Raw genomic sequence first — 72,089 nt, 5'->3', positions numbered from 1 at the left:
TAAACTCCGAACCTGCATTTCCAACTTAGAAATTGAAGTTTTGGAACTGAAAAATAAACTTGGAAAATTTCGAGATTCCTCGTTTCTTTTAAATGAGATTATTGAAGTCAATAATTCTCATAAGAAAAATGGGAAAGCTGTTTTAGGGTATGTTGAGATTCCTTCTCCTTTCAAAGGAGATTACAGTAGCATTCCGGTTGTCGATCAATATATAACTCCAGAAATGCCTACTGTTGAATCTGAAAAAGTTGAACCAATTAAAACAACTCAAGAACCGATTCATATTAAGAGTAAATCAGTGTTTACTGAAAATGAGTTGGATCGTTCCATTGAGGAATTGACAGAACCAGATGTGATTGTCAAAAATGATAACATACCTTCTGACAATCATATCTTGTGTGAACCCGAGGAGTTTGAACAAGCAGTTTACGGTTCAAAACCCTCGGGTGATTCAGTGAAAACTCCTAAGGTATCTTCTAAAGTACCTAAATCAGACAAGCCTTTGGTGTCTGATGAGGAGTTGATGAGGGTCATCAATCCTCAACCTGAATTTGTCACTGGGAAATATTTAAGATAAAAGGGTTATCTAAAGTATTTTCGGATAAGGAAGTTCCTTTGAATCTTCTGAATCCTGAAATGATTGAAAATGTCTTTCGAGACGACACTTCAAAAGTTACTGAACTTGAACGACAATTTAACAAGTCAAAATTAAAGAATCATCATGTGAATTCTAATGTCAAAAGGTTTAACCCTATAAAATTTGTGAAATCATCTAGAATGGAGGATTCATCGAATTCCACCAATTTCGAATTTTATCAAAATAAAAAGGGATTAAAACGTGAAGTTGCAAAGAAAGTAACTTTTGAAAAACCAAATGTTAATATTTCTCAACCTTTGCCTAAAAGCAAGACTAGTACTTCACCACAAAAATACTTAGACACTCGTTTGTGTTTTAAATGTGGTGAGCCTGGTCATGTCTCGAAGAAGTGCAAAGCAAAGGTTGATCAAGTCGTCATCAACTCGAAAGACTAAAATGAGTCAAAATTTGAAAGAAACTCAAGTAGATTAGTGTTTTATAATGTATTCAAATGTCAATCCGAAGAAAGTGGTTCGGGTTGAAACATCTAATGTATTAAACATCGTTGACCGTGCTCAACCGATTTGCAAAAACATTGATTCGGGAGAGCCCAAGCACTGAGGCTACCTTAAGAAGAAAACCAAGAAACTCATCACCTATTCTCAAGTACCGAATGAAAGTGTTAATTTAAATTTATCTCCAAAAGTATCAAAGGGAGAGCCCAAGACTAAGGCTTGGGCTGCCTTTTTGAACTAATCATGTTACCTTTTTGTGCAGAGTTCATCCAGGTCTGTGTCAAGCCACAAGTGGATATTGGACAGTGGATGTTCTCGGCATATTACCGGCAACCTGGATCTTCTTAACAACATCAAAGATATTCAGGGTGGTTATGTAGCGTTTGCCTGTAATAATGGTGGGATGATTACTAAAGAAGGAGAAGTATCAAATGGGACAGTTACGTTTGAAAAAGTAAATTATTGTGAAAAGGGGTCATAATCTGTTGAGTGTCTCGCAGATTTGTGATAAGAAATATACCATGATTTTCACAGACAAGGAATGTGTTATCCTTCAACCGGGATTCAAAATTCCTGAAGACATGGTTGTCATACGATCACCTCAATCAAATGATATTTATTTCAAACGATTTGTTGGATGGTGTGACCCTTAAGCACTTCTGATTAAATGATCATTGTGTTGCTTGCAAGAAGAGGAAACAGAAAAAGAAGTCACACCTATGCAAGTCGATTAATTCGATTGTCACGCCACTAGAACGACTTCATATGGATTTATTTGGTCCAGTGAATCGTGCTAGTATTGCGGGTGATTTATACTACTTGGTTGTTACTGATGACTTCTCAAGATACTCATGGGTCTTATTAATGGGTTCGAAAGATCAGACGCCTATTTTAATTCAAAACCTTATCACGAAGATCGAATCACTTTACAAACTGAAAGTGAGACGAATTCATAGTGATAATGGAACTGAATTTAAAATCAACGTATTGGATTTCTTTTGTATTCAAAAGGGAATACATCGGGAATTCAGTGCGCCGTATGTTCCTCAACATAACGGCGTGTCTGAGCGAAAGAATCGAACATTGATAGAGGCTGCGAGAACAATGCTTGCTGATTCTAAGCTTCCGGTTCAATTCTGGAACGAAGCTTTGAATACGGCATGTTATACGTTGAATCGTGTGTTAATTGTAAATAAGTTGAAGAAAACAAGCTACGGACTTCTAAATCGTCGCAAGCCGAACTTAAAGTATTTGGAACCTTTCGGGTGTCCATGTACGGTACTGAAGAGAGATGCCAAGAATTTTGACGAAAAGGCATTCGAGGGTTACTTTTTAGGTTATAGTTCTCCTAAGAAGCGTATCTTTAATCTCTCTTCAGGATGTGTAGAAGAATGGTACCACGTAGACTGTCAAAGTTACACTACACCTTGTTGGTGCATAAATGTCAGTAGTTCATAGTCTAGTGTCTGTAATTGAGTCTGTAATGATTAATTATGTTTTATATGTTTAAGCGAAGTTACTGACAAGTTCGCTGTTTAGGCGAACTTGTTAGTCAAGCGAAGTTACGGACAACTTCGCCTGAACATGCCAGGCGAAGTTGTCGTGTATATATATTCCTAGGTTACGGTTTGTTTAAGGTTAATCGAGTTGTTCATCGAGTTGTTCAAGTTATCGTATACAGACGTGTGTGAGTCGAGAGACGTGTATTCAGTGATTATATCACGTGTTCGGTTATAATATAACGTGTTTGTTTATTCGTATCGTGTGTTTGGTTGATTCGTGTTCTACGCTCGTAACGACCTACGCAGGGATTCCGCACCTGTGTAGATTGAGATATCCCGTGCAGATCCATCCAGGGAACCTACAATTGGTATCAGAGCTTTTGCTCGATTGTGTGGTTCGGGATATTCACGCGGGTGTAGAAATCGTCCCGTTTCGACTATTCGCGGGACGTATTTTCTGTGTTTTTGTGTCATTCTTACCTCCTACCATCGTATACAACCCTTTACACCGTCAAAAACCTCGAAAAATCCAAATTCCAGATCTGCAGAAACTTGGTGTTCATCAGGCGAAGTTGCCGTCACTGTTCGTAGGGTTTCGGCGAAGATATAAGGTTAAGCGAAGTTATCCACAACTTCGCCTACCTTCTCAAGTTCGCCTAACTCAAGCGAAGTTATCTTCAACTCCGCCTACCTCCTACGTTCGCTTACCTCAAGCGAAGTTCTTCAGCGAAGTTAAGACTTAAGCGAAGTTATCCGTAACTTCGCCTACAGTACTTTTCAAAAAAAAAAAAATTTTGATTTTTCGGGTTTCTTAGTTTTCGAGAAAGATGTCGTCAATTAACATCTCTGAGTTAGTAAAGATGGAAGTAGAAGCAGGCTCAGCTACAAAAGCACCAAGGTTGCTGAAGGGAACCGATTTCGTTGCATGGAAGGATCGGTTCGAACAATATGTCAAGTACCAGGATGCGAAAATGTGGGTATGCATCCAGGATGGTTATATTCCACCAACTATGGAGTACGAAGGTCGTGATCAGATCAAGAAGTACAGCAAAATGGAAGATGAAGAAAAGAAGATGTATGAGGCCCAGAGCAAGGCTCATGCTGCTATCACTATGGCTCTTCCACAAGAGATCCTTCATACTTTTAGAAAGTACAAGACAGCAAGAGAGCTTTGGGAAGCTCTTGAGAACCGGTTTGAAGGGAATGTGGGAATCCGTGCTTCGAAGATCAAATTGCTCAAAACCCAGTTCTCAGTCTTCAAGTATTTAAAGAATGAATCTCTAGATGATATCATCACCCGATATTATCATCTGATGACTGAATGAGCAACTATTCAATTTCTTACCGAGAAGAAGAGATAGTTGAGAAGCTTCTTGATGCTCTCCCACCAAAATGGGAGATGTACACGGTACTGATGAGGGAAGACAAAGACTTTCCCCAATATGATCTGGAAACAGCAGTTAACAAGCTCCGAACCTTTGAGCTTATCATGGTTAGAAAGGAGACACATACGGATCAGGTTCAAGATCCAGGTATGTATGGTGCTAAAGTCAACTCTAGTTCAGGTTCGAAGACTGATTCAGCTGCCTACTACTCGAAGGGATAGTCGGGCGCCAACTCATCACATGAGGGGCATGTGTCAGTCAACACGAATGGTGATGTTTGCTTTGTAGCAGGTGGATCTAGTGGTTCTAAACCGCAAGCAAGCAAGAGTAGTTGCTCTCCAAGTATTCCTAGCAACAACTACTCTAAGATGCCTATGAGTGTCAAATCTGCTGAAGAGCAGTTTGCTCTCTATGCTTCTTTTATTGCTTCCTATGAGAACTACATTCAGGGGAAGATTGTTGATCCAGCTATGTTGGATGAAGACTATGACCAGATTGATGCTGATGATCTGGAAGAAATGGATCTGCAATGGCAGATGGCTATGATCGTGAGAAGAGTGAAACGGTTTATGAGAAAGATCGGAAGAAAGTTTGTCGGTGGAAGGCCAGGGTTTGACAAGACGAAGGTAAGATGTTACAACTGTCAGCAAAACGACCACTTTGCTAAGGAGTGCAGAAATGAGCTTGTAGAACGTGGTCAAGGCAAGTCTACACAGCATAATAGGGGTAGTAAAGATTATAGTGCCATGATTTCCAGAGAAGATGGTGAATACAACTGGAACCTGCATTCTGAAGAAACTTTCGAACAGGCCAATTTGGCGAATGTTAAAACTGCAGGGAGTGAGAAGGCTACAGGAGAAGATCAAGCTTTAATGGCAGATGTTAAAGACCAGCTCTCCGAGGTATGTTCTAAACCTACTTGTTCTAAATGTGAAAACTTGTCTGAGCAATTAGCAACTATAACTGATCAGTATGTTAGTTTGGATGCTGAGTTTAAAACTCTAAAAGAAGATCATCACTTTACAAAAGCAAGAGAAAATAGCTATAAAGTTAAAATAAAAGCTTGTGAAAAAGATATTAAAAGTCTAAAAGCAAAACTTGCTGAAAAAATTCAAGTGATTGATCTAAGCTATGAAGTTTTGGAAGAAAAAACCAAACTAATAGCTGAAAGAGAAAAACAGATTGCTGATCACCAGGTAAAAGTGGTGGAACTGAATAGAAAACTTGAGCAGTTCAGAAATTCCTCTGCTATTCTTGATCACCTTGTTAGTGATCAAGGTTCCTCAGTTAAGAGGGGAGGAATTGGTTATCATGAGGTTCCACCACCTTATAATCACAATTACACTTTTAATCCTAGTAATCAGAAATCTGTTGACTTTGAGGTTGTTCAGACAGTTCCAATTAAGGTAACTAGTAAAGAACCAGATGTTAGTAGAGGCGAAACAAGTCCGCCTGTTTCAAATGTTAAAATTTCTGATCCGAGTCCAGTCTCATCAAGTTCGGATAAGTCATCCGAGCCTGGTAAGGCAAAAGAGGAGGCGGTATTGCCAAATGGTGGAGAGAAAGATAAAACAACTAAAAAGAGTTCTCCGCTAAACCCGTATGTCCCACCTTATGTGAGACAAACGGGCGGTAATAAAGCCTCGACATCTAAAACACCTGTTGATAAAAGGGTTGAACATAGGTGTTGTTTTAGGTGTAATCAATTAGGGCACCTAGTTGCAGATTGCCCTCTGAAGCAGAGATTCAGAGGTGTGAGGCCTACTAAAACTGAGAATAAGCCTAATGATAATCATAATACTGGTAAAAATGAAAACCATTCAAAATTCAGAAATGTGACTAATTCAGGTTTTCATAGAAACAAATCTCAGTTTTACACTGCTAATAACCAAACCACAAGCTATAATTCTTTTAATTCACAAAGGTTTGGAAGGCCTCACAATCAATCTACAAGGAGGTATCCTAATAGGACTTACAGGAATTATCCAGATACTAACTTTGGAAAGCCAAAGCTCGGGATGTATAGATCCAAGACCAATTGGTCTTGGGTCCCTAGATTCTAATCTTTTGCTTTAATCGTGCAGGAACAGTTGAACAGGGCTGCCAATAATCTTTGGGTTGTGGATAGCGGCTGTTCCCGGCACATGACGGGTAACAAAAACTTGTTACACGATTTGAAACCTGTTCAAGGAGGGAGAGTAAGCTTTGCTGGACAAAAGTGGAGGCAAGATTACAGGAATGGGAACGGTGTCTAATGGAAAGATGACTCTAGAGAAAGTAAACTTTGTCGAAGAATTGAAGCACAATCTGCTGAGTGTGTCGCAGATCTGTGATAAGGAGTACACCGTACATTTTACAAAGAATGAGGTGATTGTGTTGCATCCTGGTTTTCAGATACCAGAGGAGTGGATTGTGATGAAGGCTCCACGTGAGAGGAATACGTATATTATGGATATGAGGTCGACTGAAATGGCCACGGAAGAATCATGCCTTATGACAAAAGCGAGCGAATCGGAGTCCGAATTGTGGCATAGGAGAATGGGGCACATTCATCTTCGGAAGATGAACCACATTGTCAAGAATGGACTTGTGATAGGCGTTCCCTTGAAAAGTTTCAACTTTGAAGACAAATGTCTAGCGTGCAAGAAGGGAAAGCAGCACAAGAAATCCCATCACACCAAGAAGGTCAATTCTATTGTCAGTACTCTAGAATTGCTTCACATGGATCTCTTCGGTCCCGTGAATGCAAAAAGTCTAGGAGGTACTTCTTATTGCTTGGTGATCACTGATGATTACTCACGATATTCGTGGGTATATTTCCTGAAATCAAAAGATGAAACGGCTCAGATGGTGAAGAATTTGATTACCAAAGTTGAGAACGTTATGGATAAAAGGGTTAAGTTCATCAGGAGTGACAATGGAACGGAGTTCAAGAATTTTGAGATGGAGATCTTCTGCCTTCAAAAAGGGATTGAGCACCAGTACAGCGCTCCGTATACTCCGCAACAGAATGGAGTGGCTGAGAGGAAGAATAGAACGTTAATTGAAGGAGCCAGAACTATGCTGGCTGATTCGAAGCTTCCTGTGGTGTTCTGGGCTGAAGCTGTTGCTACAGCCTGTTATATCCTGAATAGAGTCTTGACTGTTAAAAGACTTAATAAAACGTGTTATGAGCTTATGCATGGGAGGAAGCCCAATTTGAGTGGTCTAGAACCATTCGGGTCCCCTTGTTCGATTTTAAAGACAAATTCTAAATTTGGTGAAGTAGCCGATGAAGGAATCTTAGTCGGTTATGTTGTTGGGACTCCCAATAGACGTGTCTTTAATACATCGACCAGCAAGGTTGAGGTGGTGTGTAACACCGATATCACAAGTTACAAACCGCCAAAACCAAGCAACGGACCTGCTGAGTTTTTCGACTATGATAGACTTTTTAAGTCTTTTAACATACCGTATTTGGATAGTGTAGAAGAAGAAGAAAGAGTTGCTACGAAGATGATCCTTGATGAGGAAGAAAATCTAGTGCAAAGACAGCTGTTTGATAAATGTCAACCTTCCTCATCAAATGCTATCGATACCCCTGCTGCCTCTCCTGAAGAAGAATTTTTCAATCCGTTTCACTCTCAGCAAGAAACAACCATTGACGAGCTCTCTTCTAACTTGGAAGACAATTTGCATGTCGGTTCTGTTCCGACCACGAGAATTCATAAAGATCACCCTTTGGAGAATGTGATTGGTGATGTGTCCTCCGGTGTACAAACAAGACGTAGCTTGAATGAGCACACCTGTGTTTACACAAGCATTAAGGAGACAGGCATAATCAACGAATGCTTGTACACCTGCTTTATCAGCCAGATTGAACCAAAGAATTATCAAATGGCTCTAAAGGACAGCTCGTGGGTCGAAGCCATGCAAGAAGAGCTGGCTCAATTCAAGAAAATGGAAGTTTGGACTTTGGTTGAAAAACCAAAGAATGTGCATGCGATAGGCACAAAATGGGTTTTTAAGTGCAAGAGAGATGAGAAAGGGATTATTATAAGAAACAAGGCGAGGCTAGTCGTTAAAGGTTTTAATCAACAAGAGGGAATTGATTATAATGAAGTGTTCGCTCCTGTGGCAAGATTGGAAGCCTTTAGATTGTTTTTGGCATTTGCTGCTTATAAGAAGATGAAGGTATTTCAGTTAGATGTGAAGAGTGCGTTTCTGAATGGGAAAGTCGATGAGGTAGTGTATGTTGAGCAACCTCCGGGTTTTCCTGACCCAGACTTTCCAGACCACGTGTACAAGTTAAGCAAGGCGTTGTATGGACTACATCAGGCACCTCGTGCCTGGTACTCAACTTTATCAGATTACTTGCTTGAAAATGGGTTTGAAAGAGGGAAGATAGATAGCACGTTGTTCTTCAAGAGAGACGGAAGCGACTTCCTGCTGGTGCAAGTCTACGTGGATGACATTATCTTTGCTGCATCAAAAGTCTCCATGTGTCAGGAGTTTGAGGCCGTCATGAAGAAAAGGTTTGAAATGAGTGCTATGGGTGAACTAACTTTCTTTTTAGGATTGCAGGTTGATCAGAAGAAGGATGGGATGTTCATTCATCAGACCAAGTATGTCCATGATGTGCTCAAACGTTTCAAGATGGAGGACAGCACTCCATTCGATACTCCAATCTGCGTCAACCATAAATTGGGTGCTGAGACAGACAATGACGCAGATGTGGACCCAACTCAGTATCGGGCTATTATAGGTTCTTTAATGTACTTAACTGCTTCTAGGCCTGATATTATGTTTGCAGTTTGTCTTTGTGCTCGTTTTCAGGCAAACCCAAAGGAATCTCACATGAAGGGTGTGAAGAGGATCTTGCGGTATCTCAAAGGCAAACCAAAGCTGGGGTTGTGGTACGCAAAAGGAAGAGACTTGGAGTTGGTCGCTTACACAGATTCTGATTATGGATGGTGCAATCAGAGTCGGAAGTCAACTACTGGAGGATGTCAGTTTCTAGGAGGCAGATTAGTGTCCTGGCAATGCAAGAAGCAGACATCAGTCGCCATTTCAACATGTGAGGCAGAATACATGGCAGCATCCACCTGCTGCTCCCAGGTTCTGTGGATTCAACAACAGTTACGCGACTATGGTCTGAATTTCTCACTTACTCCAATTTGTATTGATAATACTGCTGCGATCTCAGTAACTAACAATCCCGTTAAGCACAGTAAAAGTAAACATATTGACATACGTCATCATTTTATACGGGATTGTGCTGAGAAGAAACTGATTAAGCTCGAAAAGGTGGATACACTTGATAATTTCGCTGATTTATATACTAAAGCGTTTGACAAATCAAGATTTCAAAACCTTGTTGAGCTGAACGGGATGATCAATCCCGAGTAACCATGCTTTTTATCTTCGTTTTAAAAAAAAAAAAAAAAACGTCACTATCGCTTAAAACTATGTCGGTTACCTCAGTTTGATGGACATATCTTTGGATATGTTTGGTCCTCATTTCTACCTGTAGAATATGAGGATTGCCATTAACCAGACGACTGAAAGTAACCGGGGCGGTTTATGATGTGTTTTCATTCTTTCGCTGAAAATTAGTCAATCATACTTAGTTAGAAGGACACAAACTAGTATGTGGTCGGTCCAGTTGATCCATTGGATCTTCAGGATTGCCGTTTACCTGAAGACTTTGACTTGATCGGGGCGATTGAAGTTAAATTTTTTTTAAGGGAAATGAAATTATTTTTCAAGTCTACTACTTCGTAAGAAGTTCATTTGCTATGTTTAACAGAAAATTGATCCAACCTTGGAAAATGATACATATACTGATTCTGTGTGCTTAACTAGTGAAGTTATTAGGCTTAAAAGGCTTTAGAACAGTCATTGTATGTCATGGTAGCTTTTTATGGTGCGTAAAAGTAGATGTGATACAAACTAAATCTACTCGATTTTACGTGGAAACTCCTTAATAGTTTTGCATGTCTTCATATATATCTTTCCGAATGATAGGCAGAAAAGCGATTACCCAGTCATACACGAGCCCGTAAGTGTTCTGATTCCCGTAAAGATAGTGTGTGAAGAAACTGCAGTGATCCAGATTCGGGACTTGCAGTTGTTTACTACTCTGAAGTCTATGTAAATGTTTATTCAAAAAAAAAAAAAAAAAAAAACCTTATGAGTTATTGAAATATTCTAGAGCTAACAATGTCAAGACTTCTCAATCATGGAGTAAGAAAGAGAACGGGAAGCAGATGAAGAGTACTTACAAACTTAATCAGACACTATGGGTCGAGGTCAATTCGGGGTGACTTGGGGAAAGCCAAATACGCTTTGAGAATAGATAGGAGACATCATAATCTCTGAGTTGTTGCCCATTTAAGTATTGAGCTTAATTGAACTTAACTCGTATCACAGAAACGATGAAAACCATCTTAAGTTATTTACCTGCCTACAACCTGTTTCTTTATGTCATAATACAGCTACACACGGATCTATGTGACAGTCACGTAATTAGTATGATTCCTATTCGGATCTTTTCTAAAACGTAGTAGTCCCTGTCTAGACTGAAATTTGATCCCTTGTACTTTAATTTTTAAAAGTTTTTCGTACTTAGGTAGTTTTATGATTTTATACTTGGTTACTTAGTCTTGATCGTTTCATTTAACACCTTAAAGGATGTTTTAAAACTTAATTGCAAATTGTTCAAATTATAGGGGTTTGTTTTGAAAATTTTCATATGTAGGCGAACTTATTCTTAACTTCGCCTGCAATAGGCGAAGTTATCCATAACTTCGCCTGTAAAATTTTGACCCTATATAAAGAAGTTTTAAAGGTCAGACTGTTCATTATTTTTCAATCCAGCGAACTTATCCTCTCCGAGAAATAGGCGAACTTATCGAGCATCTCATCGATCATCTGTGTTTATCTTGTCTTCGATTCTAATCAAATTCAAGGTGTGTAGGGTTCGATTATCATACTATCATTGTCTATTGAGGTTAATCATTGGTCGTTTCGACTCGATAAACGACCTCGATCTTTCGAACCGTAAACACCCGATTTCAAACTTGTTTTTACGTGATAGTAAACCACTTGAACGTATAAACCTACATAAAATCATGTTTTCCGGATTCCTTAATCACGAAATCACCAACTGCACGTCGTTTCGTAAACCTAACAGTCGCCGTTTCAGATTCAGGCGAACTTAAGGATTAGGCAAAGTTATCCGCAACTTCGCCTGAGGTTTAACTTCGCCTGAGGCGATGTTGTGGTGAGGCGAAGTTATCATTAACTTCGCCTGGACCTTTTTTATTAGTTATTAGACGAACTTAAAGATGAAGCGAAGTTGTTCCCAACTTCGCTCATGGTAACAAGCGAACTTGTGTTATGCCTTAACATTTATCTAACTTGGTTCGTTTGTTGCAGATATGGCTGCTGTTGCTGGTGCTGGAGGTGCTGGTGGCGATGATGGGGGAGATAATCAAAGGCAGTTCTTCTCGGGTCATAATATGTATATTACGTTAGACCCAGATGCGAGTGGTGTGGAGGATTACCGCGAAATCATCACTTTCCTCCTTCGCTCGCGGATATTCCACGCGATCACAACTACTCTGCCGATATCCTTACCCAATATTGAGGATTTTTGGCAGACGGTGGAATACGATTGCCGCGTTGAGCCCCCGGTTATGCGAGCAACCGTCAACAATCAAGAAGTTCAGTTCTCTTCTGAACAAATCCGGGCGGCTTTACGTTTCGGTAATGAGACCAGGGATGACCCGACGGACTTTGTGGCTCCTTTCCGAGATGGAGCGTTTTTACGAATGGGCTATTCTGGTCCGTTGGGCGATACACAAAGAAGGAAGGGTTTCCTACTCGATCAGTGGCGCTTTCTCATGCACGTCATGATTGTTTGTATGTCTGGGAGAAAGGCGGGCACTGACGGGATGGGAGGGACCATGTAGTCGGCGATGACTGCTCTGACTTATAACAAACGTTATAGCTTCAGTCAGATGGTCTTCTATGAGATCGATAGACAAAGACGGGCAGTGGCGCGTGAGAGGTTCATCATGTATCCAAGATTCATCTAGATGATCTTGAACCATGTGGCTCCAAATCTACCTCAGCGCCGCCCTATCAGATACGTGGAGAGTGTGAACAAGCGTATCTTTGCTCAATGTAGAACTTCGAGTGCCAGAAGCAAGCCTGAACTGCGTCCTAGGCATACTCCACTCTTTGGGTACTTAATCAACCCGGAGTATGTGCCAGCTCGTGGGGATGAGTTTAGGGACCCGGCACCACAACAGGCAGGAGCACCTCAAGCTATACCTGCTGCTCCTGTTGTGTCACCGGAGGAGGAAGTGGACCTTGATGCAGAATTTGGTGGCCAAGGATTCTTTGACATGGATCATATGCATCCAGCAGAAGAGATTCAGGTCTCGGCTGCAAGAGTTTCAACTGTGGAAGTGACTAGGGCAGCTACAACGGTGGCTGACTCAGATTTTGATGATGTAATGGATGAGGCAAGAAGGATGTTGGTGACACAAGAAAGAACGGTTGGGAAAAGGAAGAGAACTGCTGATGATGATATTGAGGCAGACTATGAAGAAGAAGTTCAGCAGTTGATTCGCAGATCTAGAAGTGAACGGGCAGGTATGGGTTCAGGAGCTGGAGAGACTTCAAGGATAGTACGTTTTGCTCCACCCGCCTTGTCCGGTATGACTCTTATTCCTTCTTCACTTCCATTTACAAGTTCAAGCGCCACCGATGTACCCGTGGTGGCTACAACATCATCTGTTGGCATCCCATCTATCACACTCCAGTTGATGACTCCAGATATTGTATCGTTGCCGCCTCCAACGCTTACTCCGTCGGAGGTTGTTGCACAGGTTATTGAGTCGACAGTGGTTCACACTGCAGGGTTGTCGGTCACGATACCACCTGCGGTTACGTCCACAACTACTTCTGATGTCCCGGTTACATATGAAATCCCTCCTCAGTATACTCAAGACATATCTCACATGAGGTTCGATTTCGATGCAACCCTATCAGACTCGGAAAGAATAGCGGCACTTGAACGGGTCGTGGCTGAGCAATCAAGGATAAATCTTATCCAGACCCAGGCTATTCAGCGCCTAGTAGCAGAAAATCAACTACAGTCGTCCCTCCTGGTTGAACATGGAAAAATTATAGATGCTATGAAGGAGTTCTTGGCATCTCAGGGGGAGACGAGCTGTAAAGGCGACGAGCTCAGGACAAAGAAGAAGAATGACAGAGACGATGATCCCAATGCATCGAAAGGTGCAGGTGGTGAGTTGCCAAGAACTACTCAAGCTCTTGGGACTTCCACAACTCAGGGGGAGTCTGCAGGTGCAGCTGGCAGTTCTGCTGGTGATGAGGTGGTGATGATAGATGACGAGGAGATGGGAGATGATGTGATCGATGCCTTGAAGGAGTTGGATGATGATATGTTAGATGATGATGACTTTACATGTGATGATGATATATTGCCAGTCGAAGAGATTGAAAAGATTGGTGCACAGATAGTGATAGAAAATGATGTTGAAGAGGGTGAGATAGTTGATGAGAATGTTGAACATGAGATCCCTGAAGTTGAAAAGTCGAATGTATGTGAAGATACAGTAGTTGATGATACAGAATGGGAGGATCAGCCTAGATGGAAGGAAGGCTATGCTCATTGGTTTATCAAAACGAAGAAGCCAGTGGTACCTACAATGTTCAAGAAAAGTTATAATATTAAAGGGTACGCTGAGTCAAAGAAAGGCATTATCTGTTGGTTATATGATGAACAGCTAAAAGTGTTCGTGGTGAAAAGATATGATGGGATCCAACTTTAAGAGGACGTTGAGGTCTCTCAATACATTGCCTGAATGTGAGGTGAAGGATTTGGCTAGATTGGGGTTGATTAATAGAAGCGACGACAACATGGCGAGAGTTATTGGGAAAATCGTGTGGAAAGAAAGTATTAAAGAAAAGAAGTTTGAGTTATTAAAGCCACAGAAAGGAAAGCTAGTGGAAGATAAGGAAAGAGGGATGAGAGCAGATGGCAAGCCATGGATGGTGATGAAGTACAAATCGATCCGATGCATTAAGGAGGTTCCAATGAAGACTATGCCTCAAGATGTGTTGAAGAATCTTAAATGGTGGTATGTGGATTGCCAGACTGCTGAAGCCGTGATGGAAGACGAAGACGAACAAGAAGTGCTAAGAGTGTATGATCCGATGCATCTTGTTAATTTATCGAAAGCTGATCTGCAGGTGTTAAATGAAAAGAAGATATTTTATATTCCTGCTTGGAAAGACGAAGCGAGGAAATATCAGCGAGTAGTCACAGTATGCATGAGAGAAGGAGTACATGCATGAAGACCAAGAGATTGAAGATTACAAGACACGTGCTTAAAGATCAAGACATGAAGCTACTGCCAAGGGGGAGTCTGTTGGTGCATAAATGTCAGTAGTTCATAGTCTAGTGTCTGTAATTGAGCTGTAATGATTAATTATGTTTTATATGTTTAAGCGAAGTTACTGACAAGTTCGCTGTTTAGGCGAACTTGTTAGTCAAGCGAAGTTATGGACAACTTCGCCTGAACATGCCAGGCGAAGTTGTCGTGTATATATATTCCTAGGTTACGGTTTGTTTAAGGTTAATCGAGTAGTTCATCGAGTTGTTCAAGTTATCGTATACAGACGTGTGTGAGTCGAGAGACGTGTATTCAGTGATTATATCACGTGTTCGGTTATAATATAACGTGTTTGTTTATTCGTATCGTGTGTTTGGTTGATTCGTGTTTTACACTCGTAACGACCTACGCAGGGATTCCGCACCTGTGTAGATTGAGATATCCCGTGCAGATCCATCCAGGGAACCTACACACCTCCTGCCAGTACTGGTCCTGATTGGATGTTCGACTACGATGGGTTATTTAATTCGTTTACACCAACGGTTGAGGTGATACCTAAAGACTTTATTCGATCTTATTTGGAAGAACGATGTCTTCCTATTCCAAGCTCTTCGTCCGTTGATGTAAATGACTCTTCTAACGTATCAGAGACATCTCATGATGTTTCTGACTCTTCCGATGATGCCAACTTTGTTGATTCGTCTTCAATTCCATTGGATGACGCTCAAGAAACGAACGAGCCGATTCTAGTCGAAGATGTTTCATCATCTTTTTCTTTAGACACAGCAGATGAAAATGTCACCAATCTTGGTGATAATGTATCTGTGCCTGCGAATCCTTCATTAAGGATTCACACGAACCATCCACAGGAACAGATAATTGGGGATGTGAACGATGGGGTTCGCACGAGAAACCAGTTAGCTAATGTATGCGATGACGTGGTTGAATGTAACTTATCTCCTACAGAGGATCCGATTGTATGTGCCTATGCGGATTTGCACTCATCGGGGATTCTGAATATTGCACGATACACCTGCTTTTTATCTCAGATTGAACCGAAAAGTGTCACAATGGCACTCAAGGAACCATCTTGGGTTGAAGCAATGCAGGAGGAGCTGCAACAGTTTGTACGACTGGGCGTATGGGATCTAATTGACAAACCCGAACGTGTTAAGAAGGCGATACTGACTAAATGGGTTTTCAAGTGCAAAAAGGACGAACGTGGGGTAATCGTGAGAAACAAGGCACGATTGGTCGTATTGGGTTACAATCAACAAGAAGGCATTGACTACACCGAAGTATATGCTTCTGTGGCACAACTGGAGGCTATACGTATCTTTCTTGCCTATGCATCCTACAAGAACTTTAAGGATTATCAAATGGATGTTAAATCGGCATTCTTAAATTGAGAAGTTCACGAGGAAGTGTATGTGAAGCAGCCTCCCGGCTTTGAGGATCCAGACTTTCCAGAGTGTGTTTATCGACTTAACAAGGCTCTTTATGGTTTACACCAGGCCCCGAGAGCCTGGTACAGCACGTTGGATGACCATTTGATTGAAAGTGGATTCAAGAGGGGAACTGTGGACTGTACTTTGTTTTACAAGAACGTTGGTGATGATCTGCTCCTCATCCAAATCTATGTGGACGACATTATTTTTGCTTCGACAAACGACAGCCTGTGCAAAGATTTCTAGAAGACAATGCAAACCAAATTCGATATGAATTCGATGGGAGAGATGAGTTTTTTCTTAGGATTGCAAGTTCACCAGTCTGATTCCGGGATCTTTATCCACCAGACCAAATATGTGAATGATGTCTTGTGCCGATTCAAGATGTCTGATGGCAAAATTCCTTCGACGCCTCTTCCCGTGGGTCACAATTTATCACCGGATGAATTAGAGGATACCATTGATCTAACCCTATATCGAGCGATGATCGGATCTCTTAAGTATTTGACTGCATCTCGTCCTGATATAATGTTTGCTGTTTGTTTGTGTGCCAGGTACCAATCGAGTCCCCGAGTGACTCATCTGGCGGCAGTTAAGCGCATCTTACATTATTTGAGGGGAAATCCCGACATCGGGTTGTGGTATCCCGAGGACGATAAGTTTGATCTCACCGCTTTTATTGATTCAGACTACGGAGGATGCAAGATCAACTTCAAGTGTAACATTCGTTAATTTTCAAACCCGAAAACTCGACCCATTTTAAATTTTCGGTTTTGATATATATATATATATATATATATATATATATATATAATATTTTTAGATAATCTCAAGTTCCGTTCGATGTATTATTGTTTATCATTAATAAAGTATTCCCGACGTTTGATGTTCAATGTTCGTTCGTTTTCTGTTTATGTTGGATCCCTAGATTTTAAGTTTTATCTAGTTTAACCAACTACCAAATAATACGAATATTATAGCAAATATTCAAGTTTTATAACTTCATTTCAATATTAATATCTTTCAAAATTAAAGGATTAAAATGTAAATTTATATTACATAAGTTTATATTATAACTTGAATAATCTATGAATCTTGGAGGGCCATTGTGTAAATAAATTTTAAAATATAATATTTTAACAAATAAACCCAGCCCCCACCCTAGACCCCCGTTTTCACGGCAATAATTTCCGGCCAGCCGCCGGCGGACCAAACTAACTCCGGCGAAGCCCAAAATGTCCATTAAACATGCGATTTAATCCAATTAACTCTTGTAACGGTCGTATACTGAAATGACAAACGATAATCAACGATCATAACGCATTATAACGGACGAATTCGTGAGTTTAATTCCGGGTAAACCGCCGGATATTTTCAAAATGAAATAACAACCCATTTATCCCTAATCGTTACAATTAAGGCTATAAATTGAACGAAAACCTCTATATAAACTCGCTCATATTATCTCTGTAACTCATTATACTCTCAATAATTCATATTAATTCGTCAAAGTTTGGGTTTTTCCGGCAAGCCATGCAAACATCAATCCGTCATATTTTCAGGTACTTCTTACATGTATTTGATTATTTTTGAGCCAATAAACGAAACCCCTAACCTAATTTTAGCAAACATAAAACGGATTGGCAAGATTAAAAGCTAGGGTTTGATGAAGAGGATGAACATAAAGTTATATTATATAATTCTATTTCTATACTTCAACCAAAATACATGACAGCTCAGTTGGTTTGTTCAAGTGATTGTAGTCCATTGGACCCAGGTTCGGGCCCGGGTCATGCACTTAATTTGTATTTTTTAGCCACTTTTACATATATTTTAAATCAATTAAATTAATTAAAAATCATAATACATCAAATAAAATTATTTTCAAACTAAATAAATTTTTATAAATTAAAATATAAATCATATATTACCTTTTCCCATCTAAAACCAAACTTTCATTTTCGTTAGTCCGTTAGTATTAATTCATTCGTTGCACCATAAAAATCAATTTATATTCCTGTTACTTTAATTTATTTAGTTTTCATCTGTTAAACATTAATTAGAAAATTTTAAGTCGTTGAACTTGAATTCGTTAAACTTCAATCCGTTAGCCTATAATTCATAAACTTTAAACCGGTAGTTCATAATTATTAAGCTTCAATCCATTAACCTTAAACTCGTTAAATATAATTCACTTATATTTCGTTAACTTTAATTCAATAACATAGTTCAAGATAAATTTTCCCATTTAAATTCGTGTCTTGTATTTATCGTAACTATCATATTACTATTAAGTTATAATATTAAATGATAAACATCGTTAGAATTTCGTTAAACATAAATATAATATTATAATATGAATCCCATAAAATATGTTAAAATAATGTAAAAGCCCGATTAACAAAACATATTTAACTTCTTCAATCCCGTTAGTTAGATTTCGTTTTTTTGTTTTTATTATAGTTCTTGAAGTTTGGTTTCTTTGGTTTCGTTATTGTGCTTTCGGCTTTTTATTTCAATTTGATCTTCAATTTCGAGGTGAGTTTCTCACACCCCTTTAATGCTTTTACTTTTGGGGGTAGCATATATATCCTATTAAACGCAAATCGATTTTATACTTAGTTATTAAACTGGAATTCATATCGTGGACTTGTGTGTTATATGTGCTTACTTGATTATGTGCTCAACAAGTGGTTGCCTCAATAAGTATGATCATACGCCCCCCTTTGCACTCAGGACCATTTTGTTATGAGTGGAAAAGGGACCCCCAATCCGAGTGCGTTGGTTGTGGCTAACTGGAAAGGACATTGCATGCGAAGTAGTTTAATTATCACAAGTTTCATGGAATTGCAAGGTTTTTATGTATTTATTCAAACTTGTGGGAACTCACCAACTATTAAGTTAGTTGACCGTATTATATATATATATGTTACTGGTACAAACATTAGAGGATGATACTTGAAGAAGACACTAGAATTAGGTTATTGAAACAAATGGACAAAATGTTTAGTTGTATATATATTTTCTTGTATTTCTTGTTTATGAACTTTTGTATATGATGCTTAAACCAATTAATGATAATATTGTCACTTAATAGTGTCATATGTGTTTTGAATAATTTGTATGTCACACTCGGGCATTTCCGCTTTAGCCGGGGTGTTACATCAAGTCTACAACAGCGGGTTGTCAATTCTTAGGAAACCAGCTTGTTTCCTAGCAGTGTAAGGAGCAGACAACGGTCTCAACTTCAACAGCCGAAGCGGAGTACGTGGCGGCCTCGAGTTGCTGTTCACAGGTTCTCTGGATCCAGTAGCATTTGCGGGATTACGGTTTGAAGTTTCTTACTACTCCTATTTACATTGACAATTCGGCCGATATTTCTTCACCAAAAATCCGGTTCAACATTCGAAAACAAAACACATTGAAATCCGTTATCACTTTATATGTGATTTCTTTGAAAAGAAATTAATTAATATTGAAAAAATACATACGGATTTTCAAAAGGCTGACCTTTATACCAAGTCATTTGATAAAACACGTTTTCAATACTTGATGGGTATAAACGGCTTAAAAAGATTAACAGATATTCAACAGCTTGGTTAAATCACTTTATTTTCATTATTTTTCTTACTTTTTGTTTTATTTATCATTTTTAGGGGGGGGGGATATAAAAATCGAAAAAGATTGTGATTTTCAGTTTGTATAAAAAAATTTAAAAACTCCAAAAACATTCAAATATCAAAAAATTCAAAAACATTGAAAAATGCTCCTCTAAATGAGTTTTTGAGCAAAAAGGGGAAAATGATAGTACATTGACGGGATTGATCTAGTACATGTATAAATTAGATTAAAAATTACCGTAAGGCCAGCAATATGATATGCAAAGATAGGCTTGACAGACTATATAGGAATTGATAAGATATAAAGATAACGAATGCCGAACCTAGTGGTATAACATCTTGAAAGATTTATGTAACTCGGGTTTTCCACATGCGACCATGCACTTATTACCTGACCCGTTTTACATTCTGGAAATTTTATTAAAAGTATCGCGCTTATCGAGAAATCATTTTACAATTTATATTTATGTAACATATATAAAACTTTGGAAAATGTTCATTTTTAACCCAAAGCTAAACTTTAAACTTATAATGTTCCCACCTCAAAACTTAAAGGACTAGAATGCAACTTTTACAAAATCTTTTATAACCCAGTTACCCAGACCCGTATCCATGACCCGTATACCCGTATACCATGACCCGTTTAGTTGCTTGAGCCTCAATTATCGTTGTAATTAAGAATTGAATCGTGTTTTTGATTCTTCATGCCATTATCGGCCTAGCCGTCTTAGTTAATTAGGAAACAAGATCAAGGGTTACGTATAATCGATATATTAATACACCGACTTAACCTAGAATTAAATTATATAACTTAGGTGTGATCATATATCAATTGTTCATGTCTGCACCTTCTCTGTATCCCGGCGACCTAAACCCCTAACTTTAATTGCAATAAGATTGGCCGCATATGCTCTGTTCGTGATCTTTGACGCCGGTTCTGTTAACTACAATTGATCCATGTTTAATCATCGCATCAGGTAATAAATCACATGGTTGTGTTGGGATTGATGTGCTGCACAATAGCCCTAACCTTAATTAAACAAACATTGAACAGATTAAGCGATTGATGATTCTAGGGTTCTTGGGTATAATGTCTGTTCTTTATCACAAATCTGTTCTAGTGTAATAACAAACAAAACCCCCTAGCCCAGTGGCTAGGGGTGTGTGGTGTTAGACTCTGGACCGGTGACTGGCACGGGTTCGAGTCTCGTCCAGCCTATATTTTTTGGTTGTTTTTATTTTTCTTGTTTTTAATAGTTTATAATATATTATAATTAATATTTAATATTAAATAAACAATATTGTATCTAAACCGACATCATAAAGTTAATGTTTCGTGTCGAGTAGCGTCGTTACAAGTTTTCGTGTGTGTGTGTGTGTGTGTGTGTATGCATTTCTTATTAATAATAAATCGTTATTATTTTACTTAAAACCAACACTAATATTGGACTCATCGTTGTTAAAGTGTTTTCATCAATTTGCTCATATTTATTATAAACATATAAAATACGTGCATATATATATATATAGGGAGAGGATCAAGAGAAAACTCACCTTTAAAGAGAAAACTTAAAAACTCTTAAAGAATTATTTTTAATTAAAAATAAAAAAATATTTTCAAAATTCTGTTTTAGCCATTATTCTTATATTTTCTTATATTTCAATTGAAAAATATAAAAAAAACAAAAAAAAACCGCTGTAATGCACATACGTATTACTGTGCGATACCGTTGTATTACACATGTGTATTAATATGTATTTTTGAGTTTAATAGTGTTTTATTGCATATATTTAATATTTGTGTATTGTATATGTGTAGTAGTGTTGTATTATATGGAAAAAAATTATAATAAAATAAAAGTCGATGTGGTGCACATGTGCGTTAATGTTGTATTACACATACGTACTAATGTGTATTCGATCTGTGTATTAGTCTTATATTGCATATATACAATAGTGTGTATCAAATATGTGCAATAGTATTGTATTCTATGCAATACAAACACTTTTGCATATATGCAATGCACACTATTACACATGCGCACTATACCGACGAGGTTACCGACAATTTTTTTTTTTGAACCAATAACAAAATTTAAGAATAATTGAAAAAAAAGAAACTTCAAAAAAAATTAAAAAAAAGTTAAAAATAGTTTTTTAAAAGTTTTTAAGTTTTCTCTTTAAAAGAAGTTTTCACTAGAACCCACCCCTATATATATATATATAATTTTTAAAACAAAACTATAATAAACGAATTAAGAGTGTTAACCATATTTTACCATCAAATTACGTTAAGATTTCCAAAATATAAATTTTAAGATAATTATATATTTAAACGTAAATTTTTATAGAAGATCTCGACTCATATTTATTTAAACTAATTATTCGCAAACCCGATTTTATGACAAACAATGATTTCTATAATTAAATAATAATAATAATAATAATAATAATAATAATAATAATAATAATAATAATAATTCGTAGAGATCAATCGTTCAATCCGTAACATACCAATCATAATTGTAACTTAAATCACATCGAAATCTTAAATTCGTTATACATATTATATCATTATAATTCACTCATCATATCATTTAATTAGGATTCTTGTCGGTAATTCTTGAAGATCGTGATTATCCCTTTCTTGTCGTAATCATTCCCGTTTGGCTTAATCGATAAGGTGAGTTTTATCGTTCCCCTATTTTAATCGATTTTCATAAACGTTTTGGGTACATATGCGTATATAATACTATATATACTTATCTATATATACATACATATCAAAAATAGCAAACGTGTAATTGTGTGTGATTAATCAAATCTACTTGTTATGTGCTTATGTGTTATTGTATTGATTCGCTTGACATATCCCCTTGGAGAGGGTTCTCATTCTCAATGACCACCGCTCGATTCGCTTGGCAACGGTCTTATTCTCATTATTTGCTCATAGTTGATTTACCGGCGCCCGATTCGCTTGGCAATGGTTTAATCAACAACTTACTTGCTCATGGTTTGATTTCATTGCCGCATTTATTACGTTTTGCTTATTTATCATATTAACATTATTTTGGTGTCAAAACTTGGTGGTAAACTCACTCAACATGTTTGTTGACAAAACTCCATTTTCTACGCATATGCAGGTTGCTTGTATTGAAGATTGAAGTTGGACACGTAGACAAGACCTTAGGATATAATCAAGATAATCGTAATATGAACTTATATTTGTGTATTTGAATTGTTTTGTATATTTGGATAATGTGTGTAATATTTGTAAATAATTAATTAGATATTGTCACATTTTATATATGATAGTATCTTCGAGCTGTGAGCAATCAGATCACGCCCCGGCATTTCCGCCTTGGGTTGGGGTGTGACACATTGGTATCAGAGCAGAAGGTTATAAGATAGGTCGTTAGAAATGGTCTTAGACATATGTTAGGAACCGTATACGTGCTTATCTGAAATGCCTTATGTGTTATTTAATAAATTGTTTATAGCTTACTTAGATTAATTATTTAAATTGTATTTATCTTGTTTGTTTGTTGCACACACACACAAATTCCGAGGTTATGCCTCAACTTTCAAAATATTTTTAAATCCTCTTAACTTTTGGTAGATTATATTTTAATGAGGGAAATTCCTTAAGAATTCACGTGTTTTATTTTGATCTTTCACCTTGAAGCATGGGAGTATGACAAATCTCGTACAACCATATCTTCAAGTGGTACCCGTAATTGGCTAAACGGTTACGTGGTAAACATAACCGGCTAAACGGTTATACTCCCAAATTGTGTTTTAAACTATTTTAAATGCTTAGTTGGGTGAAAAATCCATGGAATTCCATGGGCACTCCAATTATTCATTTCTTAAATTATTTACGAGTTGATTTTTTTTGGGTTGGAACGTATCGTCCGGGGTGGTTCCCGAGATACACTAACTATTTATATTTGATTCGTTGATTCAATATTTAGTTGAGTCGGTTAAATGCCATGTAACGCTCGTGGTCCGAACAACTCCATTGATTCGATAATTCGTTAATTAGTTGGGTTAGTTAAATGCCATGTACACGCTCATGGGCTGACCAACTCAATTGTTTATTACTCGATATTTGAATTGGGTCAACAAATTGCCATGGAACGCTCATGGGAGGCCAATTCACAAACTTTGTGTTGCTTTAACAAGTTGGGCCATTCCAATTGCCATGGAAAGTTCATGGGAGGTCAACTCGTTTGATATGCTTGGTTATTTTATTTCTGGAAAATTTTATAAAACATTATTTACTTAAATGCTTCAAAATCATACATATTGTTTTAATTCTTGACTCGTCCTCGAGTCTTCACTAGTACTAATTCATATACATACATATACGCATCCCCATTATTTCATATCAACTCATTCCTACAACTCACCTGTCATGTTACACATTTCCATTGTTGGTCCTCATAGAGCGTCTTTCCTAAGAATCATCGTCGTAATCAACGTCGTTCACCTGTTTCCCGTAATTGCCATTCGACTACTAGAATCACCGAAGAGTTTGTTGCTGTATTCCGTTAACCAAACGACCGCTAATCTCAACAAAACTAAAATACACCGAACAAGAAATCTTACACTAACTCATATCCGTTAAAATGTTACTTAAATTATACTTTCTTAATTATATTCATATCCTCAAACTATAAATTTCTAAGTACATTTAAATCCTTATCCTCAACTATAAACTATAAAAATTTTATCATCTCTTGTTTTCCACAATATCATGATGGTTTTCACAACTTATTTTCCACTTTATAAATCTTTATTATTAAAATTCAATTGTTGTAAATTTTAGTATTTTTAAATTAAATTATGTATTCTCTAAATTAAATCTCCATTATCTATAATTCACTTTACATATTTTCAAATATTTATAACGCTTTTGTGAAAAAGGAAAAAAAATCCACAAATTCCCAATTTAATCTAATTTAATATCTTCAAATTACCTACTTTATATTTTATTTACTTTTAAAGATTTAATTGGAATAGGACTATCTCGATGATTCGGGAATATCCGATTCCCAGTTTAATCTATTAAACAATTTAATTCAAATACGTACATTTTCGCATTATCATTAATATTTAAATTATTAATTACCAATTATACTATTTTAGAATATCTTAATCAAATTAATCTAAATCTCAAATCACCAACTTAAAAAGCTATGACCTTATATTAACTTCTCTTTAAACTCATAGGTATTTAAATTAACCAAACTCGACTCACCAAAATTTTCGTTAACTATGTTCAAACTTATATTCTCGATCTTAAGAACTTCATTCCTAAAGAATACGATCTTTAAGGACTCCATATGCCATTAACTATTTGTTATAAATTAAACCTTTGCGTAATTCATCCCCTGAGTAAAATTCCTTTATCGAAGTTAATATATTAGGATCTTGTATCTCCATCTCATTTCCTTAATCTTGAATTATCACAATAACATCTATTTCACCAAATCTATTTTCTTCAATTTTCAAAATTTTACATTTAAAAGCAAAAGAAGTTTTCGAAAATCTCACAGTTTATTCAACTAGAACATTTATTAATTATCATTTGAAATTATATTTAGAATTGTCAAAACAATTGTTTTCTCTTAAAATTTTATTTTCAATGTTTTATAACCCATATGATGAAACGAATTACGTGGACCATCCGACGATAAGAGTAATTATGGATGCATACATAATTATCCAAGTCCTCGTATGGAGGTCATAATACGTGTAATTATGTGTCATGATCTAGAACCTAAGGTAGCTTGGGTAACGGTACAAATGAGGAGATGATAAGGACATGATGGATACACCGCTGGTACATCCTATATATAAGTTCCCTTATCGGATTGTCATTTGAAGCGTTGCTTCGGTTATTATAAGCTCTATGTTATGATATTTTTATTAAAAATATAATTGTTTTCAAAACGATGATGTTGTGGTTTTCCTTAATTTCGGGACGAAATTCCCTAAATTAGGGGAGACTGTAACAACTCGGGTTTTTCACATACGACCATGCACTTATTACCCGACTCGTTTTACATTCGGGAAATTTTATTAAAAGTATCGCGCTTATCGAGAAATCATTTTACAATTTATATTTATGTAACATATATAAAACTTTGGAAAATGTTCATTTTTAACCCAAAGCTAAACTTTAAACTTATAATGTTCCCATCTTAAATATTAAAGGACTAAAATGCAACTTTTACAAAATCTTTTATAACCCAGTTACCCAGACCCGTATCCATGACCCGTATACCCGTATACCATGACCCGTTTAGTTGCTTGAGCCTCAATTATCGTTGTAAATTAAGAATTGAATCGTGTTTTTGATTCTTCATGCCATTATCGGCCTAGCCGTCTTAGTTAATTAGGAAACAAGATCAAGGGTCACGTATAATCGATATACTAATACACCGACTTAACCTAGAATTAAATTATATAACTTAGGTGTGATCATATATCAATTGTTCATGTCTGCACCTTCTCTGTATCCCGGCGACCTAAACCCCTAACTTTAATTGCAATAAGATTGGCCGCATATGCTCTGTTCGTTATCTTTGACGCCGGTTCTGTTAACTACAATTGATCCATGTTTAATCATCGCATCAGGTAATAAATCACATGGTTGTGTTGGGATTGATGTGCTGCACAATAGCCCTAACCTTAATTAAACAAACATTGAACAGATTAAGCGATTGATGATTCTAGGGTTCTTGGGTATAATGTCTGTTCTTTATCACAAATCTGTTCTAGTGTAATAACAAACAAAACCCCCTAGCCCAGTGGCTAGGGGTGTGTGGTGTTAGAATCTGGACCAGTGACTGGAGCGGGTTCGAGTCCCGGCCAGCCTATATTTTTTGGTTGTTTTTATTTTTCTTGTTTTTAATTAGTTTTAATAGTTTATAATATATTATAATTAATATTTATTATTAAATAAACAATATTTTATCTAAATCGACATCATAAAGTTAATGTTTCGTGTCGACTAGCGTCGTTACAAGTTTTCGTGTGTATACACACACACACATATATATTTATATGCATTTCTTATTAATAATAAATCGTTATTATTTTACTTAAAACCGACACTAATATTGGACTCATCGTTGTTAAAGTGTTTTCATTAATTTGCTCATATTTATTATAAACATATAAAATACGTGCATATATATAATAAACGTATTAAACGAATTAAGAGTGTTAACCATATTTTACCATCAAATTACGTTAAGTTTTCCACGATATAAATTTTAAGATAATTATATATTTAAACGTAAATTTTTATAGAAGATCTCGACTCATGTTTATTTAAACTAATTATTTGCAAACCCGATTTTATGATAAACAGTGATTTCTATAATTAAATAATAATAATAATAATTCGTAGAGATCAATCATTCAATCCGTAACATACCAATCATAATTGTAACTTAAATCACATCGAAATCTTAAATTCGTTATACATATTATATCATTATAATTCACTCATCATATCATTTAATTAGGATTATTGTCGGTAATTCTTGAAGATCGTGATTATCGCTTTCTTGTCGTAATCATTCCCGTTTGGCTTAATCGATAAGGTGAGTTTTATCATTCCCTTATTTTAATCGATTTTCATAAACGTTTTGGGGACATATGCGTATAAAATACTATATATACTTATCTATATATACATACATATCAAAAATAGCAAACGTGTAATTGTGTGTGATTAATCAAATCTACTTGTTATGTGCTTATGTGTTATTGTATTGATTCGCTTGACATATCCCCTTGGAGAGGGTTCTCATTCTCAATGACCACCGCTCGATTCGCTTGGCAACGGTCTTATTCTCATTATTTGCTCATAGTTGATTTACCGGCGCCCGATTCGCTTGGCAATGGTTTAATCGACAACTTACTTGCTCATGGTTTGATTTCATTGCCGCATTTATTACGTTTTGCTTATTTATCATATTAACATTATTTTGGTGTCAAAACTTGGTGGTAAACTCACTCAACATGTTTGTTGACAAAACTCCATTTTCTACGCATATGCAGGTTGCTTGTATTGAAGATTGAAGTTGGACACGTAGACAAGACCTTAGGATATAATCAAGATAATCGTAATATGAACTTATATTTGTGTATTTGAATTGTTTTGTATATTTGGATAATGTGTGTAATATTTGTAAATAATTAATTAGATATTGTCACATTTTATATATGATAGTATCTTCGAGCTGTGAGCAATCAGATCACGCCCCGGCATTTCCGCCTTGGGTTGGGGTGTGACAGATTGGTATCAGAGCCGAAGGTTATAAGATAGATCGTTAGAAATGGTCCTAGACATATGTTAGGAACCCTATACGTGCTTATCTGAAATGCCTTATGTGTTATTTAATAAATTGTTTACAGCTTGCTTAGATTAATTATTTAAATTGTATTTATCTTGTTTATTTGTTGCACACACACACAAATTCCGAGGTTATTCCTCAACTTTCAAAATATTTTTAAATCCTCTTAACTTTGAGTATTGGATCCTCTCCTGCGCGATAAGATTATTCGACCTGTGGGTTAGTATTTGAGTATTCTGCTTTATTTTCTTGGTGTTTCGTATAAAATATTGGACTTTCTCCGCGCGATAATACGGGATTATCCGAATTGAGAGTTAAGATTTTATGCAACTTCTGCTTATTTTTATCTTTTTATTTTGTTAAAATGGTACCTTATCTGACTGTAGTAATACCGATCTTAAGGGAAAATTTTAACGTTCTGCTTTATTTTCTTTTTATTATTTTTGCATGAGTCACAGTTAATCAAAATTGAAAAAGTTAAAGAAAACGTACATGTGAAATTCACTGTATAAGAGATAGAAATGCTATATCTGATAGATGGGGTCCACATAAGGTTTGTGCCTAATTGAACACAATTAAATCATATCGTAAAGTTTCCAAAAAGTCTGTGTAAAGTTTAAGAGGACAATTATATCTGCAATCATCGTTGGGTTACGTGTATAATAAACATCGAAATTGAAGTGTTACTTAGTGAAGTTTTCGTCAATATGATTCCCTGCTCAAACTCACAAAAATATGTACTGCTTTGTTAGATGTTAGTTGGTTATTGCTTTACATTTACTGCATTTTAGTTTGCTTTACAAATTTCAAAATTCAAAAATATTTTACTTCTTCTGCCTTATTTTCGATTTACTGAGCTAGAGAATAATTCAAAACAAAAAGAAAAATTTGTTACCCCAAATTTTAAGTTAATCGTGCTTAACGTATTCACAACTAGTATCAGTTGGTGTTTAATGTAAAAATCCGTTTAATTTAAACATTACCGATCTTTGGTTGATCGGGTATCTTAATGTATACAATTTAAAACCTAAATTGGTTTTAATTGATTATTTAATTCATGTTAAAACCCTAATTGGTTTTTAATGATTATTTAAATCCTTAATGAGATTTTGTCTCATTCGCTAAGGATCTTTGGTGATTCGTTAAATTTGGTTTAACGAATGTCAAGCCACTCGTTATTTAAACATAACGAATGGGTATCTCATTCGATATAATGACATTCGCTTCTGTTGTGCATAACGAATGGAAGACATTCGTGTAACCAGTTAACGAATGGAATGAGTGGATAATGTATCATTCGTTAAGATTTTGACGAATGACAAGGTGATTCATTAGAAAGTTGACGAATATGATATCATTCGTTGAATTGTTAACGAATGTGAGTCTTATTCGTTTGAAAGCTTGAACGAATCAGCTTTTAAGTTAACAAAAAGGGATCAGATTCGTTGTAAAGATAACCAATGAGGTTCTTTTAAGTTAACAAATGAGGCCATTCATTAGTTCAAATTTGAACGAATGACCTCGGTATGCGTGAAATTATTGGGGTTTATAATCCCAATGCCAGACGAATGACCCTTTATTCGCCTGTTCCTATTTCATTGCTTACCTAAGACGAACTCTTGCAAAATTTTCCAAAACTTACTTTTTTCTTTTTGGACAAACGATATCAGGTCAGGTCTATGGATGGATCCAGATCTATGGGCCGGCCGGCCCCGGTCGATGAGCATAGGGAATCTATACTCGAGCGTTCAACTGGCCCGGACAGGATAAGCGAGGAATCATTCTTGATCTTTTTTATTGGGGCCTACAACTTCTCCGAGCCGACTAGCATCCCTTTCCACTGCGAACAAAGAAGACGACTATAGGATCGAATTTGCCGAAACCAGATCCATGCCTTGGGCTTGTGTCCCAGCTTCGGTAGGAGTCCAAATAGCATTATTAATTTCTAATTCCAATTTCTCATCCATAGGTGGAAATTCTTCTATAACGGAATCAATTGGTTGTTTTGCTTATTCAACGACCCCTTCCCCTGAGCCGATTTTAGCTCTGGCAAATAGCCCTGATAGCTTAAAGTCTGATTCGGATTCTGCTCTCGCTGTTCTCAAAGTAGTGAAGTTACCTGAGGGAGAAGCTCTTCTTCCTCTTATTGAATCCACTCTTGTAAAGAGTACGTTATGAGATAACTTTTACCTGCTTATCATCGCAATTGATTAATCTCTTCCTGTTCTACAGGTATTGACGATCTCAATGATATGATATTCATGGAATTTCATCGGTGTTTTAGGGGTTAACAGATTAATTGATAATTGAATATTAACCGAACAGTTAACAGCTCACAAAACTCTTAATTGAATCAAAATTAGAACTGATGATCATTGTTTAGTGCATTAAACCGGTTTCCGGCCATTGTGATTGAGATTAATTGTGAAAATTGATGGGAAATCAAAGGTTTCATCAATGACATTCATCGTCTTTGACTGTAATAAGTCAAAATTAATTTGGTTTTTGACTTCTGAGAAGTTAAATGGAAAATTAACTCAGATTCGTTATTCATATAACGAATGACTGATCAGATTCGTTAGTTTTCTAACGAATGTTCATATCAAATTCGTTGATAGTTCACGAACAAGTATCTGATTCGCTAAGGTAGCGAATAAATGGATTAACCGATAACGAATAATTTTAACTAATCAGAGTTGATTCGTTAAAGTAATAAGATCAGATTCGTTATTATAACGAATGACTTAACGTATAAGGATAATTCGTTATATGTAACGAATGTAATCCATTAAGTGTATAACGAATGTCTCATTCGTTTAATATTTTATAACGAATAAGATGTTTATTCGTTAGTCAGTATGATGTTTGTGAACTGTTTGCTGATTTTTATTTATTAATTGAACATAAATGGTAGATGGGATCATTCAAAACCCTATTCCCGAACAACAACCAGCAGATAATCCTGAGCAACAACCTGAGGCTCAAGCTGAACCTGAACAAGCTCCAATTCTATTGTCGTGGAACAAAAGCCATAACATATGTACCTTTCTAGAGACGAACTTTAAGACTCACCGATCTTCGGGGGCATGATCAGTTTCTTGATACGTTCCAGGATTTATAAGGCCATCTCTACACAGACTGTGGTTTATCAAGGCATTATTCGAGCCTTTTGGGATACCGCTAGATTTAATGAAGCCGAGAATCAGATAGAAGCGGTTGTTCAGGATAAACGAGTGGTGATTGATGTTGGAGTTATTAGAGACTCATTGGGCTTTCGTGATACAGTGGACGATATATGCGAGTTCGATAAGGGTTTAATGCGTGGGTTGTTTGGACGGCTTAGATACAATGGTGATTTTGGTAAATCGATGTACAACAAAGCAAACTTGTGCGAGCAATACAAGTATTTGCTTCATGTGTTGTTACATTGCCTCGGTGGATGCAAAGGAGGTTTTGATGAGTGTCGAGTGATGCTACAGTCTGCATTTGTTGCCTTAGTGTTAAACAAACCATTCAATTTCTCTGAATTGGTTTTTTATCACTTGAAGGAGAATCTCACGAGCCGTCACAAGTTCCTTATGTATCCGAGATTCTTGCAGATGATGATTAATGATCTTCAGCCCACTTTGGTTAAAGATCAAGATGATTTATTGAAGCTAGAGCACATGAATGCGGAGACTATTGAGATCTTATCGTGGTCAAAGTGTTCAAGCTCGCCCAAGGTAGAGGAGGTTGATTGGCCATCTTGCCAATATCGACTATCAAGAGCCATCCGATGATCGTTGGGCTCATGATGATTCAGATTCTGAGTGTGAGGGTGGTGGTGATGGTGGTAATGGTGGTGATGATGGTGATGATGGTGGTCCAGGACCACAAGCTGAGTTAATGTATGAGCAGAAGCGTAAGCGTAAGGGTAAAGAACCTATGGTGGAAAAGGGGGAGAAACCGAAGAAACAAAGGGTGCGACGTGAAGTTTTAAAAATACATTTTAAGCGATTTTAAGAGTTTCTAAGGGCTATTTGGCACGATTGAAAGTTATGGAATCATAAACTAAGTTAAACAATATTAATTACTAACAAATGTTTGATTTTATTGATATGAAAGATCCGAATTACGTTCCCGAATCGGGTAAACAAATACGAATACGAAAAATCCGAGATGTTACATATTCCAGTGTTATTTAGGTCAATGTCAACGGACCACCACAAGGGGCGCAACACGGGTCACCTGGTTGCACCTTTTAACGGTGTCAGCGCTAACTTAGCTAATTGTATTGTTGTAAATTTGATTAACATCTTTATTAACCATCAAATTACAACTTTGTTGCTTATATTTACCAGTTCCATGCCCACCTAAGATCACATCCCCCAATCCTTGAGTAACTTTCTGTTGCACATCCACAACATTAAGTGAAGACGGTGTCCCACCACTAACCAATCTGGTGTTTTGAACATAATATGGATCCAATTGCAAATCCGAATCAGAAGGGGAGATACTGAATACTTAATAAACAATGGTTTCATGATCCTGTAGTGAAATCATCCCAGGTGAGGAAGTCTGAACGCTGATGCCAACCATTGAACCACCAGAATGGTTCATCATCGACAAATTCAATGACATAGGGAAACCGCATAGATTGCGCAAAATAGAAAATATTGTTCATCTTGAGAGATCCATAAAGGAGGATTAGATCTAGTGAAACGAGGTATTAGTGGATGTTCCCACAAGAGTTACCAAAACCATGTAGGCTAAGGATTAATGAAAGCTACAATTGATACGGTTTATTCGAGACAACCGCAAATCTCCCAAGAACACAAGATAAAGAAGAAAGAAAACCAAGTAATTATTCTGTGAATATTATTAAAAAGTTCAAATATATTTAAAGAAAAGTAGAAAATATAATCAAACTAGGAAACAAACTCATAATTAAAATAAAATAACTTGCAGATCAAGAAATAACATTCTCGATAATATTTGAAGAAGATCCGTCCAAATCTTTTTAATCTTCATAACAGGTCGTCTTACAAGACTCTCTTTTAGATCGGGCCCTTTGTGGCATTTGGATCGTATCAGGCGCCCATTTGCTAAAGACGTGTAAGTTGGATCAAATAGCTAGAAAATTGAAGAACCATGAGGCTAGAACAGAGGGTTGCGATTGTCGTATCGATTTTCAAGTGAAGAAGACATGTTCTTGAATGATTTGGGGGGTGATTAAATTTGTTGGATTATTTGTAGGTTAAGAAAAAAGGTGAGGGGCAATTAGGATGGATGAGGACTTTCTTTTTCTTTTGGTATGATCGTATTTCAAAAGGATCATAAGAGTAATTAATTATTTTAATATTAGAAAAATCATATTTGAAAAAGATCAAAATTAATTATTTTAGTATTAAAATTAACACATGATCAATATTTGTCGGGTATGTTTTTTTTCTTTTCTTATTTGTTTTGTCTTTTTCCCGCATTTATCCTACTTCTATTTCCATCCATAGAAAACAGAACTGAATTGGTAGTGTCGGTGTTACGACCCATGTGAGTGACACTGGCCCAACAGTAGAGGTTCGACCCAAGCGTGTTATCCAAAGGCCCGCTCGTTATCTCAACTAATCACTGGAAATGGAAAGAGTAATTTGCAAAGATCCTATTCCAAATAAAAAGGACATGCATTCATGAAGAGCGTCAATTGTGGAGAGGAGTCAATGGGATTTCTTAAAATATTGGTGGTTCTCCATGAAAGGGGTTTATTTCCTATTTTAGTTTAAACGTAATTTGGCTTTTCCATGTTTAAATTTTCCTTTCAATGTCTTTAAATACCCTTGTTTTGATTAATAAGAAATTATCCAAAAAAAAGTTGTCTTGAATTCTCTTCTTCTCTGTTAATTCTAATTGACTCCTCTCCACAATTGACGCTCTTCATGAATGCATGTCCTTTTTATTTGGAATAGGATCTTTGCAAATTACTCTTTAACTTAAGTTTCATCAATAGAAAAGCCCTTTAACTTAGGGTTTCGGCTAGTGCACAAAAACGAACTTTCGAACCGTAAAAACGCCGTTTCAACCCTTTAATCCGTGTTTATGGCCAAAAAAGATCATGATTCTGATTTGAAACTAGGTTTAACATCAAAGTATGTTTTTGAATGATTTTTGAGAGTTTTACATGGTTAACTATGATTTTTAACAATCAAAACATGTTTATATGTTGTTAAACGAGTTTAAACGAATCAAAAATCGATTAATCATAAGGTTTTTACCTAGTTTTCTTGCTGGTTTTGGCTGGAGAAGAAGAATTCCAGAAGTTGTATGTGGAAATATGTGTGAAAATATCTAAAAACTAGTTTATATGTGAAAGAAAAAAGAAATGGGGGTGGGGTGCTGGCCGATCGTAAGTCATATGGGCCCACTTTGGCCCAAGTTTCTGATTTCTCAAGCCCAAATACGAAAAGCCCAAGTTTCTGATTTCTTCAAGAAGAAACATTACTTTATCTATAACCCTTGCTTATGAAAAGTTATATTATGCTTATCAGTAATCAAGGTTCGGGCTATACCCCCGACTGTGGTCTAAGCTATTATTATAAAAATAAAATAATAATTTAATCAGAACCCCTACCTCGTATGGGTATTTGGAGTTAAATGCCTATGACTGATTGAGTGGCACCTCAACTCTATATCGGGTACTACACCATAAACCGTCAGAGCTTCGGAGCTTGGCACGTTCCACGAGGTCGGCACGCAAACCGAGGTTTAGTGTGTGTGAAAAATGTGTTGGAGGTGTGAGTGGTGAATGCCGTGAACCCTCCTTTTTATAGCCGAGTTTGGGATCCATCGCGTAGTGTGATGGTCCATTGTCTTAAGCCATCGCGTAGCGCGATGGGTTCCAAATTTCAGATTTTTATTTTTAGTCCCTCGTCTTTGATAACTTGCCACTTCTTGATCATACTTCCATTTTCCAAAAATACTAAAACGGCCCTTATGCGGCTCGCGGCGGTGCGAAGTGCAAAGTGCGCCATCAAAACGCCACATTACGCCCATCGTCCGAGTCCGAGTCCGTGTCCGTGTCCGTGTCCGTGCGCGTCGGGTGCTTCGCACCCTCTGCTAGGACTATGGAGAGTGGTTAGCCATATTAAAACATTTTTATGGAAACTTGCTTCCTTATAAAGAGCTTCATTTCTTTGTTTGTTTCTATGTGGGATGAAAGTATCTTTTCCTTATTTATACCCATGTGAAATGCTTACCTTTTTTCCATCTTTCTATGTGGGATGGATTTTCTTATTTTCTTAAGATAAGAATGCTTTGTTTTTCTTATCTTATTTTTCCCCTTACTTATCTTTGAGATTATTTTTAATCCTTCAACTTTCAAAGTTGGAAATTTTCACCCAAAATAAATATGGGCTTTTCCTAGATGTTACATCCTCCCCACCTTGGAATGAATCTCGTTCTCGAGATTCGCTTGTCTTAAGGTTGGATGCTCTTACTTACAAATTTATGATTAGATTCTATCTAATCTGATTCTCGTGTTTTACATCTCGATTAGATTCTATCGATCTAATGTTTAGAACGATGAAAATTTCAGACCTGTTGCTAACTTTACATCTCGATTGATGTAATCGGTCAATAGCTCAGAATATCATAAGTAATTGTAAATTGCTAAACACAATGGCCAGTTATGTTTAATTATTTACCTTACCTTTTGTATTCTAAACAGTTACCAATATTAGCTTTATTGCTTCTTGGATTAGATCTGTCGAATCAATTCCATCTCTTGATTTTTATTATTTGTTTTCCTTACGTCATAACAATACCTTTGTACTTTTAAGCAATCATATCTGATATACTATACAATCATGTCTCTTAAACATTCTCGAGTTCCTTTGACTTTTTGATCAATCTTTATTGATCATTCCTATTAACAGCATTTCCCAGAGATTTCTTTTCAATGATATGCTATCTTTGCATATTTTGATATCTCGTAACATCAGTGATATTCAGAATCTTATTCCCTTAGTATACTATTAACCTAATAGGCTTGCATAAATATCTAGATGGTTTTTCTTGGTTAATCATTAGACTTTAAGTCTGTTTCAGTTTAGCAGATTCGTGGCAGCAGACTCGTTGTCTGATCAGCAGATTTTTAAGCTTAATTTTATTTCAGCAGACTCTTAGTCTGATCAACAAACTTTTATGTTTAATTTAATTCAGCAGACTCTTGGTCTGATCAGCAGACTTTAAGTCTGATTCGGTTCAGCAGACTCTTAGGTTTCACTTAACCTTAATAGAGTTTTATAGTAATTTTATATTATATTTACATATGATGTTTAATATGGCACGCCTTGGCCTAATAGAGATAGTTCATCTAACTGGATGAATCTGTCAGATGATAAATCAAATCAGCATGTTATCGGTTTTGAATGTCAGTTTCAATTTCGATTGAGCATTTTTGTGTATTGACAAGATTTGTATGCTAATATCTTATTTAGAACAGAGGGAATTAAATACCCTTTCTCAGTTTACAAAACTTATCGTTTTTAGAACGATTTACAACTAATGTCCAGAAATTAACTATGTTATTCGTTGTCAGATACTTATGATTTCTTCTGACATTAGTGTCAGTCTTGGTTAACTTTTCTTTTTGGGAAATTTGTTTTGAAGTGGCCCGTTTCTCCACATATGAAACATACTCCTTGTTTCTTCCTGCATTCTTGCATCATGTGTCATTCTCTATTGCAGTATGCACACTTATCTATACTAGGACTAAACTCGAAAGATAATTTTAAAAATTAACAAATTTAAAACAAAAAAAACTGACAAAACATGAACATTGCAACGGTAAGTTGACACACATTCGGTCAGTATCGATTAGGTTCGTTATCGTACCAGAATAAACATAGAAAATAATTTTATTATTGGCTAGGTTTTTTACGATACGATACGATACTGAAACTAAATATAAACTTAATTTCCTAAACTTATTATACATAAAACCAAAAAAAGAAAAAGAAAAATAAAAGAAAAGAAAAACTTTCCAAAAAAGAATAAACTAAATATAAACTTAATATATTTCTAAAATTATTATACATAAAACAAAATAAAAGAAAAAAAAACTTTTCAAAAAAGAATATAAATTCAAAGATAGCCCACCACCCTCAAAATTAAAACAACAAACAGAGAGAGGGCTGGGGGATGGATTCAAACCCGGGCAGATCTGTTGAAACCAAAGAAGTTGGGTGATTCCCAACTTGCTATAACCAACAGATATGTTCAAAGAATGAAACCAAAAACATAAATAATAAACCAGAGGATTTCTAAAAAGACGTTGTGACACCAACATTCAATATTTATCTATATATATAATATATAATAATAATATTTCCCAGCTGTTCAAAAAAAGAATTTCGCATGACCCGGGTTCAAAACCCGGGTCTTTCATGTGTTAACCCATGTGTTTAGCCAGTTGGTCTGTGTGATACATTCGTTATAGGTTCAATATATATATATATATATATATATATATATATATATATATATATATATATTTCAGGTTCTTCTTCAAGAAGAACCCTAGATTTGCAATTGAGTAATTCATCCCATGTTCGTTCAAATTAGTTTAGGGTTACTGTTTGTTGATTCAACGCCATTATAATGCATATATCAATTACCTTTTAACGTTTTGATTTGTCAGAGAACAAGGGTCGCCAGAAAATTTAATAAAGTCTACCAATTACAGATAAACAAGCCGAGCCGAGCCCGATTTTGAAAAACTACCCACGAGCCAAGCTCGGCTCGTTTAAACACCTAATGGCTCGTTCAATCCCAGTGATCTTGCGTAATCTTACCATTTTACCCTAGATACGAACTGATATATTCTCAAAATTCAGTAAGATCCAATTCTAAAATAAGAAATGGTAAATCACACACTGAGATGTTATAATGATTATAACGTATCATTATAATCATTATAACATATATAATTTAGGCCGCCTTTTTTAAGTCAAGTGATTATAATGAGTTTATGCTTTGGATAGAGGTACGGTGTGCCTACATCCCACCCTCCCCAGACCCTACTTATAGCTTTGCTGTCGGTGAGATTTTACTGGGCATGATTGATTGATTGATTGATTATAATGAGTTTCTATTTAATTCTAGAGTTCCAACTTCCAACAGAAAAATGAAATTGTGATGTAATTGTAACCTAGGCAGCTACCATTCACTAAAATCACTTGATTTTGCATTATCATGTAAAAAACCAGTAATACCATTACTCCTAAAGTAGATATCGACTTTCAAGATGACCAATAGAAAGAAAGCTATACCTGAAAGATTTTCATGAAGCCATTTTGAATTCTTGGGGCTAATGTGGCTGTTCCACCACCACGAATACATACGCCTCGAGTCCGCCTTTGACAAAGTCGCCATGGTCAACCTTCCGGTAAACCAGAACTCCTAAAGTTCAACACAGACGTGCGACTTATTTAGACCTTAGAACAAACAAGTACGAAACGTTTCAGGTTTTGATGACCATATAACAGTCAGAGAAGCAATCAACTCTATCTGATCAACACGGAACAATCATGAGTTCATTTAACAAAAGAGAGAATAACAACGCATCAGACAACGATTTTCAAATGTCAATCAAAGTTTTTCATAAATGCCATAAATAGAGTTGTTATACTATTACATCAACTTTATAGCAATATTTCATTTTCAACAAGCCACACCTAACTCTAAAATAAAATAAAAAAATATTAAAAAACCTAAAAAAAAAACAGTAACCAGCCCTAATTTTGAGATTACGTAAGAGCACTGGGTTTGAACGAGCCATTAGGTGTTTAAACGAGCCGAGCTTGGCTCGTGGGTAGTTTTTCAAAATCGGCCTCGGCTCGGCTTGTTTATTATTTTTAATAAGAAATTATCCAAAAAAAAGTTTTTCTTCTCTGTTAATTATAATTGGGAGATCCGGTTCATCTCAAATAGAACCATAACAGTCGGTTCCATCATTATCTAAAAGAAAATTTGTACGTGTTATATCTATGTTCACTAAATATTTATCTGATTGATTTGACCCTCAATTATCTGCACATGAGTTCAATGTTGTTTGCTGTGTTTCTTGTGATGGTTTCCTTGTTGGCGGCCACAGAATCACAGTTGCTGGTTAACACATTGCCAGGTTTCACTGGCGATCTTCCTTTCACACTTGAAACTGGGTAAGTATTTATTTCCATTGTTTATTAGTGTTGTTTAATTACCCAGTGGGCCTGACTAATCTTATTAAGTTGTAACTTGCATGGAGTTTATTATACCGTAAATGAGACGAACCGAGCTCAAGCTCTTTTGATTTACAAGAGCCTGAGCTCGGCTCGTTTTGGGCGCTTTTTCTAAAGCTCGAGCTAGGCTCGTTAGTTGTTTGTTGAAGCTGGGGCTCCACTTGGGTTCGGCTTGTTATTAATTAATATACATTTTTATTTAATTTTATTTTTAGAAAAATCTCAAACGAGCTTAAGCTCGGCTCTAGCTCTAGCTTGTGTAGCACCTTAAACGAGCCAACTCAAGCTCGGCTGTGTAGTATGAAATTAGTACAAAGAATTCCAAAGGAGGTCAAACTAAAAAATACACAAGGCTCAATAAGGACCACGAGCCTAAACGAGCTTACCATACAAGGTTTGAGCTCGAGTCGATAACTAAACAAGCTTTATTTGAGGCTTGGCTGGAGCTCAAAAAATCTTGGCTAGTTTTGAGGGCTTTTAAGATTTAGTTAACTTGTTGACTAGGTTGTTTCAACATTATAAATACATAAAGTTAGGGTTAATGATTATTAAAGTTGTGTTTTTTAGAACGGTGACTTTCTTGTATTTAGGCTACCGCACTCTCTCCAAATTTGAAAAGCCCCAATGCCCCACTTTGGCCAAGGTATGTTGTCTTAACCGGGCCCACGCTAGCTTCATAGTTTGGCTTGGGCGTTCCACCGGGAAACCATACCGCCGGCTGCCACTTGATAGTCGTTGTGCCGCCACAAGAGCAAAATTCTCTGGCGTAACACACGGTGGGGCGAAAACCCGTGTGGGCTCGGAATCCGAACGAACAAAAATCCTTCATTTCCAATATCCACCCAAAGTGACACAAGTGGGGATCGAACTTGGGTCTCCATTAGAAAAACTAAGGCATCCTACCACTAGACCAAAAGTGGGGTGTGTTCTTCGTTAATTGTTACATATCGACCTTGAATTGGTTTACAACCATAATAGAGAATTAAAATGTAAACATACTAACTGTAACTGTAATTGTTGGGGGGTTGAACAAATTAAGCTACATTGGAGTAGGAGAATTTGATGATGTGCAGTTGTTTTACTACTTCTTGGAGTCTCAAGGGAACCCAAAAGATGACCCTCTTATGTTTTGGTTCAATGGAGGCCCTGGTTGTTCTGGTCTTTCTGGCCTTTTGTATCAGATAGGTAACTGTTCTTTCGAATGACATTGATTCATATGTGTTTTAAGTTTTCCTTAGCGAATTCATCGATTTTTGGCAGGCCCCATTACCTTTAACTATGCAAATTCCACTATGGAGAAGCCGATACTTGAGATAAACCCTTATAGTTGGACCAAGGTGTTGAGTCTTTACCCTCTTCTTTTATTTTCTAAGGATCTTTATTGAACTAATAGCTCTCTACGAGTGGAATTTTACTGAGTACGTTTGTCTACTTATAAATTTTGAAATGGCAATGACTACATTTTAGGTGGCCAACATAATATTTGTCGATCAACCTGCTGGGACTGGATTCGCCTATGCAAAAACTGCTGAAGCTTACAATACAAACGATACATTATCAACAACTCATGCTTATAGCTTTGTGATGAAGGTATTTTAGAAGTCATTATCTTGATGAAATATGATCAGAATTATTTTCTCATTTTCTCAGGTAACAAGAAAACACAATATGCTCTATGTTTAAAGAAAATGTTTGCTTCTTGTGCCTGTCTATCTCAATAGTGGCTTGCGGATCATCCTAAATTTCTCAACAATCCATTGTATCTTGGTGCTGATTCCTACATGGGCATAGTGCTTCCCATGATTGTTCAAGAAATCTATAATGGTATTCATAGTTATTTTAAGTCCCAACCTTAAAGAAACAGAAGTTTGATTATAGTTAATTTGCTTCTGTCTTTTGTAGGCAATGAAGTCAGAAAAGAGTTACACATCAACATCAAAGTAAACAAATCAACCCATGTATTTGATCAATATAATTCTTTTAGTTCCTTTTTACACTGCGCGCTAATATGAGCAAATCACTTGGTTATTTTTTTCTCCAACTTAGGGCTACTTGCTTGGTAATCCTTTGACAGACATACATGGAGACTATAATTCAAGAATCGGATTTGCTCATGGTATGGCACTTTTGTCAGATGCAATCTACAAGGTAATTTATCAAGTATGGTTATAAGTCATCATCATCATCATCATCATCATCATCATCGTACTCAGTATATCCCACCAATAGCAAAACTATGGTAGGGTCTGAGTAGGGTAAGATGTAGACAGTCTTACCTCTACCCCGTAGGAATAGAGAGGCTGCTTCCGGTGAGACCCCCGGCACAATAGTAGTTTTGCAACAAGCCTTGGACACAAGGCACATAACACTCAACCATCGACACACTGACCGATTGGTGCATGTACCCTTGTCTTTCGGCTATCAACGCCACCATATGATGTCTGATTAACCTTCTGCCACTTTTAATGTTATTTTCACGAGATTAGTAAATAACATTAAAATTAGTGCAATTTCACTTTTGCCCACCCGAGGGCTCACACATATATACATTAGATGCGCGCACCGCAAGCAGGGCATCAAGTATGGTTATAAGTATTTAAATTTTAAACCATAGTAATTAAAAGCCTTTGCTTCTTGGGCCTAAGCCCATTTTCCAAGCGAGGCCCAATATATGTGCTTTTTAGTTCCTAGGGTCTCGCTTCTTGAAGTTGACGACACCTCTACTGGTATTGATGACAGATCAAGAACAATGATCATTTGAACATTTACTCTTAATTACTTTTTTAACTTTTGGTTTTCATGTTTGAAAATTTTGATACTCTGAATATTTTGTTATTCAAGTTTGATCATTTGGTACTAATTACATGATATTAAATGTTACATAATAGCTTTTGTTTATTTTATATGAAGAATACTATTATTTTTCAAATACAAAATATATTTAAAAAGATTTTAAGTACGCTTTTTTTTTCTTAGGCCCTCACTATTTTTTCACCTAGGCCCAGGAGAGGCCTATGCGCCTTGTGTGCGACTAGCGCCTTTGATAATAAAATTGGCGCTATACCTGGGAAGTAAGTTACAGTTTTTTTGCAGTCAGTTAAAGAAAGTTGCAATGGAGAGTATTTGAAAGTATATGCCAACAACAGTCTCTGCATACAAGATCTTCAGGTGGTAGACAAGGTACCCGTGCTAGATATTGACTTAGGTTATTAGCTAATAATTTCCTTGTTGGAATTGTTTACATTTTGATGTTTACTCTTAGTGCCTTGAAAGAATAAAGACGGAGCAGATTCTAGAGCCTTATTGTGACACTTCAAATACATTAAAACTATGGTCATTACCTCAAGTTCAAAAACAATGGTGTCGGGTATCACTCTATCTCTTAAGGATATTTCAGAGTTCAGACTAAATACAAATGGAAATCTAAGGAGAAAAAATATGTGGTTTTTCTGTACATACCATGTTTTTACTATACTTATTGGCTATTGCAGGATGACAACCATTTATACTCCTATGTTTGGGCCAATAACAGAGACGTGCGAGAAGCTCTTCATATTCGTGAGGTTTGTTCATTTATTTTTGTCTTGATTGGTTAATGATAATATACATTATGGCAAATAATCTCATGACCATTAGGAATATGGTGATATCGAGTGGGTGCGATGCAACGATAGCTTGCGTTTTTATTTTGATAAGAAACCCATATCTTACGCAAACAACGTCCTGAGTAGTGTTGGCTATCATCAACGTCTTGCTGATAAACATTTACGAGCTCTTATATATAGGTAAATACTCTTTGCTATGCTTCTGCTCATTTTCAAAATTACAGCCCCCTTTTGTCACCAATTTTGGTCATGTAGTATTCACACAACTTTTTTGTTTATTTATTTTTTGTTTTTTTCTTGAATAAATCTTGCAGTGGAGACCATGACATGGTGGTTCCATATTTTAGCACAATCAGCTGGATTGAATCACTAAACTTGTCAGTTGTAGAAGATTGGAGACCGTGGTTTGTTGAGGAACAAGTAGCCGGGTTAGTCGTATTGCCATTTCTTGCAGCCATTACTTGCTGTCATAAAAACTGCATAAGTTAGTAATATTTTCTTGTAGATATACCGTGAAATATTCTAAAGACGACTACAACTTGACATTTGCTACGGTTAAGGTGAAATATGTACTTTGAAACTCATCTTCGTTTAGGGCATGACAAGAAAATTGCAAACTTGATTTTTTAGAAGGTCTTTCTGTTAAATACATAAATGTATCAAGTTTTGAACCTAAGTTCTAGTTTAGTATTTATTAATTTTTATATTTTATTTTGTTTATGATATATAGTGATGGTTGACCCTTTTGTATTGTTAAAAGGGAGGAGGTCACACGGCACCAGAGTACAAACCTAAAGAATGTTTAAGGATGCTTATGAGGTGGCTTGCTAACGAGATTTTATAAGCTAACAAGAGTTTAGTTCTATGTCAATATCTTGTTTTGTTTTATTAATTCGATTATTTGTGTAATTGTGTGCATCATTTTGGGATTTGTAAAAATATTAGCCATTTGTGTAATTCAAAACCAAATGGGTAGGCCTAGCTTCTTCTCCATGTTTTGTTCATGCACATTAAAAGATTTCATTTATTGATAATCTCTAGCTTAGTGGTGACCCAACTCCTAAGAACTGGAACCTGAGATGTGACAGCATTTCTCGGGTACGCTATTATTTGATTATTGAGGAATCCCTAAGGATATATATGTAGTAGCAGCCTAGAACACAGCATGGTTATAAGTAGATACAGTCTTCAAATATTTGCCCCTTCACATTCTTTCATTATCAAAACATGCACGTCCTTATGCATTGCTGCTCATATGTGGCTTTACTTTAACTTACGGCTAAAAGGGTACTGCTCATAAATGGTTAACTGTCGCAACATGTTCATACCTTCATTTGACAGGCCCCTTGCGACCTTGTTGACCCTCACGGCTATAAATCTGACTATGATCTCACCCATTTGGTTTGCTTCACTACTCTCCCTAGCGATTGTTTTGTTCTAGTTTTCGGTGGCTGATTATGCGCTCAATTGGTTTAGTGGAAGTACCTTCCACTGTCAACACTTGTCCACTGTAAATGGAGCACGCAACTTTCTATGGCTGCATGTCATTATGACACACCAGTAATAAAGATATTCGTTAATTTATTAATAATTAACTTGCCCAGCTATAGCCACCAACTGTTTACCATGAACGGAAACTTCGCAATAGTTGAACCCCTATATAATTAATCATCTTGTTTGATTTTCATACTTCAATTTCACATAAAAGAACTTTTAAGATTTTTGAAAAATTACATCATGTCTTATCCGATTATTGATTTTGTTGTACGTAAAATACTTTAACCTGAAAGCGAACTTAGATACGATTCAAAAAGTTATACAAGTCGAACGAAATCAATAAAGCCTACATACATTACATATTCAATGCTGGCGAATGTGGTAATTAATTTAATTTGTTGCAATGTTGGATATTATGGTAATTAATTTAGTATGTGTTACGGTCGGTGCATGTTGCGCTGGAGATGTCATTGATGCAAATAATGTTTTGCTCAAGCGCAACAGTAGGTGGTCAATTTTACAATAATAATAATAATATAATAATAAGATAATAAAAATAATAATAAGAATAATAATATATAAATGAATTAGCATGTCCTTACGACAAAGGAAAACAGGTGGAAGTTCTCGCTTTCTTGGCACTCAAAAGATGCATTGCAACAAAAGTGGGTGGTCAATCATAAAATGTCTTTAAATCTTTGACCTGACCTTATATGTATATATCCAACTTTGATTGCATGTTTCTTATGCACTAAAAAGAAAAAGCTTCCAGCTTCTTGAAAGAGAGAGAGAGATATGGGCGGTTTTGTGAGAATAATATTATTCCAAATAGTTGCGATAACCTTACTTCTTTTGGTGTATTCGGCTGCAGGCACGACCAGGAACTATGAGTTTAATGTACGTTTCATTTTATACTATTTATCTAGTTAGCGTGTTAGTTATTTATGTAATGTAATAATTGTAAGGTAACATATGGATATTATATGCATTTCTGCATGCAGATCCAGCTGCAAAATGTGACACGGCTTTGCCACACGAGGAGCGTGGTGACAGTGAACGGGAAATTTCCAGGTCCACGTATCGTAGCTAGGGAGGGTGACCGCTTGCTTATCAAAGTTACCAACCATGTCTCCAATAATATTACAATCCATTGGTACGAGATCGCTGCATGCATACATATAAATATATTGAATTTCTAGCTAGTTAACATAATAATACTAATCAGAGGCTGGACTTTATGTGACCACAGGCATGGTATTCGTCAGCTACAGAGTGGATGGGCAGACGGGCCAGCGTACATAACGCAATGCCCCATACAAACAGGACAGAGTTATGTGTACAACTATACGGTGGTTGGACAAAGAGGAACTTTGTTTTGGCATGCGCATATATCATGGCTAAGAGCGAGTGTGTACGGCCCTCTCGTCATTCTCCCAAAGCTTAATGTCCCATACCCTTTTACAAAGCCGTATAAACAAGTTCCCATCATCTTCGGTAAAAGTTTTTTTAAGTTTCTTTATAAGTTTTCTTAGCATGATATATCGAGATTTTATGTCTGCACTCTGCAGGAGAATGGTTCAATACTGATCCAGAAGCCATAATTGCCCAAGCAACACAAACTGGTGGAGGTCCAAATGTTTCTGATGCCTATACCTTCAACGGCCTTCCTGGTCCTTTGTATAACTGTTCTGCTAAAGGTACTTCGGTACATGCATATGTTAATATATATTTATGTGTACGTTTTCAGCTTAGCTAGATTAATATTTAATGTGTTTGCTGGCAGATACGTTCAAACTGAAGGTGAAGCCCGGGAAGACATACCTACTTCGACTGATCAATGCAGCACTCAATGATGAACTCTTTTTTAGCATAGCAAATCACACCCTCACAGTCGTTGAAGCTGATGCCATTTACATAAAACCTTTCGACACTGAAACACTTATACTAGCTCCTGGTCAAACCACCAATGTCCTCCTTAAGACCAGACCCGAATTTCCTGGTGCCAACTTTCTTATGTCCGCTAGACCATATGTTACAGGACAAGGAACCTTTGACAATTCAACAGTTGCTGGTATTCTTGAATACGAGTCGTCCATTTGCATGAAAAACCTGCCGCTCTTTAAACCAACACTGCCATCATTAAATGACACTTCATTCGTGACACGGTTTTCAAATAGACTTCGAAGCTTGGCAAGTGCTCAGTTTCCGGCTAATGTCCCACAGAAGATTGACAAGCATCTCTTTTTCACTGTAGGACTTGGTACGAGTCCTTGTGAGAAAAATAAAACTTGCCAAGGTCCAAACGGAACTAGGTTTGCTGCGTCTATTAACAACGTGTCCTTTGTACAGCCGAGTGTCGCCCTTCTCCAGTCGCATTATTCCGATCAGTCAAAGGGTGTTTACGCTCCTTATTTCCCCATCAGCCCCTTACACTGGTTTAACTTCACCGGGACTCCTCCGAACAATACCTTTGTGAGTAACGGTACAAAACTCATGGTTCTTCCGTTTAATACTAGCGTCGAGTTAGTCATGCAAGATACCAGCATTCTTGGCGTCGAAAGCCACCCTCTTCATCTTCATGGCTTCAATTTCTTTGTTGTCGGTCAAGGGTTTGGAAACTATGATCCTAACAACGACCCTAAGAACTTCAATCTTGTGGACCCTGTTGAAAGAAACACGGTTGGTGTCCCTTCTGGCGGGTGGGTTGCTATACGATTTCTTGCGGATAACCCAGGTTTTCTTCCATGGTCTATATATCACTGTTGTGCCTTACAACATAAGATGTATTCGAAGTCGTCATTGACTGCATGTTTTTTGTTTTTGCCAGGTGTATGGTTCATGCATTGCCATTTGGAAGTTCATACAAGTTGGGGTTTGAAGATGGCTTGGCTCGTTTTGGATGGAAAACTTCCCAACCAAAAGCTTTTACCTCCACCACTTGATCTTCCAAAATGTTGAAACTTCTTTTGGCTGCCTCAATTCAGTTCAATTCAATTATATTATTTTAGCATTCAGTTTTATCGGATTTGTATTGTCAAGTATCCCTAAGAGTTGACTTAACAAGAATCGAAGGCTTTTCATTTTGGCATCCTCTTTTTTAGCTTCTGAACTTTATGTATGTTGGGAAACATTCTTAATAAAAAAATGTATTCTTTTATCGATCGTATCCTAGTTTTTAGCTTGCTCTCGTGAATGTTATGTTTAGATCCGACATTCGTACGTAACATCACTGGTTTTTTCTTTAAAAGTCCAACACACCCCCTTTAATATTACTCCTAATCTACTCATTGTCCACTATAGGACTCGAAGAGACCATTTACAAGTGCCGAAAACGAAATTAAACATATGAGAATCAGCACAATCATATACTCCCTAGCCTGGTATAAGTTTATATAGTTTAATGCAGAGCACTTGCACTTCCACACATGTTTTGTATACAACTTCTCTTTTAAACCTTTGCAACTTATAGCAATTGGTATCTACAAGATACAGAGAGAATTCGTTTATTGATTTAGGATCGTTCTCATTACAAGTGAAACGATTTGCAGGGTATTTATAGATTTCCAAGGGTTGTGAAACCCCTCTCAAACCGACGTGATGGTACAGGCGTAACCACCTACACTTAGGTTAACACTACATAATACAATTTGATACTTCTATTAACTACATAATACTTAGGTACCGACGACTCACTATAGCAAATGAAAGTAAAAAACCCAAAAATAAAGTCATGATATACCCAAAATAATATTGGTATTCGTATAGCTTACGATTCCATTTATACTATCTTTGTGTTTATATTTATAAATGATAAATCTACGTTGTATTGGCTAATAAACAAGTCATGTCGACTTGTTAACCCATTTAACACAATTAGTTATGTGTGAGAGAGATGTGCAAGAAACCGAAAAAACCGATCCGAAACCAAAATATCCAAACCAAAAAAACCAAACGAATCAAAAACCGACGGTTTGGTTTTATGTTTTAGTAAAAAACAAAATTATGGTTCAGTTTTAGTTTGCATGTAATAAAAACCGGAAAAAAAAACAAACCGAACTGAATTTCTAGATTTTTATTTGTTTATTTTTTATTATAAGTAATTTAAGAATTTAATAATTATATAACTCAAATATTTTTGGCCAAATATATAATAGTCACTTAATAATTAACAAAATTATTTACATAAACTCATTATTTTCGGCCTAACTTTTCTTTCGGCCTAAAATCTTTAGGTTCAAACGACAAAAACCGAAACTGAACTGAAACCAATAAGAAAACTGAGAAACCAAAACCGAAAAAACCAAAGCCAAACGGTTTCAAAAATCCAAAAACCGAAGTTTCGGTTTTTGGTTTGGCCTTAGCCCAAAAGCCCACTGTGCGCACCTGTGTGTTTATGTCATAAAAGGGCTAGACACTGTAAAGGCTTTTTTAGTGATTAACATGTCCGCCTGTCCATGACCGAACCTGTCAGCCCGTCTATGACCCAAACCGTTTGACTCAAACCTAACTCGATTAACTCTTTCTAATCATATCACATAAACAAGTGTCATAAATTTTGCAACTTTATTCGTCTAACACGAGCCACAATGAGAAGTTTGATGAGTAAAAGGTACACACCGAGTACAAGGTACTTATAAATGACATGTCATTGAGAAGACAATTGATCATAATTCCAGAATTTATAACCTCAGAAAAAGAGATCTCTTGACATACCAAAAACAAAAAATCCCATTTTTCTAGCTTAAAATTAAATCTCAAAAGTCTTGTAATGAAGCTAATTTTCAGGATTTGACCCCCTACAAAAAAACCAAAATACTAGTTTGGAGGACAAAATTCATTAGTAAAAAGTCAGTCTTCTTTGAGCTTATTGACATACTTGAGAAACGCACGAGCCGGATTCTCCCTTGGCGGTGCACGTACACGGCTCGACCTCCTCAGTTCAGCCTCTTCTTCCATTTTGATCCTCTGAGCCTCCTTTGATTTCTTCTGCATCTCACCTCTGCAAATAAAAAACAGTCTCTTAATAAACACATCAACAAGACCTGTTAAAAAACAATAAGTTGACGAATCTTACGATATTTGGTTGTAACGTTTCTCCAGCTGCTTTTTAAGAGCCTTTTCCCGCTCACCCTTTTCATTTAGCGACCCCAACAAATCATCAAGCTGCGGTTAAAAAAATCACAAGTCAAGAAAATGAGAAGGATTTGTAAATGTACATGTACATGTAGAGCTATATGAATAGTAGCCCCACTGTTTGTTATCACAGCTTTCAACAAATATTCGTGCCTCCTTGCGAAAATACCAGTACCTGTTGTAATCCCTGTCTTTACCTAACGGGTTGGTGCGTACAAATATCTTCTCCATTTCCCGCTGCAGATATTCTTTCTGCAGATACAAGAATAAAAATAACAAAACTTTATCATCAAATAGAAAAAAGTAGAGGTGGCAAAATGGATGGGTCAAAACGTTATTTTTCTTTTCTTTCTTTTTTTTGGGCTCTTTTGGGTTAACTCAAAAACACTTTTTGTTCAAAAATTTCAAACTTTTAATGAGCTACTATGAGTACAAAGACCATACTATTTCAAATATAATCTACTTCTTAATCGAATTTGGAGGTTGTTGAACTAGACCAAGAATGTGTGTCAGAAGTCAACCGAGACAAAGTATGAATTCAGGGCATATTCAAACACTTCAGTTTCTGTTTTCAGTTACTAATAATTAAAAAAGAGTTTTAACTTTGTTAAGATTATAGTGCCTTTTCTTGTGTCAGTAACTTTCTTAGGAAATCATTTTTCAGTTTATATTACCTTTGTTAAGATAGTTGAGAAAATATTCCAAAAAATGTGTCTGACTTTTTACGGGTGCAAATGAGCCGAGCCGAGCCCGTGCTCGACTAGGCTCAAGCTCGGCTTGTTTAACTTACACAGAGCTCGAGCTCGGCTCATTTCGATCTCTATTTCTAAAGCTCGTTCATGAGTAGTTTTTGAAGCCCAGGTCGGCTCGTTTACTATTACTTAATTAATTTTTATATATCTATAGGTATTTTTATGTATATTTTTTCACTTGTAATTTTATATATAACAAAATACATATTGTATAGTTATTTTTCATAATATTAAGTAGATTGATTAATAATTATTAAATATGTATAAACATTAATTATATTAATGAACGGCTCGTGAGCCGGCTCGAGCTCGTTTATTAAATGAACTTATTTTTAGGCTCGAGCTCAGGCTCGGGCTAGTCTAAGCTTGGCTCGATCGAGCTTTCTCACGAGCCGATCTCGAGCAACTTGCAAGCAGCTCGGCCCGCTTGCACCCCTAGATTTTTTAATTTGACCGAGTTTAAATACCCTTCAGGTGACTTTGAGCATGTGCTACATATTCCAATTTAGTTGATTTCTTTATGTTGACCCGAAACGACTGATTCATAAGTAAACTGATTAACATTACCACCTCTAAACGAGCAACACTAACCTGCTCTCAGAAATGTGAACATCATTTCCATTTGAAGCAGCCTTCACCATTTCTTTTATCTCTCTCCTCATTCTTCCTTGTTCCAGCGCTTCACCTCGTTTTTCTGCTGCCAGTGCCTTTCGCTCTTCAATATATTCATCCAGATTTTCTCTCATTATGCCGCTTGCTAGGACTACACTAATTAACTGAGCAAAGATAGCTAGCTTTGCATGAATATCTAAAAGACCATAATGACCCCGCCTAATGGTACTTATGTGAGTAGATAGTTCCTCATTGCCCTCCAGTTCCAAGAAATCACACACGTATTCCCTCCACGTGACCAACGAAATCTGCATCAAATGATATGTTAATAAAAAGAATAGTTTCACAAGTACGATTGATTTCGCCCTTTTAAATTTTAACTAAATATGCATATTATTTTGTCTTCAGCGGGTCAAATGGGTAAATATTATAAAAAATAAATTATTATAAAATGGTAAAATACTTCAATTGTGGTCAAGTTAAGTTTTGACCCGCATTGAAATTACCCGTTTTTAGTTTTTACCAGACACCGACCCATCAAATTAAGCAAAAGGCCAAATGAGTAATTTTTTAAAACTTCACCAAAAAATAACAGGTAAAAATAGCCCATTTGGTTTTTAAATGTTTACCACTTCATAAAACAATTTATTTAAAATGGTAAAAAAAAACACCTAAAGGTGTTGTCGGGGGGTAATTTGAACCACATTAATGTTACCCATCTTGACCCGATACCAACCCGTCCATTTGAGCGAACAAAATGCATGTGTAATTTAAGAAACTATGAGCCATACCTTAAGCTTTCGTTTTTTCTTCTGTAGAGCTATGAAATAATCACCCTCATCCTTTATAAGCATACGAAGAAGAGCAGAATAAGACTCCACAAAGAGCACTACATTGCTTTCTTTGTAGCAAATCGCATTTTCAAAATCATCCAATGAAAATGGTGACAAGTTCAATAGTTTACTATATGAACAACAAAAATCCCAAGTCATCAAAAGATCACCAACACACTCCATTGGTTCTTTAAAGTCTCTGGTTGGTGGAGGACGGGTAGCAAATACAGGATCATCAGCAGCAGGGCGCACCAACAAATCATCAATTGGATACTTGATGGGCACAGCATCTTCTGTTATGTTTAGATACATCAAAAATTGTTAAAAATATATTTAGTAGAGTGCAAGATTTTTAAGTAGTACAAGAGTACACCAATCTCCTTGTCATCGTTCAGTTTCTTTCGCTTACGTTCTCCATTATTTGCCTCCTGAATAACTCATGAAACAAATAGTTTATTACAAAGAAATGATTTCCATTCGTTTTTACTATAAGTGGCAACTCAGCCCATTTACTTATGAACCATTTTGAGAATAAGGTTAAATTTTATGCCTAACCGAGTAAACAAATGTAATAATGGAAAACTATAAGGAAACGAGTCAAATAAGACAAAGGTTACCCAAAGTAACCATTTGATGGAATAAACTTTAGTAAATATGATTTTGCAAGCGCATATTCAATAATTATCCTATTTAAATATAAAAGAAAAAAGTGGCCATGAAGTGTAAAGGGTACAACCTGCCCATTTTCTATCTCTAATTTATATAGTTTTCCTTCGTTCTCCATTTTTGTCTCATCTTTTCATGCTTTCCCTTTTTTTCTCTTTCGAACTTCCAATACTCCTATGAGACTAATAATCAGATATTATAGCTAGAGCTTTGATTCATAAACTGAAGCAAAAGCCTTGGCCATGAAGTGTAAAGGGTACAACCTGCCCATTTTCTATCTCTAATTTATATAGTTTTCCTTCGTTCTCCATTTTTTGTCTCATCTTTTTATGTTTTCCCTTTTTTCCTCTTTCGAACTTCCAATACTCCTATGAGACTCATAATCAGATATTATAGCTAGAGCTTTGATTCATAAACTGAAGCAAAAGCCTAATGGTATTGGCGGGACTTGAAGAAATTTATAGCTATAACATTCAACTACTTGATGTATAGGAAACATTATATATAATATATATACTCTACTAAGATCAGAACATGCATCTTGGCCCCAACATCTCTAAAGTCTTTATCATTTTATACAAACAGAGCTCACAAAATAAAAATGTTACCTTGTCGTTCTTAGAAAGTTTCCTCTTGGGTGCAATCTTGTCCCTCAACTCCTCTGGAAGAATAGTTGAGATCCCATATTTATGTGCCAACTTATCATGAAGCACCCAAGGAGCACTCCTATATGTAGACTCTCTAATAAAAGACTTCAAAACATCTCTACTAAATGGCAATTTTTTCTTGATCAAATCATCTCCACTTACAACAGCACTTTCAGTTACTTTCTTATCTTTATCAAGCCACGCTACCTGGTACTGTGTCTTTTCAACTTCCTCATCAATTACTTTCATTATCTTGCATGGATATATGCGATTGTTTTTCCTTCCATATATCTCACTGCCCTCTGACAAACGCTCCCTTAACTTTGCGGCAACACCAGCCACAAGATCTCTTAAAGGGAGCATGCCTGAAAACACCAAATACATCTTAACTCAAACTATAACATCAGACAAGCACTTCTTTATGTGCTAAAAAAACGCAGCACGGAATATTAAATTTCAATAAAAAAATAATAAGGTAAAACAAATAAGTATCTAGCATGACATGCCTATACAACATTCAAATCAAGTACTAGAGACTGCATTGAACTTTAAACTTTAAAGCAGCATTTTAGTAAGAACACTTGGGTGCAGGAATGTTACAAATAAACATAAGTTCAAAGGAGCAGCCACCTAAAGAAACTGATGCTAGTCTTTTAGTAGAAATTAACAAGTGTCAACCAGAGTCAAAGTCTTGTAACACTAGTTAGAGATTGAAGCAAAAGAAAAGATACTTTAAAAGGTTTTGATAGTATCATAGTTCACTTCAATTATCTGTCTAAGCTGAGCTTAGAACAAAGATCACATAATCACTAATCTGGACTAAAGAAGAACAAGATGAGTTTGCTAAACAGCCACAACTTAATGTTAGCAATGGCATAATAACTCAAAACTCTAACCTCATAAATTACTACTAGTAGTTTTTGTAATTTACCGATGCATATGATAAGTGCAAAGAGCAAACAATAACTAAAATAAAGTCTATACGTACGAGATAAAGGCAGGTAATGCATACCCTAACAGAAATATTGGCTAACACATAAAGGCATGTAATGTAACTGCAAGTATAACCTGAGAATAAACTAACTCCCCATCAACTACACAAAACTACATAATAAGATAGGAAGGATGATTGCTGAATTGAACATCACGCAGCACAGGCTCCATCAGCTCTTTCGGAAACTGCTGAACTTTCTCATTCGCCTGTTTTTCTGAAACTAGTGCCTCTTCATAAGTCAAGTTGGTTTTTCCAGTGCTCTTGCAAGTCCACACTCTTTCACGATACAGATTTATCCGTTCCAAGTATTCACTATTAACCAGAAACATATCATTTCAATCAAAGATAGAACATATAATTATAACCTTCATCTTTCAAGTGGATTTTTTACAGTAGGAGTTAGGACAAAAAAAAGCATAAACTTTATTTTTCTTACTGCTCTACTAACAAACAGTTAGTACTTTACCTGCAATGTTGCCCATGTGTAATGTAAAAAGAATAAAAAGTAAATATAAGTTTGTAATGCATTTCATAAAAGATTATTATAGAGGTGTATGTTTATACAAAGATCCTTGATCCAGTTCATAATTTTAGGGCAAAACTCTGTTAATTTTAATATTTTTAGATCTAAATTGCTTAAGCTTAAAAATGCACATGCATTATCCTTCTAAAACAAAAGTAATGACCAAAAAGGAAAATACCGATAATCACGAAAAATCTCTTTAGTAAAGCGAATTTGAAACACCAACTCCTCAGGCATCAAATCATCAGGTCTCTCCGAAAGGGAGAACGGCTTCCTTTTAAGCAATGGCATTTCATCAAACACCTCACCTGCACATGCAAACATCCAAAACAAATCAAACAATATCCTACAAAAATATTACCAAAATGCCACACACCGTTTCTAAACCCTAAAACTCTGTTTTCACAACTAATTTCAACAAAACAATCTAGCAATAACCAAACTGACAAAACTTATAAGTAATGGCACTTCATCTAACCACTTACATGCACAAACAAACATCCACATAAAATCAAACAAAAAAACCAAATGCCACACGCCACTTCTAAACCCTAAAACTCTGTTTTCTCAACTAATTTCCACAAAACAATCTCGCAATAACCAAACTAACATAACAATTAAGCAATGGCACTTTATCAAACAACTCACCTACACATATAACCAAAATGTTACACACCTTTTCTAAACCCTAAAATTCTGTCTTCTAAATTAATTTCAACGAGACAATCTCACAGTAACCAAAGTAACAAAACTTTTAAGCAATAGCATTTCATCAAACAACTCACCTGCACAAATCACCAAAAAGCCTAACAAAATTACCAAAACGCCACACGCAATTTCTAATCCCTAAAAAGCCATTTACCCAACTAATCTCAACGAAAAAATCTCACAATAACCAAACTATCAAGTAATGGCATTTCATCAAACACCTCACCTGAACAACTAGCCAAAATGCCTAAAAAATTAACAAACTGCCACACGCCATTTCTAAACCCTAAAAGCTGTTTTCTCAACTGATTTTAATGAAACAATCTCATAATAACAAAACTTATAAGGCAAAGGCATTTCATCAAACAACTCACCTGCACAAAAAAATGGAGCACACCATTGCTAAACCCTAAAACCCGTTTTCTCAACTAATTTCAACAAACCAATCTCACAAAAACCAAACAAAAAAACTTTTAAGCAATGGAATTTCATCAACACCTCACCTGCACAAATTACCAAAATGTCCACTATTTCAAAACCCTAGAACATCATTTTCTTAACTAATTTCAGCGAAACAATCTCCCAATAACGAAACCAACAAAACAATTAAGCAATAGCATTTCATCAAACACCTCACCTGCACAAATAACCCAAATCCTGCAATAATTACCAAAATGCCACACACCATTGCTAAACCCTAAAACTCTGTTTCCTCAACTAATTTCAACGTAACAATCTCACAAAAACCAAATTGACAAAACTTTTAACCAACGACATTTCATCAAACACCTCACCTGCACAAACAACCAAAATGCTTACAAACTTACCAAACTGCCGCACACCAGTTCTAAACCCTAAAACGATGTTTCCTCAACTAATTCAAACGAAACAATCTCACAATCAACAAACTAACAAACGTTTTAAGCAATAGCATTTCATCAAACACCTCATCGACACAAATAACCATCCACAACAAATCTAACAAAATCCTACAAAAATGACCAAAACACCATTTCTAAACCTTAAAACACCGTTTCCTCAACTAATATCAACGAAACAATCTCACAAAAACCAAACTATCAAAATTTTCAAAAAATGAAATTCCATCAAACACCTCACCTGCACAAACAGCTTAAAAAAATGACCAAAACGCCACACACCATTCCTAAACCCAAAAACACCAATCTCACAATCAACAAACGACAAATGATGCTGTAAGTAAAGCCTAAAACTCTGTTTTCTCAACTAATTTCAAGTTCAACGAAACAATCTGACATTTCATCAAACACCTCATCTGCACAAACAAATAAAACAACAAAATTACCAAAACGCCATTTCAAAACCCTAAAACTCCGATTCCTCAACTGATTCCAACCAAACTAACGAAATGATTTCAATACTGACGTAAGCAAACCCTAACTACACAAAACAAGTGTCGAAAAGCCTAACCACAAGCCGCGAAGCGAGATTCAATCTAAAGAAACAAAATGCAAATCATGTTTCCCGCCACAATTTGATTGAAAACCGTACAGAATCATCGGTGAAGTAAAGCAGTACGAGTAAAGTGAAATTAAACTGTTTACCGGCGGTTAGTTGGTTGGTAGGTAGGTCAGATCGTCCGGTGGGTTTTGACGGTGGCGATTGATTTGATTTGGTTTGGTTTACCGGTTAATAGTCTTTTTGAGAAACTCTTCCTTCCTTCTCGGGAGCCAAATAAATATATGAAGATCTAAATTATATAACTAGTCCTTTACCTATCAAACAAAGACTTAACGACTCCCTCTTCTATGTTAGGGTTTTTCAAATTACACACGGTCGTCATGCCATTGGTTATTTAGCGTGTTGCGTCGACGATTTTTACATGTGGCGTGATGTCATTGGTTCTTGTTCGTGGCACGTCGAGGGTTTTTCTGATTTGCTTTTTAATTGTTGTGGAGTTGTTACATTAGCGTTTAAAGTTGATTACGCAATTAGTCCATGTGGTTTGGGGAAAGTGGCATTTGGGAAGTATAACTTAACAAGGGGAATCTTTAGATTTGGCAGCATGTTTGAATAGGCAGCTACTGAATGCGAGGGTGAGTAATAGCCTAGACCGATGGGTATGGTTAAATGATTCATTCGGAATTTTTTTGGTTACGTCTATGAAGAAGTTGTTGCTCGATTCGTCCAAACTCTCTTGTCTCGTTTATCATGAATTGGAATAGTTGGGTTCCTAAAAAAAATTAACATTCATGCTTGGAAGGTTGAAATGGAGAGGATTTCGTTTCTTAACGCACTTTCCAAAAGGAACATTGATGTGTGTAACACCCCGGCTTAAGCGAAAACACCCGAGTGTGACGTACATATTGTTCAAACACACGTGACACTATTTTGTGACCATAATAACATTAATTCATTAATAAGCCAAGTAACACAAGTTCAAATAAGAATACAACTTGAAATCAAACCATAATAAAAACAAATGTCTCGTTTATTAATTAACTTAGGTAATCTAGGTGTCTTCATACTTCATCATCTAATCACCGTACCTGTAACATATGTATAAAATAAAGTCAGCTATAAATAGCCGGTGAGTTTCCACAGTTTTAAATACATACATAAAAACCGTACAACTCATGGACAAGTGATAAACGAGCAAATAAGTCCTTTCTAGTTGGTGACAACCAACGTACTTGGGTAATCGCGCAAGTAAGGTCCTTTCCAATTGGTAACAACCAACGTACTTGGATAATGAGGCCCTTTTTCCACTCGATACAAATGGACCAGAGTGCAAGGGGGGGGCGTATGATCATACTTAATAAGGCTTCCCAACGTGCAAGTAATATTCGTGCAAGTAATACAAGTAACAGACAAGTCCATATACGAATTGTAGTTTTGTAATAGAAGAAATCAATACTTGAATTTTAATATGGATACATATGCTACCTCAAAACAATAAAGCATTAAAAATGGGTGGTGAAAAACTCACCTTATGAATAAGGTAATAAAAGAGGCTTGTAAGCGTTTGAAGAATGCAACAACCGAAAACGTCACGTAAGCCAAAGTAAGTGATCCACGCTAACTAAATTGAGTAAACAAGACTTAATCGATAATCGTACGGGGTTTATTTTTGACATTTGTCAATTTCGGGTTATTTTATACTTGTATTTTTAATGTAAACCCGGCCCGTTTTGTATCCCGAACCTTTCGATATTATCAAAATGATAAATTTTATGTTACATATTTGTTTTATAGTTGTTGGATCTAAAAAAACACCCTTTTCGATTCTTAAAATGCCCCGAAAACGCTAAAAACGAACTCCAGGGACTAAAACTACCAAAATGGAGACTTGAAGGACCCATTTGTAGTTGTGCTTTCTTGGGTCTATAACCAACCCATTTTCATGCAACACCCTTTATGAAAGACCCATTCAACTTACCCTATATATACACGTCCATCTTCTTCATTTGTGCTTGCTCATTTCCTCATTTCTCTCTCAAATTCTTGAATTCTAAGGTTGTTCTTCATAAGCTAATCTTTCATTTTAACTAACTTCTTAATACTTAAAGCTTGAGGTTACAACATATATATAATATACACTCCTTGTTTACCTCCGGTCTTTCATTTCTCCGGTCTCGGCCGGTTGAAATGTGTCACACCCCGACTTAGGGCCTGGGTGTGACGCCCGTTAGTTGGTATCCAGTTTTGAAAATATATCAGAGTTGCGGGTTATTAGCGGAAGTCTTTAAAATTTTAATATTTATTTATAAAATGGCGGGTCAGAATACCCGTTTTGTTATTTCAATACCTGTTATTTCAAAATATAATTCTTTACAATATTTAACTAAAACATCTGAGCCATCAGATCACCTCTAATGACTATGTCTCCAATCTTCTATCAGTTCCTGTCTGTCAGTTCCATTCTTTATAGTTCCCTGAAATGTGGGAAAAAAATATGTCAGCACACAGCTGGTGAATAACGCTGACTCAATAATACCGGTGTGTAAACTGTAACACCCCGACCGATGGCGGTTTATACATCGGGGCGCCACGTATTGTTTCATTACTCGTGACACTATTTGGGTGTCAATATTTAATAAATACATTTACCGCGCACGCGCAACACGATTTGTAAAGTAACATAAATCAAAATATTCAAATAACATAAACTTGTCTTGTTACATTTTAAACTAGGTCCAAAAGAAAAGAAAACATCCTATGTGTCCTCAAGCTTCCAGAAACAGCTACAGCAAACCTGAACATGTGTTAAAATAAAACGTCAACACTTGCGTGTCGGTGAGAAATCAAGTTTAATACATATAAATAGATAACAATATCTGCGCGCATCATGTGTATAACTGGTGTTCAACAAGGGTGTAATCAGATTGTGATCAAGCCTTAGATCATAGCTCATAGTTCAATCCGTGCTCCCAATTGAGCACAAAAACAAGAAAACTGTGCAAGTGTAAACAAAAGAGAAATCATAAACGATAGTTCTCCCGTGTTCATCTAATGGATCCATGAAAACTGCGGAATAGGCCGACAAGACGGTTAATGATCCACACATACAAATAAACAGCCAAGTCTACGTCCATAACACATGGGGTTTTGCGCGACAAAAGTTTATAAACAAGCTTAAGACTCAAGTTTGTACGAACACATGAACATCCCAAAACATTAAAAATAAAAAGGGATTAGGTACGAGATTACTCACCGAAAAAGGTGTGTTGAAAGATAATGCAAGAACCAACTTTTAAACAAGCACAAGTTAACCTATAAATAGAGATTATTGGTTTAACGATTGGTTTTTTTTTATGTCTTGAATATATGTTAGCATAGTAATATGTATCTTTAACAAATTATTTAAAAGAAAAATTATATATTAATTATTTACCGATATCTGGGCAGAGCAGAAGAGAAGACGGAGGCAAAGAGAAGAGGCGGCTGAGGAACAACGGCAGAGGGCAGGGAGAAGAGAGCAGAGGGAGAGAGATTTGGAGAGTGTTTAAGTGTAGTGTGTGAAGTGTTAATTAACAAGAAAATAGTATTATATATAGGGAAACCCTAGGGAACACAGTCCCTTAAAAAGAGAAAAAGATCTCATCAAATCAAGCAAAAGATATTAAAAGCATAAGAAACAAAAGCAAAAGATATTAAAAAGATATGGCAGCAGGGGAACAGGAAAAAGGGCTGACAGGTTACAGAATAAAGCATGGGAGGAGTCAGATAAAGGTACTGGTCAAGGCATGCAAAAGAAGATTTCAAAAGATTATGTCAGTCACTTTATCTGTCAACCAATAGGATTGGTGCGCATGCTGCGCCGAAAGTGGCTTTTCGGACAGATGTCGGAACTGACCTACAGTGCTCAAACCAAAGATAAGATATTTCAAAAGATACAGGCTGACCTAAACTTGAAGAAAAGACTTTAGGTCTAGCGCGAGAAGATTCGAGCGCACGCGCGAGGGCGACGGCAGACAGAAGATAATCCTTAGCGCGCCGCGGGAAGAACTGAAATCCTTAGCGCGTCGCGGGAAGAACTACAAATCCTTAGCGCGCCGCGGGAAGAACTGAAATCCTTAGCGCGTCGTGGGAAGAACTACAAATCCTTAGCGCGTCGCAAGAGGAACTACCATTTTTAGCGCGCTGCGAGAAGAACTACAGTTCTTAGCGCGTCGCGGGAAGAACTACCGTTCTTAGCGCGCTGCGAGAAGAACTACAATTCTTAGCGCGCTGCGAGAACAGTTCGCCTCGCGTATCGCAGGAACAACTGGTCTTCACGCAGGCTTCCTTGTAAGGAGTCTGGCGCGTGGAACTGCGCAGACATCCTTAGGCGGGAAGAACCAAAGGACAAGCAAAGAGTTAAGAGAAAAAGGGGTACAAGGCTCAAGGGTTAAGCAGAGGGGCGGGACGGCGACAAGAGAGAAAAAGGGCGAGATGGCGACAAGAGAGGAAAAGAGCGAGACGGCGACAAGAAAGAGAAAGAGGCGGGATGGCGGAAAGGAATTATTATTATTAGTAATATAAAAATATATATATATATAATTGATTTACTTAAAGTTGAAATTTACAAAGATTAATAATCAAATTTTAAATCATAAAAAGAATCGGATTCGAAAACGGGTACCTGGGTCGGGTCGGATCGGGCAGTTGTCACATAAACAATAACAATACCTTTGTGACAATACTCATTAGGCACCCAACTCAATTGGGTTACAATTACCCTAAGTACATGTACAATTAATCATATATACAATATCATTTCTCTGATCAGTCCCGTTGACTACCAGAGGCATGTTTGATGATATGCATGGCCTCGGGGAAATCCGAGTCACCATGTATGTATGGATCCAGACACATGTATACTCTTAATTTGAGTATGCCCATTTCTCATTATTGTAGCACAAAGTTTTAAGGATTCGTAAATCCTATGTAAACAGTTCAGACTCTAAAAGAGTTGTAAAAGTTTAGGGCGTATTCACCTGTTATGATTGTAATCAGTTTCTGACACTGATTCTTGTATATTGATCAGTTTCGGTTACTGACCCATGTCTGTAAATCAGTTTCTGTTACTGATTCTGTCACACCCCGACTAGCACAATGCGGAAGCGTAAAACGGGAATGTAATAGACACCTCTGGTATCAACACATTGTTTATAAAGAAACATTACAAAGTAATTTACAATATATTACATTTCTTTGTTCTATCATTGTTTTACAGTCTAGGTGATACAAACAAAACTAGTTCGTTAACTATACGTTCTTACTACTAACACCCTTGCATCTATTCACATAACATCAACCACACACCTTGGGCAAGTAACAGATCACCAAATCATTCCGATTTAGGTACACCTGAAAAGCAGTTTAAAACGGGTCAACTACTAGAGTTGGTGAGTTTCACGAGTTTCAAGAAAACAGTAATGAGTATTCACAAGTTAACACTTGTAATCATGAAATAAGTATGTATGTATGTAAATGATGTAATTATGCTAAGCTATAGTGAAGCCTTGACTGTATGTGTTGCGTGCATCCATTTCCCACGCTCAATCAACCACTGTGGCCCCTTTCCGCCCACAACATGCCCCGGTAGCTATGTCTAACACTACATAGCCTGCATGTATAAATATGGTCATGTGCAAACGGCGCTATGTAACACGGTAACCAGGTCGATTCCGTTTGGGTTTGTCAAACCAATAGTACTATTCACAAGCCACCGGCTCGAAGTTAATCACTGTGATTGTGGGGACTTTTCGTGTGTTAGCACTTAGATAATTCACATCAATACATGTTTCAGGTATGTATATGTAATCAAACATGCTTTTCACCCCAAAAGTTCGTAAAACTGTTTAAAGAGTGAGGTCATGAAACTCACTGTTTGGTAGATAATCAGTAGCACGTCGGTTCGAGGTTTGTATAACTTGCAATCACGGTTTCCTATAATCAATATTATAATAATATTAATATTTTAATATTATTATAATCTCAATACTAAACTGGGTTGTATAACTAATCTGGGTATAGTTGGAACGCCCAGAAAGTGGCAATAGGCTTAGGTTGTGATGTTGTTCAATGTCTAATACTTAAAACCGAACTAGGCTTAGATTCCCGTTTTCCCAGCTGGGCCAAGTTGTTCGTTTACGCGTTCAGAAAACAGTTATGGGAAAGTAAACTTGGGTAAATGTATTGGTTAATAAAATGATTAAGTTATAAAGAAGGATCACATACTGGGTCCCGGATTAGCCACGGGGCCCGTTTCCGTTTATTCAGTTTGATTTAAGAAGAAACGCGCACAATCCACCCGGATTGTCCAGGTTTCTCATAGAAAAGTTCGTTTTTACTTAATTAGTCCAAAAATATGATTTTTGATCACTCTTGGTGTTTTGATATTCCCGCAGGTTCGTTAATCGCGAACTTGCCGGTTTTTATGAAAACTAAATTTGTTTAATCTTTAAATTAGGATAATTAATTAACCGTTAATCATTAAATTATGAAAATTTAGCCACTTATCAATTAAAATATGTAGATTTTTATAAAAATATTTCTGGAATTATTTACTGATTTATTAATTTACAAAAATTCATTTTATCAGCTATATTTTGCCTGAAAATCGTCCGTTTACCCCAAAAAATTTCCAAAAATTCCACAAAAATTCCAAAATACTCAAATCATGTCCTAAAACAACTTGTATCAATTCCAGAATGTAAAAAGCTCGTGCAATATTCTTTTCGGCCCAAATTCGGCTATAAAAATTCACACGAACGCATATACACAAAACACATTTAGACTTCTCTAAATGATCCCAAAAATCATATGTGATCAAAATACATCAAATCTGAATTCCCAGTAAAATTTCATAATTTTTGATGTATTTTAGCTATTTTTCCCAAATAAACGTCCCAATTCGGTAATAAATTCGCCAAATATTATCGGATGGTTGAAAAATTACCAAATTTGAACAGGGACTCATTGACATGGTCCCTGATGTCTATAAAAAATTTCAAGTCCTAATAATATGCACATCATAACCTTAACCTAAACAGCCCGTAAGCGAGTGTTTCGGAATTACCTTAGCGGTTTTGGTTCGTTTCCGCCTTTCTAATCAAATTTTCAAGCTCTTGTCATCCTATGTAGGCTAGGTACAGGTCCTATATCACAAACCAAGCAGGTTTCATCAATAGAAAAGCCCTTTAACTTAGGGTTTCGGCTAGTGCACAAAAACGAACTTTCGAACCGTAAAAACGCCGTTTCAACCCTTTAATCCGTGTTTATGGCCAAAAAAGATCATGATTCTGATTTGAAACTAGGTTTAACATCAAATTATGTTTTTGAATGATTTTTGAGAGTTTTACATGGTTAACTATGATTTTTAACAATCAAGACATGTTTATTTGTTGTTAAACGAGTTTAAACGAATCAAAAATCGATTAATCATAAGGTTTTTACCTAGTTTTCTTGCTGGTTTTGGCTGGAGAAGAAGAATTCCAGAAGTTGTATGTGGAAATATGTGTGAAAATATCTAAAAACTAGTTTATATGTGAAAGAAAAAAGAAATGGGGGTGGGGTGCTGGCCGATCGTAAGTCATATGGGCCCACTTTGGCCCAAGTTTCTGATTTCTCAAGCCCAAATACGAAAAGCCCAAGTTTCTGATTTCTTCAAGAAGAAACATTACTTTATCTATAACCCTTGCTTATGAAAAGTTATATTATGCTTATCAGTAATCAAGGTTCGGGCTATACCCCCGACTGTGGTCTAAGCTATTATTATAAAAATAAAATAATAATTTAATCAGAACCCCTACCTCGTATGGGTATTTGGAATTAAATGCCTATGACTGATTGAGTGGCACCTCAACTCTATATCGGGTACTACACCATAAACCGTCAGAGCTTCGGAGCTTGGCACGTTCCACGAGGTCGGCACGCAAACCGAGGTTTAGTGTGTGTGAAAAATGTGTTGGAGGTGTGAGTGGTGAATGCCGTGAACCCTCCTTTTTATAGCCGAGTTTGGGATCCATCGCGTAGTGTGATGGTCCATTGTCTTAAGCCATCGCGTAGCGCGATGGGTTCCAAATTTCAGATTTTTATTTTTAGTCCCTCGTCTTTGATAACTTGCCACTTCTTGATCATACTTCCATTTTCCAAAAATACTAAAACGGCCCTTATGCGGCTCGCCGCGGTGCGAAGTGCAAAGTGCGCCATCAAAACGCCACATTACGCCCATCGTCCGAGTCCGAGTCCGTGTCAGTGCGCGTCGGGTGCTTCGCACCCTCCGCTAGGACTATGGAGAGTGGTTAGCCATATTAAAACATTTTTATGGAAACTTGCTTCCTTATAAAGAGCTTCAATTTCTTTGTTTGTTTCTATGTGGGAAGAAGGTATCTTTTCCTTATTTATACCCATGTGAAATGCTTACCTTTTTCTCCATCTTTCTATGTGGGATGGATTTTCTTATTTTCTTAAGATAAGAATGCTTTGTTTTTCTTATCTTATTTTTCCCCTTACTTATCTTTGAGATTATTTTTAATCCTTCAACTTTCAAAGTTGGAAATTTTCACCCAAAATAAATATGGGTTTTTCCTAGATGTTACATCCTCCCCACCTTGGAATGAATCTCGTCCTCGAGATTCGCTTGTCTTAAGGTTGGATGCTCTTACTTACAAATTTATGATTAGATTCTATCTAATCTGATTCCCGCGTTTTACATCTCGATTAGATTCTATCGATCTAATGTTTAGAACGATGAAAATTTCAGACCTGTTGCTAACTTTACATCTCGATTGATGTAATCGGTCAATAGCTCAGAATATCATAAGTAATTGTAAATTGCTAAACACAATGGCCAGTTATGTTTAATTATTTACCTTACCTTTTGTATTCTAAACAGTTACCAATATTAGCTTTATTGCTTCTTGGATTAGATCTGTCGAATCAATTCCATCTCTTGATTTTTATTATATGTTTTTCTTACGTCATAACAATACCTTTGTACTTTTAAGCAATCATATCTGATATACTATACAATCATGTCTCTTAAACATTCTCGAGTTCCTTTGACTTTTTGATCAATCTTTATTGATCATTCCTATTAACAGCATTTCCCAGAGATTTCTTTTCAATGATATGCTATCTTTGCATATTTTGATATCTCGTAACATCAGTGATATTCAGAATCTTATTCCCTCAGTATGCTATTAACCTAATAGGCTTGCATAAATATCTAGATGGTTTTTCTTGGTTAATCATCAGACTTTAAGTCTGTTTCAGTTTAGCAGATTCGTGGCAGCAGACTCGTGGTCTGATCAGCTGATTTTTAAGCTTAATTTTATTTCAGCAGACTCTTAGTCTGATCAACAAACTTTTATGTTTAATTTAATTCAGCAGACTCTTGGTCTGATCAGCAGACTTTAAGTCTGATTCGGTTCAGCAGACTCTTAGGTTTCACTTAACCTTAATAGAGTTTTATAGTAATTTTATATTATATTTACATATGATGTTTAATATGGCACGCCTTGGCCTAATAGAGATAGTTCATCTAACTGGATGAATCTGTCAGATGATAAATCAAATCAGCATGTTATCGGTTTTGAATGTCAGTTTCAGTTTCGATTGAGCATTTTTGTGTATTGACAAGATTTGTATGCTAATATCTTATTTAGAACAGAGGGAATTAAATACCCTTTCTCAGTTTACAAAACTTATCGTTTTTAGAACGATTTACAACTAATGTCCAGAAATTAACTATGTTATTCGTTGTCAGATACTTATGATTTCTTCTGACATTAGTGTCAGTCTTGGTTAACTTTTCTTTTTGGGAAATTTGTTTTGAAGTGGCCCGTTTCTCCACATATGAAACATACTCCTTATTTCTTCCTGCATTCTTGCATCATGTGTCATTCTCTATTGCAGTATGCACACTTATCTATACTAGGACTAAACTCGAAAAATAATTTTAAAAATTAACAAATTTAAAACAAAAAAACTGACAAAACACGAACATTGCAACGGTAAGTTGACACACATTCGGTCAGTATCGATTAGGTTCGTTATCGTACCAGAATAAACATAGAAAATAATTTTATTATTGGCTAGGTTTTTTACGATACGATACGATACTGAAACTAAATATAAACTTAATTTCCTAAACTTATTATACCTAAAACCAAAAAAAGAAAAAGAAAAATAAAAGAAAAGAAAAACTTTCCAAAAAAGAATAAACTAAATATAAACTTAATATATTTCTAAAATTATTATACATAAAACAAAATAAAAGAAAAAAAAACTTTTCAAAAAAGAATATAAATTCAAAGATAGCCCACCACCCTCAAAATTAAAACAACAAACAGAGAGAGGGCTGGGGGATGGATTCAAACCCGGGCAGATCTGTTGAAACCAAAGAAGTTGGGTGATTCCCAACTTGCTATAACCAACAGATATGTTCGAAGAATGAAACCAAAAACATAAATAATAAACCATAGGATTTCTAAAAAGACGTTGTGACACCAACATTCAATATTTATCTATATATATAATATATAATAATAATATTTCCCAGCTTCAAAAAAAGAATTTCGCATGACCCGGGTTCGAAACCCGGGTCTTTCATGTGTTAACCCATGTGTTTAGCCAGTTGGTCTGTGTGATACATTCGTTATAGGTTCAATATATATATATATATATATATATATATATATATATATATATATATTTCAGGTTCTTCTTCAAGAAGAACCCTAGATTTGCAATTGAGTAATTCATCCCATGTTCGTTCAAATTAGTTTAGGGTTACTGTTTGTTGATTCAACGCCATTATAATGCATATATCAATTACCTTTTAACATTTTGATTTGTCAGAGAACAAGGGTCGCCAGAAAATTTAATAAAGTCTACCAATTACAGATAAACAAGCCGAGCCGAGCCCGATTTTGAAAAACTACCCACGAGCCAAGCTCGGCTCGTTTAAACACCTAATGGCTCGTTCAATCCCAGTGCTCTTGCGTAATCTTACCATTTTACCCTAGATACGAACTGATATATTCTCAAAATTCAGTAAGATCCAATTCTAAAATAAGAAATGGTAAATCACACACTGAGATGTTATAATGATTATAACGTATCATTATAATCATTATAACATATATAATTTAGGCCGCCTTTTTTAAGTCAAGTGATTATAATGAGTTTATGCTTTGGATAGAGGTACGGTGTGCCTACATCCCACCCTCCCCAGACCCTACTTATAGCTTTGCTGTCGGTGAGATTTTACTGGGCATGATTGATTGATTGATTGATTATAATGAGTTTCTATTTAATTCTAGAGTTCCAACTTCCAACAGAAAAATGAAATTGTGATGTAATTGTAACCTAGGCAGCTACCATTCACTAAAATCACTTGATTTTGCATTATCATGTAAAAAACCAGTAATACCATTACTCCTAAAGTAGATATCGACTTTCAAGATGACCAATAGAAAGAAAGCTATACCTGAAAGATTTTCATGAAGCCATTTTGAATTCTTGGGGCTAATGTGGCTGTTCCACCACCACGAATACATACGCCTCGAGTCCGCCTTTGACAAAGTCGCCATGGTCAACCTTCCGGTAAACCAGAACTCCTAAAGTTCAACACAGACGTGCGACTTATTTAGACCTTAGAACAAACAAGTACGAAACGTTTCAGGTTTTGATGACCATATAACAGTCAGAGAAGCAATCAACTCTATCTGATCAACACGGAACAATCATGAGTTCATTTAACAAAAGAGAGAATAACAACGCATCAGACAACGATTTTCAAATGTCAATCAAAGTTTTTCATAAATGCCATAAATAGAGTTGTTATACTATTACATCAACTTTATAGCAATATTTCATTTTCAACAAGCCACACCTAACTCTAAAATAAAATAAAAAAATATTAAAAAACCTAAAAAAAAAACAGTAACCAGCCCTAATTTTGAGATTACGTAAGAGCACTGGGTTTGAACGAGCCATTAGGTGTTTAAACGAGCCGAGCTTGGCTCGTGGGTAGTTTTTCAAAATCGGCCTCGGCTCGGCTTGTTTATTATTTTTAATAAGAAATTATCCAAAAAAAAGTTTTTCTTCTCTGTTAATTATAATTGGGAGATCCGGTTCATCTCAAATAGAACCATAACAGTCGGTTCCATCATTATCTAAAAGAAAATTTGTACGTGTTATATCTATGTTCACTAAATATTTATCTGATTGATTTGACCCTCAATTATCTGCACATGAGTTCAATGTTGTTTGCTGTGTTTCTTGTGATGGTTTCCTTGTTGGCGGCCACAGAATCACAGTTGCTGGTTAACACATTGCCAGGTTTCACTGGCGATCTTCCTTTCACACTTGAAACTGGGTAAGTATTTATTTCCATTGTTTATTAGTGTTGTTTAATTACCCAGTGGGCCTGACTAATCTTATTAAGTTGTAACTTGCATGGAGTTTATTATACCGTAAATGAGACGAACCGAGCTCAAGCTCTTTTGATTTACAAGAGCCTGAGCTCGGCTCGTTTTGGGCGCTTTTTCTAAAGCTCGAGCTAGGCTCGTTAGTTGTTTGTTGAAGCTGGGGCTCCACTTGGGTTCGGCTTGTTATTAATTAATATACATTTTTATTTAATTTTATTTTTAGAAAAATCTCAAACGAGCTTAAGCTCGGCTCTAGCTCTAGCTTGTGTAGCACCTTAAACGAGCCAACTCAAGCTCGGCTGTGTAGTATGAAATTAGTACAAAGAATTCCAAAGGAGGTCAAACTAAAAAATACACAAGGCTCAATAAGGACCACGAGCCTAAACGAGCTTACCATACAAGGTTTGAGCTCGAGTCGATAACTAAACAAGCTTTATTTGAGGCTTGGCTGGAGCTCAAAAAATCTTGGCTAGTTTTGAGGGCTTTTAAGATTTAGTTAACTTGTTGACTAGGTTGTTTCAACATTATAAATACATAAAGTTAGGGTTAATGATTATTAAAGTTGTGTTTTTTAGAACGGTGACTTTCTTGTATTTAGGCTACCGCACTCTCTCCAAATTTGAAAAGCCCCAATGCCCCACTTTGGCCAAGGTATGTTGTCTTAACCGGGCCCACGCTAGCTTCATAGTTTGGCTTGGGCGTTCCACCGGGAAACCATACCGCCGGCTGCCACTTGATAGTCGTTGTGCCGCCACAAGAGCAAAATTCTCTGGCGTAACACACGGTGGGGCGAAAACCCGTGTGGGCTCGGAATCCGAACGAACAAAAATCCTTCATTTCCAATATCCACCCAAAGTGACACAAGTGGGGATCGAACTTGGGTCTCCATTAGAAAAACTAAGGCATCCTACCACTAGACCAAAAGTGGGGTGTGTTCTTCGTTAATTGTTACATATCGACCTTGAATTGGTTTACAACCATAATAGAGAATTAAAATGTAAACATACTAACTGTAACTGTAATTGTTGGGGGGTTGAACAAATTAAGCTACATTGGAGTAGGAGAATTTGATGATGTGCAGTTGTTTTACTACTTCTTGGAGTCTCAAGGGAACCCAAAAGATGACCCTCTTATGTTTTGGTTCAATGGAGGCCCTGGTTGTTCTGGTCTTTCTGGCCTTTTGTATCAGATAGGTAACTGTTCTTTCGAATGACATTGATTCATATGTGTTTTAAGTTTTCCTTAGCGAATTCATCGATTTTTGGCAGGCCCCATTACCTTTAACTATGCAAATTCCACTATGGAGAAGCCGATACTTGAGATAAACCCTTATAGTTGGACCAAGGTGTTGAGTCTTTACCCTCTTCTTTTATTTTCTAAGGATCTTTATTGAACTAATAGCTCTCTACGAGTGGAATTTTACTGAGTACGTTTGTCTACTTATAAATTTTGAAATGGCAATGACTACATTTTAGGTGGCCAACATAATATTTGTCGATCAACCTGCTGGGACTGGATTCGCCTATGCAAAAACTGCTGAAGCTTACAATACAAACGATACATTATCAACAACTCATGCTTATAGCTTTGTGATGAAGGTATTTTAGAAGTCATTATCTTGATGAAATATGATCAGAATTATTTTCTCATTTTCTCAGGTAACAAGAAAACACAATATGCTCTATGTTTAAAGAAAATGTTTGCTTCTTGTGCCTGTCTATCTCAATAGTGGCTTGCGGATCATCCTAAATTTCTCAACAATCCATTGTATCTTGGTGCTGATTCCTACATGGGCATAGTGCTTCCCATGATTGTTCAAGAAATCTATAATGGTATTCATAGTTATTTTAAGTCCCAACCTTAAAGAAACAGAAGTTTGATTATAGTTAATTTGCTTCTGTCTTTTGTAGGCAATGAAGTCAGAAAAGAGTTACACATCAACATCAAAGTAAACAAATCAACCCATGTATTTGATCAATATAATTCTTTTAGTTCCTTTTTACACTGCGCGCTAATATGAGCAAATCACTTGGTTATTTTTTTCTCCAACTTAGGGCTACTTGCTTGGTAATCCTTTGACAGACATACATGGAGACTATAATTCAAGAATCGGATTTGCTCATGGTATGGCACTTTTGTCAGATGCAATCTACAAGGTAATTTATCAAGTATGGTTATAAGTCATCATCATCATCATCGTACTCAGTATATCCCACCAATAGCAAAACTATGGTAGGGTCTGAGTAGGGTAAGATGTAGACAGTCTTACCTCTACCCCATAGGAATAGAGAGGCTGCTTCCGGTGAGACCCCCGGCACAATAGTAGTTTTGCAACAAGCCTTGGACACAAGGCACATAACACTCAACCATCGACACACTGACCGATTGGTGCATGTACCCTTGTCTTTCGGCTATCAACGCCACCATATGATGTCTGATTAACCTTCTGCCACTTTTAATGTTATTTTCACGAGATTAGTAAATAACATTAAAATTAGTGCAATTTCACTTTTGCCCACCCGAGGGCTCACACATATATACATTAGATGCGCGCACCGCAAGCAGGGCATCAAGTATGGTTATAAGTATTTAAATTTTAAACCATAGTAATTAAAAGCCTTTGCTTCTTAGGCCTAAGCCCATTTTCCAAGCGAGGCCCAATATATGTGCTTTTTAGTTCCTAGGGTCTCGCTTCTTGAAGTTGACGACACCTCTACTAGTATTGATGACAGATCAAGAACAATGATCATTTGAACATTTACTCTTAATTACTTTTTTAACTTTTGGTTTTCATGTTTGAAAATTTTGATACTCTGAATATTTTGTTATTCAAGTTTGATCATTTGGTACTAATTACATGATATTAAATGTTACATAATAGCTTTTGTTTATTTTATATGAAGAATACTATTATTTTTCAAATACAAAATATATTTAAAAAGATTTTAAGTACGCTTTTTTTTTCTTAGGCCCTCACTATTTTTTCACCTAGGCCCAGGAGAGGCCTATGCGCCTTGTGTGCGACTAGCGCCTTTGATAATAAAATTGGCGCTATACCTGGGAAGTAAGTTACAGTTTTTTTGCAGTCAGTTAAAGAAAGTTGCAATGGAGAGTATTTGAAAGTAT

At 36.3% G+C, this 72,089-nt stretch overlaps 5 protein-coding genes across 5 annotated transcripts in view; 3 read left to right on the top strand and 2 right to left on the bottom strand.

Moving 5' to 3' along the window:
- Positions 1-38,904: 38,904 nt before the first annotated feature.
- LOC143554920 (serine carboxypeptidase-like 13) lies at positions 38,905-43,538 on the top strand. The gene is made up of 14 exons (XM_077044585.1): positions 38,905-39,029; positions 40,129-40,274; positions 40,350-40,426; positions 40,557-40,679; positions 40,811-40,913; positions 40,992-41,029; positions 41,136-41,237; positions 42,183-42,269; positions 42,352-42,456; positions 42,581-42,652; positions 42,726-42,874; positions 43,009-43,122; positions 43,200-43,254; positions 43,455-43,538. The coding sequence occupies exons 1-14, from the start codon at positions 38,905-38,907 to the stop codon at positions 43,536-43,538; spliced, it is 1,380 nt and encodes a 459-aa protein (XP_076900700.1).
- A 1,448-nt stretch (positions 43,539-44,986) lies between these two features.
- LOC143554914 (laccase-17-like) lies at positions 44,987-47,182 on the top strand. The gene is made up of 6 exons (XM_077044578.1): positions 44,987-45,088; positions 45,193-45,344; positions 45,441-45,685; positions 45,760-45,888; positions 45,975-46,925; positions 47,019-47,182. Exons 1-6 carry the CDS (start codon positions 44,987-44,989, stop codon positions 47,147-47,149), a joined length of 1,710 nt encoding a protein of 569 aa, XP_076900693.1. The 3' UTR covers positions 47,150-47,182.
- A 1,730-nt stretch (positions 47,183-48,912) lies between these two features.
- LOC143554919 (uncharacterized) lies at positions 48,913-53,218 on the bottom strand. Its single transcript, XM_077044584.1, is given in 6 exon segments — positions 48,913-49,190; positions 49,266-49,576; positions 50,655-50,996; positions 51,480-51,814; positions 51,895-51,949; positions 52,796-53,218. Coding segments are annotated over 6 exon segments (1,617 nt in total). The 3' UTR covers positions 48,913-49,039.
- A 720-nt stretch (positions 53,219-53,938) lies between these two features.
- Positions 53,939-56,717, bottom strand: LOC143554918 (uncharacterized). Its single transcript, XM_077044583.1, has 3 exons — positions 56,643-56,717; positions 54,530-54,659; positions 53,939-54,140 (listed from the first exon to the last, which is right to left on the bottom strand). The coding sequence occupies exons 2-3, from the start codon at positions 54,640-54,642 to the stop codon at positions 53,939-53,941; spliced, it is 315 nt and encodes a 104-aa protein (XP_076900698.1). The 5' UTR covers positions 54,643-54,659; positions 56,643-56,717.
- A 12,078-nt stretch (positions 56,718-68,795) lies between these two features.
- Positions 68,796-72,089, top strand: part of LOC143554908 (serine carboxypeptidase-like 13) — a 4,610-nt gene continuing 1,316 nt past the window's right edge. Inside the window, exons 1-8 of the mRNA XM_077044571.1 lie at positions 68,796-68,911; positions 70,011-70,156; positions 70,232-70,308; positions 70,439-70,561; positions 70,693-70,795; positions 70,874-70,911; positions 71,018-71,119; positions 72,050-72,089. The exon at positions 72,050-72,089 is cut by the window's right edge and continues 47 nt beyond it. Of these exons, the coding sequence (XP_076900686.1) occupies positions 68,796-68,911; positions 70,011-70,156; positions 70,232-70,308; positions 70,439-70,561; positions 70,693-70,795; positions 70,874-70,911; positions 71,018-71,119; positions 72,050-72,089 (745 nt within the window). The remainder of the gene's footprint in view (positions 68,912-70,010; positions 70,157-70,231; positions 70,309-70,438; positions 70,562-70,692; positions 70,796-70,873; positions 70,912-71,017; positions 71,120-72,049) is intronic.

The sequence above is a fragment of the Bidens hawaiensis genome, unplaced genomic scaffold (assembly GCF_021521415.1).
Source record: "Bidens hawaiensis isolate Kalapana, Puna unplaced genomic scaffold, B.hawaiensis_p1.1 tig00017875_1, whole genome shotgun sequence".
In the NCBI taxonomy this organism is placed as follows: Eukaryota; Viridiplantae; Streptophyta; class Magnoliopsida; order Asterales; family Asteraceae; genus Bidens; species Bidens hawaiensis.
The sequence above is the reverse complement of the archived record's forward strand: the minus strand, read 5'-3'. Positions and strand labels throughout refer to the sequence as shown.

Coding starts and splice junctions, on each gene's coding strand:
- LOC143554920 (XM_077044585.1), top strand. CDS start 38,905: ATGAGTTCAATGTTGTTTGCTGTGTTTCTTGTGATGGTTTCCTTGTTG. Junction 39,030..40,128: donor CCTTTCACACTTGAAACTGG/GTAAGTATTTAT, acceptor GAACAAATTAAG/CTACATTGGAGTAGGAGAAT. Junction 40,275..40,349: donor TGGCCTTTTGTATCAGATAG/GTAACTGTTCTT, acceptor GATTTTTGGCAG/GCCCCATTACCTTTAACTAT.
- LOC143554918 (XM_077044583.1), bottom strand. CDS start 54,642: ATGCCATTGCTTAAAAGGAAGCCGTTCTCCCTTTCGGAGAGACCTGAT. Junction 54,141..54,529: donor GAGATTTTTCGTGATTATCG/GTATTTTCCTTT, acceptor TCTGGTTAATAG/TGAATACTTGGAACGGATAA.
- LOC143554914 (XM_077044578.1), top strand. CDS start 44,987: ATGGGCGGTTTTGTGAGAATAATATTATTCCAAATAGTTGCGATAACC. Junction 45,089..45,192: donor CCAGGAACTATGAGTTTAAT/GTACGTTTCATT, acceptor TTCTGCATGCAG/ATCCAGCTGCAAAATGTGAC. Junction 46,926..47,018: donor ATTTCTTGCGGATAACCCAG/GTTTTCTTCCAT, acceptor TGTTTTTGCCAG/GTGTATGGTTCATGCATTGC.